A 71,130-nucleotide genomic window follows, 5' to 3' on the forward strand; every position below is an offset into this window, starting at 1 on the left:
TYAAAACACCTGAGATCACAACAGTCCTGATGGAAAATTCACCACACCCTGGCTTTCGGTGACTGCTGCAGGCAAAGCCCRGTGTTAAACCCGAGCTCTCCACGGAGCATTTATTGCTTTGCCTTTGGATTTGCTGTGACTTTGCTCTCCGTGCTCRGCAGCTCGTCATTCCCTGCCATATTTCCATCCCCTCATCCTTTCCCGCAATGCCAGTCATGTTGCCTTGAAAGGCCAGTTTTCAATAATGACACAGACATGGTTAAGGGGATAAAAAGGGTTTTACCTCAGTATTTGGGATCCCAGGTGCACAACTTGATGACAGAATGCACACCCGTGTACAGCATGGATACAAGTTTTATAGGGTTCAGGAATTAGCGTATCTATCTAGGATTCCCCAATAAGATACAAGTTTTATAGGTTTCAGGAATTTGCATATCTTTCTAGGATTCCCCATTAAGAAACTTCACAAATGCAGTAATGTCACCCTATTCTAATGAATCCCCCCCCTGGATGAGGCCAGAGCCTAGTTTATACAAGATGTTCCAGAGAGGAGGCTTCACCCAAGGCTGGAGCCCCGGGTTTAGGATAGTACAGGGTACACTGACACCTTCCTCAGGATGTTTGGTCTCTCTGCCCAGCAGAACTCCTAAACTAAGCTGCAATATCAAGCTTCAGGAATTACAAACGTGGGCTAAGGGGTACAGGTGAATGCATAGAGGGTACAGAAAGCGTAAAAAGGAAAAACAAAAATCATCAGGCATCAGTCAGACCCTCACCCCTGCGCAGGAGCGTGTCCCGCGTGTCCCCGGAGCTGCTGGAGGTTCCCATGGGACTCAGCCTCACGGGAATAAGTGACACGGGTGCAGACACGTGGCAGATGGTGACAGGTGACAGCAGGGCGGGGGTGCGGGCGGGGAAGCTCCCGGCTCCAGCTCTGACAYGGAAAACCTGCCCGGTCCCGCCCGCGGGGAAACCGCGCTTTCAACCAAAAACCGGGAGCTTCTTTTAGCTGGATTGTGGGCCAAAGCWGAGGGAAATGGGATGGGGCAGAGGGTAAGGGACAGGTGGGAATGTGCCACAGTCGGGGATCGTGCTGGGGTGAGCGCTGCCCCTGACCCCTGCGCTCCGTGAATCACTCGCCACACGCGTGATGTAACGCGACAGCGCTAACAGATCTCATTATTATCCAATTTACCAGGGGAAACTGAGGCGTGGAGAGGTGAATATCATGCCCGGGGCGTCCTGAGACCAGATTACAGAATGCCTCACGCTGCCATCCCATGCTCGCTTTACTAAGCCATGCAGGAATTAGGCGCAGCTGGCAGAGGCAGACACGGAGAAGGCAGAAGAAAGCCCGGGGGACAGGGTGAGCTTGGCATTCACAGYACAGAGCCTTGCCCACAGCATCCTGACACAACAAACTGTCCCTTTTGCTGTGTTCATGGGGGTCCAGCTCCCAGGAGCCACTCCAGGTTGCTGTCACACATTGTGCTTTTCTGAATTGATGGTTTTATCGCTGTGACCCATAGAAAGCTCTTTCCTGATTTTGCCTGGCCATACCACACTCCTGCAGAAGATGAAATGGGAGATTTCCAGTATCCCAACATCCCTGCTGCAGCCCTGTTCCAGCCCTGTCCTGTCCCATAATGACCATCTTTTATTTAACTCTGAATTAGCCAGCTTCATGATGGATTTCTGTTTCATGGGTTGGCTCGATCCCTTCTTATATCCATGCAAGCATTTATCCTTTGCACAACCCCCTGGCTCAGCACTGCTCCCAGTTCCCCTTTCATCTCGATCCTGCCTCAGGGTTCATTTCTTTCTCAAAGACGTTTCAGAGGAAGCTTAAGAGACAAATCAGCATTACAAAGCATTCCTCTTGTAGGAGAAACAATTTTCAGAAAGCTTCTCTCTCCCTACTTTAAAAAAAAAAGAAAAAAAAAAAGGAAACAGCTGAGTTTGGTGACTGTTTTTGGTATTTCCTTATATTTAACACATGTCCCTTGCCATGGAAAAGGGACAATCACCACTCTGCGACATGCCCAGAGGTCTGGAGAAGCTGGTGCTAAAAACTGGGCTTCAGAACGCAGCTCCTTGCTGGCRGGAAGCCTGGGGGCTGCTTTTCCCTCTGATCCTGCCATGTACCCTTGGACCATAAGCTTGTACCACGGCATGGAGCTAAAACATAAAACACCCAACATTTTTGGGGACTTTGCTGGCCGGAGGTGACCCAGCACCATGGATTATTCACTGGAGAAGGGAGGGTAGGTAGGTAGAACACCACCTTTGCTGATCCATCTCTCTTCACAYTGAAGCTTGGTGCTGCGACTCAGCRAATTGGAGCCCTGAAATMATCTTTGATATTTAAGCAACTATTTTCTGTTTTCTGACAGCCACACACTGTTCCAGTGTTGTTCGTGTCGAGCAGGCTCTCTGAGTCACATGCAAAATAAAGTGACACATGGTCCCCTTGAATGTTCCCATCAGAGCACGTATCGTCCTGTGATCTCACTGCAGCAAGGAGGAAACAGCCAAGGCTCTCTTGGCCAGGTTTCTGTGCTGCTCTTAACTGCACATGGCCCCAGCAGCAACAGTTCATTCACACCTCGCTGTCCCTGCCTATGTTATTAAATAAAATGATCCCCAGCCAGCGTGGCTTGGCTGGGCTCAAGGCCATGCTGCTAAACACCGTGTCCCCAAAAGCGTGTGGCCAATCCAAAACTCTTCAGTGCATCTCCTGGCCATGCCCAGATCGTTCTCCAGACCTGAGCAGCCAAGTTCAGCCTGCTGGGAAACTTCACCAAAACCTTGGAGAGGCCCCTGGTTCCTGGGGCAGAGCCTGTGTCTCCAAGAGGTGTCCTCACACCTTTCCAAACCAGCCACATCCCCAGGCTGTAAAACTGAAGCTCACACCACCTTCCTCATCCAGCCTGTAAGATTCCAGGGAATTCAAACCTAAACCCAAGCAAACTTCACGGGGGACTGCTGCTGCTGGGGCTGAGCACGATGACAGGGCAGCTGCCGGTGCCACCGCACGCTGCAATTYCTGCCTGCGTGGGTAATCAGCGTGGCTCAGTGCCACGAGCTGTGATTAAGTCATTAGTTAGTCGCGTGGAAATATTTGAGATTACAAGTCGATGCCGGATTCCTTCTTGGAAGGGTTGAGGAAATAATTATTTAGCTCTGGCCGACACGAGGTCAGAGCTTGTCAAACACGAGGCACGACGCTGTAACCCCGAGCGTGGATCATCACCTGTCAGGTTTTTCCAAAGGAGCCTATTAAATTCCTTCGACTTGTTACAAATTCGGGCTCATCAGGGACTAAACACCAAATCATAGTAGCAAAAATGAAGCACCTCGAGCCTGGCAGGTGATTCTTTCTTTTCCATGCCCGGTGGTGTGYGTTGGCACCTGCAGTGAGTTCAGGCGGAGTAAAGGGGCGGCTGTGCAATCACCCGCAGTCAATCAGGCTGATCGTGTACACCGATTAAATTATGTTCTCCCACCAGTTCTTAGAAATGTAATTTGCTTTAAGTTAATAAGCAAACATCTACCCTCTCAAAGTGTATTTGCAGAGCTGTAAAATCAAGGGGCACTCCATAACGGAGGCGAGGAGGGAAGGAGGGAGGGATGGAACAGTGGGACCAGTGCAGCGTTCAGGCAGGACACTCTGGAGGTGTCATGGGTGGACATGTGTTAATCCCCCTGACACTCATCAATTAATTAATGATGTGGGACAAAAATTGCAGAGACCTGCAATTTWTTTTTTTTTCAGAGKACTTCCCTYTGCATRCAGCAAAAAAGGAGATTTGAGCAGACCATGAAGCCTCCTGCCTTCACAGTGCTGAGGATGGGATTGCACCCCGTGGGCTCTGGGATGTGTTCCATTGCTTGTCCTTGAATGTGGGTCTAGAGGGAAGGTTTGTTCAGTTTTTGCAGTGATTTCTCCACCAACTGTGCCCTGCTTGGTGCAGTAACCAAACCCTCCAGCAGCATCTCGGGTAGCTCAGGGGGGAGAAGGTGCTTGGCTGCTGCTCAGCATCACAGCAATCCTCCCATGGACCATGCAAATATGGATCTCAGCTTTCTCAGACTCTCACCCCCAAAATTAAAGTATTTCCCTCCCCACCTCTTCTTTTTCTTTTATTCTGTTCTAACAGACAGATCCCTGAAGCTGTCATGGGGAAGGACATCAGCCCCAAGCACATCYCAGGGGGGAGGACCTGGACATCTAACCATGGCTTGGGTGAAGAAACAAATGAAGTTTTGAGTCCTTGAAGCCCAGCAAAACATGCAAAAGCACCGATGTATACATACGTTTTTGCTTGCATTCAGTATAAGCAGCCAATGCTACCTTTTTTTTTTTTTAAATTATTTTTATTTTCTTTCTCCCCCTCTGCATGTCATGGAAAAAAAATCCTCTGCTTTCTGCCTGAGAACTCATCTGCCAGAAGGCCTGCTTGTTGTAGCTGTGATTTAAGCCACATGAGCTGGCTGCGTGGTAACAGAGTAATACTCCTTCTTGGGCTCTCTCACTCCAACAATGTGATTAACACAGTGTTTTCTGGATGCCTTAAGTCTGTCAGTCCAAGAAAGAAGTTAAAGGGAAGGGAGGCCACTGTGGGCTCTGTCAAAACAAGGTTTGTTTAATAATTGCTCCAGGGAGATTTGCAGATTAAAAGTCCCCCAGGGGCCAGGCTGGCACAGCCACCTTCAATTTTGAGGGTTGWGAGGTGCCTGCAGCCCCTCCCACAGTGGCCTGGCTGTGGCTGGACCCACCAGGTTTTTTCTTTCTGGGCAGCTCCAGAAGCACCCAAAGGGAGATTCAGACACCTTTGGGGTAACACCTTTGGGGGAGGAACTCAAAGGCTCCGATCCTCTACAGAGGTGCTTGGAATTGAGCCTCCAGGGTTGCATGCTGAGCATTTCAAACCCCTCCATTTCTCCATTCTGCTGAGGGGTCCTGTGGGACACGGCCGCCAGCAGCTCTTGGTTATTCTTCTCTAGACCTGTCAGTGTTTGCCCCCTCTTTGGGGTCTGCATCTCGATCCTACCACTGGTTTGAGGTTTCTCTTAGCTTTCAAGGGCACTGCTGGATTTTTGAGTCACCTCAAGGATCAAAACATTTCCTGGTGATGCTCTTTAATTTGCTTTTACTGTCACCAAACTTCATTTGCCATAATCTTGTCCTTTCACCTGGGATAACTTCCCTCCTTCAGCCCTTTGGTTTCACTTGAAGGAAAATTTCTCTGAAGGAAATCCCTGGGGTATTGCAGAGGGAACAGCCCYGCTCTGAAGGTTCTTGCAGAATGAATCAGAGCTGTGAAAGCACAGGCTCRCTGCAGGAACCAGCATCCCACCTTCCTCAGCTCTGCCTGCCCACCAGCCACGGGGGCTCCATGGGGTCCAGCATCATCCTGAGGGGGATCCAGCACCATCCAATCCATACTGGTGCTCTTTACCAGAACCCCACCAGCAAAGGGCCTCTAATGGCTTGGTGACAAATGGCCCCTGGGATGCATTGGCTGTGTCTGTGATGGTGGAATAACCCATTCCAGAGCCTCAGCACYGCTTTGGAGCGGGCTGGAGAACCCAAACACTCACCAGGAGAGCACTCAGTTTGGGTGGGGTCACCTCAACTGGGGCTGCAGCAGGCTTTGACAGCAGTAATACATTTCAAACTACACTCAGGATCAGGAAATGATCCATGATACATTGAATTTATTAATATTTGTGCTGTCTTTGGGGCTTGATGGCAGCCCAAGAGCCACTGGCATGACCCAAGCTCATCCTCTTCCTCGCTGCTGGCAGCACTGATGCTCCTTGGGGGCAGTGACCGATGCGATGCCCACCATGCCAAGGTTCAAAGCCATCAAAAACAAGGCTTTCCCAGCAGCAAAACGAGAAAACGGGGGGATGAACATGCTGGGCTTGTCAAACCTCATCCCCCAGCTGTGCAAAGGGGAGGAGGAATGAAAGGGCTGTGGAACGCCCGGTGAGTCACTGTGACACAAAGGTGTGGTGTCACAGAGAGGGGCACAGCCCCCACGGCTGCAGCCCGAGGATTTTTTTTTTTATAATTCCTTTTTTTTTTTGACCCCTGTGAGCTGGGAAATGTAGGTGCCATGTCCACGCCTGGCTCTGGTGGCAGCAATTTTCCCCACGTAGCAACAGTTGTTGTGTAGCAATAATACTCGGCAAATTTCAGGGCGCTTGAGAAATATTAATTAATCTGCCCATCAGCCTTGTCAGGTAGGCAGCTAAATATTTCATCTGTGCTTTGGAAAGGCAGGCCACAAGGAAAAAAAAAGCAGCAATTTGTCCACAGTCACAGCATGAACAGCTACCAAGGTGAGGGTTGTGCTCAGCTGCCTCAGAACGAGAGAGCTGATGCHAAGGAAAACCAAAGGAAAACCAGACAGTGCATCAGGGGATTCAAAGGAAGCACCCAGTTTTCAGTCCAGCAAAGCAAACCTCCCATCAGAGGGACTTCTGTGCTGCTGGCACTGGCATCTCACAGCTCAGTTTAATTATACTAATCACTTTGATGATGACTCCTGACATTCACCTTCATTAGCCACTGGCGGCCACGCTCAGCTGCTGCGACTTCAGAGCTATCAATGTCTGCTTTAAATAACCCATGAGTAAAACMGGCAGGGAGACAGTGTGTCTGGGCTCTCCTCTGGCACAGCTTCCATGGAGGTGGCTGGGAATGCAAGGCTGAGGCCAAAACTGYGGTTTAACCCTGGCTGAGCATGGGCATGATCTTTGTCTTGGGATGGGGAGAGTTTTCCTCTTTGGCAGAGTGGAAATGGAGAGTGGGGGTGATGTCCAAGGAAGGACCAGGTGAGGTCAGGAAATCCAGTCCAGGGCACCACCTTCCCAGCTGCCTTGGGAATGGTGTTGTTGCTGCACCTTCTGTTGCATAAACAAGCAGCTCATGCCACTGCCAGGCTTCAGCCCRAGGGTATTTTTGCCCCAGTGCCCGTTCTCCCCATACAAACAGCAATTCAGGTCAYGCTGAGGGCAGTCATGTCCTAAAGGCAGGGGGTAGGACAGCTGGAAGGGCAAAGCAAAAGGCAGAGAGAGGTGAGATGCTAGGGTTTTGTAGTTAAAGATGTTGTATCAATGCTAAATGCCCTTTGTCACTCTTATCTGAGAGATCCCAGTTATCATCCCCAAAAAGCTGAACAGGGTGATGATTTCAACCTGCTGTAAGCAATCTCCCCAATTCTGACCACGGCCCCAAAGCAATGATTCTTCATGGAGGTGTTATCCTGCAAATTAATGCCCACAATAAATCCACTTGTGCAGATTTTATTAGCAGGCACCAGCCACTCATTAACCGCTGCAGCACAGAAYGCTTGTTCAAAACACAGGCAGGCACCTGTTTATAATTAAGAAAAAAGTAAAAGCATAAAACTTTCACGTTGCAAAAGCAACACCATTTTAGCCTGAGTAGTGGTAAAATGAGATGTGAGYAATGTTTTTGTGCCTGCATCCTTCCCAAAATGATGGGATGCTGCATTTGTGAACGATGCACTGGGTATGGCACCGCTGCCCTGGGGTGGTTGGACACTTAACTGCCATTATATCTTTGGTGCTTTGTCGTGAGATGGCTGATGCTTTCAAAAAAAAAAAATAAAATAAAATAAAAAAAGAAAAGAAGGAAGATGAGAGGCAGTTTCACTTTGGGGGATTTTAAGTGTTCCTTCATTGAGCATTTATAGCTGGTATTTTCCTGAGTGTGAAAGCACACAGAAAGAAAAGGTGACATTGAGACCCTGCTCTTTGGGAAGGAGTTTGCCCACGGCATGTCCTGAGTGCTTTTCTCTGCTCTGAGAATCCTGCTCTGTGCTGTATCTGCCGTGTGCTTTGGCCCTTTGGTTCCTCTGCTGCATGTCCTGGCCTTTGCTGTGCCATACCACTCGGTCTCTTAGGAACACCGTGGACTTTTGCACTCTGGCTCACAGGGATGTTGTCACTGCAAACCCTTCCCATGCAGCCACGGGAGTGTTCCTGAATGCTCCTCTTGAGGAGCACACACCCTCCTTTCCAGAAAGGCCTTTTTTCCCTCTGCCAAACCACACGAGCAAAGCTTCAAAGGGCTGCCAGAGCAGATGCTGCCAGTGACAGGGCTGGTGGGGCATAAGCCACCCTAGAAAGGGATGTGGGTGCTGGGCCAGGCTGGCCGAGGAGGGACACCCTTTATCCAGCAGGGTCCAGCTTTGCAGAGCACTAAAAACATTAAAAGCAGCTTCAAAGGCAGCAGGGAACTTCCCCAAATCCTAAATCCGTGTGAGCTGCTCCCACGCTGCTGCAGGGATGGGCAGGACTGCATCTTCCTTCCAGCCTGCCCCACCTCAGGGAGGGCAGGGGGACACGGTGTTTGCTGTGTCCCCAAATCTCTGAGTGCTTTCGGGGGAACCAGCAGCTCTGTCAGCTCCAGGGGGACACGGTGTTTGCTGTGTCCCCAAATCCCTGAGTGCTTTCGGGGGAACCAGCAGCTCTGCCAGCTCCAGGGGGGCACAGTGTTGTCCCCAAATCCCTGAGTGCTTTTGGGGGAACCAGCAGCTCTGCCAGCTCCAGGGGGACACGGTGCTGTCCCCAAATCTCTGAGTGTTTTCGGGAGAAATCAGCAGCTCTGCCAGCTCCAGGGGGGCACAGTGTTGTCCCCAAATCCCTGAGTGCTTTTGGGGGAAGCAGCAGCTCTGCCAGCTCCAGGGGGGCACAGTGTTGTCCCCAAATCCCTGAGTGCTTTTGGGGGAAGCAGCAGCTCTGCCAGCTCCAGGGGGACAGGGTGCTGTCCCCAAACCCCGAGATGCTCCCGGGGGAAGCAGCAGCTCTGCCAGCTCCAGGGGGACACGGTGTTGTCCCCAAACCTCTGAGCGCTCCCGGGGGAAGCACCAGCTCTTCTGGCTCCCGGGCAGCAGGAACACGCAGGCATTGCCTGCAACCAGGCAACCACGAAAAGAGAAAAGGAGACATCCCTGCGAGCCCTGCCCTGTTTGTATCAGGGTGGGGAGAGGACACGGCATCCTCCGGGCTCGGGGAGGACGAGGGAGGGACGGGATTGCCAGAGCTGGGCACACCTCTCCCTCCCTCCCTCCTCACAGCGCCTTCCTCCCAKTCCCTTCGGAACAGGGGGGGAAATAAGGGGAAAAAAAAAGAAAAAAACCCGATGGAGGCTCCCAAACTCCTGGTTTCTGTACGTCTTCCCGAATATGTGTACAGATTTTGATCCAACAGACGCACTATTTTTAGTTTCCTTTGGGGTATGTTTGGGAGCGAGCCCTTAACTGTTGCTGTGCTGCTATAGAAACCGTATCCATGTACACTGACATGTTTACAATTGTTTTAAACGCCATCAGCGTTCAAGGGCGAAATCAAGCAGCTTATTTCCATTAAAGTAACTGCCCTGGTGTGGATTTCTTCCACTTTTACGTTTATTAATTTAAGAGCCTTCTCAGCTTCGCCCAGCCCCACGGAGCTTTTGTTTTGAGGGAGGTTTGCCKGCTCTTGCTGCCATGGTGCTTGGCAAACCTGGAGCAGAGAAGTTGCAAATCTGGCTCGAGGAAGAGAAAATTTTTTGCTTGCTCTGCTTGACCTCAGCCATAGGAGGAGKGTTTGGCAGATACCAGGGCAGCCATGCAAAGCAGAGCCTGCCTGTGCTCCATCCTGGTGCTGAGGAGCTGCTGCGAGAGGTTTTTCAGCCCTCGTGGCCAGCTCACATCTATCTGGGACAGAGCAGCTGCCTAACTTAAAAAGAAAACCCCAAATCACCCCATTTAAAAAAAAAAAAAGAAAAAGAAAAAAGAAAAAAAGAAAAAAAAAAGATGGGGGAGGCAAAGATAGCAGAGCACTTTCAGTTTAAGCTTTGGGAAGAGAAAAACTTCCTGTTTTTAGCTTATTTTAAAATATTTCCCAATATCAGACTTCCCCAGTCACAGTCGTTCTCCCACAGCAAAGATTTTAAAAGGGCAGAGAAAAAGGGTGGGTTTTTTTTCCAGCGTGCCAGGTGGGCAGCAGATGTGTGAGAGGAGAATTCTTCCCTGAATGTGAGATGGATGTGTGGTGTGAGCAGGATGAGGAGCAGCACAGATTCCATCCCACCCTCCTGGTGTTAAACCCCACCTGCAAGGTGGGCTCAGGTGCACTTTCCCTTGAAGTGCCAGTCCCAAACCAGCCATGGCCAGGCAGGGATGGGTGGCAGGGGACACCCCGGGGTGGCCATCACCCATTGGAGCACCCAAGGACACCCCTCTGTCCCCTGTCACTGTCACAACCTCTGCTGCGTTGAGCTGGGTACTCCAGCAGGGAAATGGCCACAGTCACAGGCTCAGCCACACCAAACTGGTTTTGCCTGTCCAGGAACATCCAGGAGCAAAGTCCAAAGAAGGATTTGGCCTCCAGGGTCCATGGCTGTGATGAGCACTGCCTGGTTCTAGAGGTTTGAGCTCTGAAATTGGTCCTGTAACACTCTTTGCTAAGCTTCAGCTGGGATTCCCCGAGTTACGGAGATCAGTGGGAATCAGCTCCACGTGGAGGTGAAGGAAATAAATGGAGATTTCTGCTGAGCTTGGTCCTAAACTCATTTGATGCCTCCAACCTGACACCACCTACTTTGCCTCTTTCTTGTGCAAATATGCCYGTGCTCACCTGATTATTACTTCTCGTTCCACCCTGCAAAGGCCAATTATTTGTGTTTGCTGGGTCATGAAACGCAGAACAAAAAGACAACCAAATAAGTGGCATCTGAGTGACACCCAAACAGCTGAACAGARGCAATGGTTGGCTGTGCATGGCCATTTGTCTGAGCCTGCAGTTTCACCTTCTGTGAACAGGAGAGAGAAAAAGAACAAGAATAAGAAAGTGGCCCTATGACCCAAGCCCTGCCTTGCTGGAGGATCCTGAATTACCCAAATCCCATAAGATGTTGTGGGGCAGAGACAGTCACAGTTATGGTGCTCTGGCCCCTGTGAGATGGAAAACACAGTAATAATCTTAAAAAATCTAAAAATCAGATCTTGGCCCAGTGGCCAGTTTGTGAGTGGCTGGGTGATGACAGGTTACCCCATATTGATGTGCTCCCTCCAAAGAAATTCAAAATTGGCAGTCAAAAAAAAAACAAACAAAAAACCAAAAAGCTTGTTGTCTAAAGAGCATATCTGGAGCTGGACTTTCTACTTCCCCAGAATTCCATGGAGAAAAGGTTGGTGAAGCCTCCCAGACCACAGAATGTGCCACCAAACTCATCCTGGGAGCTGTTCAGCAGGTGAAAGCCTCAACCTGGGGATTCCTGGCCATATTTCTGTCCCTRCCAGCCAACACAACCTTCTCACCACCTTTTGTTTTTGAGCTGCTTGGGTGCTCAGGCACGAACCGGTTGGGTGACGATGCACAAATGAAYTTGGAGCTGCTCCAGGGATTAATTGGGTGCCCAGGCATGAGAATGAGGTGTGACTCCCGTGGGTGCTCAGGCGGGGACAGAGAGGGTTCAGCGTGGGTTGGTCATGGGGGCACGGATGGGGTGCCCAGGCACAGTCAGGGGACTCATGTGTGAATTAATGGGGTGTTCATCAGCTGATTGTGCATGACCCTGCTCCTGTGTGAGCTGGCAAGAACCCATGGGTGAGTGCTGGAACCCCTGTACTTCATGCCCAGCCCGCTCCTGTCCTTGAAGATCATCCTTAAAAGCTGTTTGGACACAAATCCATCTTCAGCTTTGCTTTCAGCATCACCACAACCCTAAAACACAATGATTCCGAGCTCCACTCGTGCTTCCTGCACACCAGACAGGGGGGTTAAGACTGAAACAATGTGTGCACATGTGTTAAAATTTCACTCCTTGCCCTGGGGACCAGAACCTGGGAGTAAACAGCATTAAAATCCAATTTTTTATCTCCACCCCTTACACCATGGACTAGAATATCAGGGTCAACGTTATCAAAGTCCAAATATTTGTACTTGTCATGACTTYACCTTGTCCCCAAGGACCAGGATGGAGGAATCAATGTTGTAAAAACCTGGGACTTTGGAGTCCCAGAGCTCCTGTAATCCTCCCAGGCTGCTGAGGAAGGGACAAGAAGGGACTGAGGTATCCAACTGGGGSTGATATTTCCCACCAGGAGACTCCCAGCCCACCCCACCACAGACAGAAACACAGGGAGGCTCTGCCTGAAAACTGGAATAATTTCRGAGCCAGGCTCGCTGAGCGCAGCAGGAATGTGAAATTATCACCATGGAGAAGCAGACTTCAGCTCGAGGCATCCCAAAACCATTTTTTCTGTTGCTCTGAAAATGGTTCCGAGAAGCCATAAATACACARTGGCACCTCGTGGCAGGGCTGCTCYGTGTGGAWGCCCAGGAATTMATTCCTCCACATGTGAACTGCTCGACAGGCTGMCTCTGTTCACCTCCACGAGTACAAAACCTGCAGGCAGAGCTTCCAGGAGTGCTCCTGCCTGATGCCACCAGTGCCTTGTCCCCAAACCTGCCCATTTCTTCAGGCAGTTTCTGAAAGCCCTGTGAGGGAATTCATTGCCCAGGCTCAGATAAACCTTGAGGATCATCTGGGACACCAGGGAAGGACACAGGACATCCCCTGTCCCTGGCCACCAYGCCCTGCAGGGAGGAGGCTCTGGTTATCCTGGAATGGGCACCTGGGGAAAGCTGACCTGCAAAAAACAAAGGGTTTTTCTCACTGTTTTTAAAGAAAACAGCTTTAATGGGCAGAGAAGGAGTTCTGGGAAAAGAGGGAAGGTTGAGGGCAGGCAGGGATCTGCTTCCCGTTGGAAAAGGYAGCAGGAGGGGGGTGCTCTGCCCCAAGACAGGATCAGCTGGCACTTCCAGAGGAGGTGGCTGAGGAAAGCATTCAGCAGGAAAATTCACAGGCTTCGAGTGTGCCCTGAAGTTTCAGGAACCATTTTCATCCTGGAATATTTSCTGCTTGACAAAGCCATAGAGAATCCCAGCAAGAACCAGAAGAGGAGTCCAGTGGCATCTCCTCAAAAGGACTCAGAGTTTGYCAGAACAGGCATTTCTGGCTGCACTTTCTCCTCTGAGCAAGGAGACACCTTCATACACATCAAYAGACACAGGCYCAGCAACATTGAATGCACAGGAAAKTTGGATGTGTGGAAGGAGCACAAAAGGACTTGCAAAGCACTGGTGGTGGCTTCTGACTCAGAGGCCACCAAAAATTAGGTTTAGTTGGGCTGTGAATGCTAGAATAATCCACCAGGTGGGAGCAGGAAAACTTGCATCCTTTGAGGCAAGGACAATCCTCATCCTCTGAGGGAGGATGGAAGAGCTGTGTAATAATAGATGAGACTTTAAAAATGGTCTGTGGCCTCAGGAAGATGGTCCCTGTGCTGYTCCAGAATCGTATTTAAAGCTCCAGACATTGGGCTGGTCTCAAATGACTCGCACAAGAAAAGTTATCCCAGACACCACTATCCATCATTTCACCGTGGAGAGGGTGTGATTGATTTTCATCCTCTCCTTCAGGGACAGAGGGGATGGAGATGAGCTTTGTTCTGGCTCTTAGATCTTAATAGACTTTAAATAGACCTGTCCTGCCACGAGATGTCCACATGTCAGCTCTCCCATTCCTGCTGCCTTTGCTGAAGGCCAAAACCATTCCAACAGAGCATTTCCAGAGGAAAGGCTGCCATTCTTGATGGATTTCAGAGGGCTCATGGACACAGCTCAGTGTGTACCCCCTTGCCACAACCACTGAGCCACTCAGCTGGGGATCTGCTCAGCAGGACAGGCTTCAAAACACTTTTCCAAGAGCTGTGAACATCAGGACAGCAGATAAAATGCTTTAAAGGTGATTGGAGTGGAGTGGAGTTTGCAGCCACTGGAGTTTATTGGAAATCTGTGGCGGGGTAAAAACTTTCTGGCTGCAGAAAAGCTCTCAGGGTGCTCAGAGCCTCTTCTTCCTCCAAAGAACCCACAGTCCCCATCTTGGCCTTGGTTTAGTTTTWTGGATGCAATCTCTTCTCCTCTCCATTATTTTTGTTCTGGCTCAGGCATTTGTGTATAACTCAAAGTTATTCCACTCTGTTCCCAAGTCATTTAACTCCTGAAAACCAACTTCTTCCTCATTTTCAGTTCTGACTGAAGTAATTTTTAAAACCRAAGAGAATTTCAAAAGTGAAGTATTTATCAATGTTTTTGATAGTTTAAAAATATTTTTATTTTCATAATTTTGGAGGAGGGGTGTTCCAAAATTGTTTTATTATGGAAATGATAAGTGTAAGATATGCAATATTGGAATGAAGGCTGCTGTGCCTGAGTGGCACAAATGTCAGGAGGAGAAATAAGGAGATTTTGGGGAGTTCTGTGCAAGAAGGTCTGGCTCAGTGTGGGGTTTCCCCTGCTCCTCCAGCCCACTGCCCCCAGATGGCTTTTTCCTCCGTGTGTGCACAGTACATCACTGCTGCCTTCTCATGGTGAGAGAGGTTTATTTGTAGGAACAGAATTCCAGTATTTCTGGAATTTAGGACTGAATCCTATGACCTGACCCTGCTGTCCTTTCAGTTGGGAGCTGAGGGGTCTCAGCACCCAGTGGGGTCCATGTGAAGATTCCCAYTTAAGGAGTGAATCTTCTTTAATTATTCATTCATTATCATTGTCATTATCACTAAAAGTTCTTTCATTACATGAAAATACATCTTTCATTACATGAAAATGCACCTGTGCCACAGGCTCACCTTTGCATCTCCTCATACACAGCCCCAAAAAGATGCTTTTTCTTGCTCTGGTGCAGGTGGGAGTCCCTTTCTCCTGCACCACAGAGGAACACTGGGAAATAAATAAGATTTCCACAATGCAATACAATTTTGGCTACAAAAGCACCTCCAGTGCAGGTTTCCTTGTGCTTTCTTTGTTCTGAGAGASCAGCCTGAGAATTCTGACAGCTCAGGATCAATACCTGAGCACAGCCCCTCTCTCAGGGGGCACTGGAATAGATCTCCTGCTGGAAAAGGCTGGAGCAGGTTTGGCTCAGCCCTTGCACCCACACRATCCAACAGATAAGATCAGCACACTGCCCGGACAGATGTTCCATTATTTATTACAGCAGGCTACTGGTGGGAGGCTTGAGGCCAAGAAAGAGGGGGAGAAGACGGCAAAGAAGATAAAAATGCAATATTTCTTCACCTCCAGAATAAAGGGGCTTGAGAGAAAGGGAGCACAAAGCATCTGCATGATTTATGGCTACATCAAAAAGGTTTTTATGGGTGCTTTCCTGTTCCTTCGAGGAGGAAGGAGGCCCTGTGGTACGTGGGTTTATGGAGTATTTCCCACTCAGAGGTGCTGGGACTCCTCAGGAGATGAGCAGGTCCCTGGGCAATACCCAAATTTGCCAAGCACTGAGCCACAAACCCTGGTGGGCAGCCAGGACTTTCTTAGCTGATTTGAATTTTCAGACCCGGGGGCAAGATGGGATGGGAAAGACATCCAGAGCCAAATCCAAAGCCAGTGGTGAAGTTTTCTTCAGGGTGCCTTGCTGATGCTGCTACCACTGGAGCATCCTAAACCCCAAACACATCACCCCATAGGGACCCTACAGGCAACAACAAACCCTGCTCATGGCACTGCCAGCTCTTAGCTCAGACACCCCAAAAACAGCTCCCTGCACCAAACAGCYGTGGCAGAGTTGGTCCACAGAGGAGGGGTGAGAGGTACCTGTAACACTGAGATGCTGTGAAGTGTGAGGCAATGGTGAGGTGACATCATTCCTGGACTTACTAATACAATAAATATCATTAATACTTTTAATTTTAATTTTAATTTCAATTTTAATTTTAATTTTAATTTAATTTTAATTTCATTTTCATTTTCATTTTCATTTTCATTATTTTCATTTTCATTTTCATTGATTTTAAATAATAATAATAATTATTATAATTATATTATATTATATTATATTATTATTCTATATTATATTATATAATATATTATATATTATATTATTATATTATTATTATAATATTATATCTTCATTGATTTTAATAATAATAATAATAATCTTACATTATTATATTACATTATATTTTATATATATTATATTTTTATATTATTATATTATATTTTCATTGATTTTAATAATAATAATGATAATAATAATTATTATTATTAAAATGAAAATGAAATTATTATTATTATTATTATTATTATTATTATTATTATTATTATTATTATTATTATTATTATTATTATTATTATTATAGCCGGCAGAACCATTCAAGCTGCGGGAACAAATTCTTCACTTCAGCAGAGAATTCGCCCATTTTTCTTTCCCCTCTGAGGAGGTTCTGGGTGGGAATTTGGGGCTCAGCCGTCTCTGCCTCCTCCCCACAGCTCTGGCTGGGCGCTGGAGTGCAGGAACCACCCGGTCCGAGGTGGAGGCGAGGACAAAAGAATCGGAGAAGGGGGAAAAAACAGCACTGGGAGGTCCTGGTGTAGGGTTTCAAACAGTTCTGGAGCAGCTGGGAATAACCGGAGGGGCCCGGGGTTTCTGAGCAGCTTTGTGCAATTCTTCCCTCGTGGATGCAAACCAGATTGGGTTAATTTATTCTCATTCATTTCTCTTCCTGCAGCAGTTTTTTTTACTTTCCTCCTTCCTCTTTTCCCCAACAGCCCCAGTGCCATGGTCTAACCCTGCTGAAGCTGTCTGAAGGGTGATGTTTGTGACATCAACCCAAACACAGGAGTGGGGTCACTCCACCCAGGTCCCTAAAACCTGCCACTGCTGCCCTCCCTCCTCCTTGCCCCCATTAACACCCCCATCACCTCSCTCCTGTTAGGAAAATTAATCCACAAACACCAGAGGTTTATGGCTAAAAAGGAGACAGAGGAGTCCTGGAAGTTTATTCGAACAATGCAGAGGCCATGGGACATTTCCATGGGGTCTCTCAAATTGTTAGAGAACGCAGCCTCCTTTTTATCTTGATTTCCCAGCTGCATTTCCTCTCTCCTTCCCTGTTGGCTGAGTGGTAGAGCTTTCCCAAATTGCTTAATACAGATTCTCATCTAATGTGCATCCCCCAYCTTCCTTATCTTTTGTGTTTCTGTTCTTTCTTTTAAAGTTCGGGGATTTAGCACTGCTTTAAGTGAATGAGAGTCTGTGTCAATTGGTGAAATTCCTATGGAATTTATGATTCCTCCTATTGCTCTTGTCACTTATCTGGCTTTATCTACCAGCAAACCCCATAACTTGTTTATAAAGACATCTCCCTGTCATTCTTTTTGGGGGGATCCCATTTCTATGCCAGAGGGTCTCTCCATCCCTGGGTGCCTTCTCCCCATGCCTGGAGCAGCTGCAGCCGTGTCCAGGCACGAACAAAGCACCAAAACAGAGTTATCTCTGTGCTCATTGAGGACCAGACAAGCCCATCACACAAACTCAAATTTTGGGGCTTTAATTAGCCAAGCTGGGAAAWGCTGCTCTGTCTTTAAAGCCATTTAAAGGCAAAAACAAAGGCTTTGAAATCAGAGACTCAGGAGGAGGGAGGGAAAACTGAGCTCATTTCATCATTTAGCAGCATTGCATTGGACCAAACAGGGTTTTTTTTTAAAAAAAATATTCCATCCCTTTGTCCCTCCTCTGAAAATCAGTGCTTGGGRGTGTCAGGGGTCACTTCCATTGGAACATCCAGTTTTCCAGGGAGTTGGGATCTGCAGAGTGGGTAGGCAGGAGTGAAGCAACATCCCTCAAAGGAAAACTTCCTGCTGCTGCTGGACCATGGCCTCCACCACCTCCCAAGCTCTCTGGCACCCAGATGTCTTGCACCAAAGCCATGACCAGCAAGTTTTTCAAATTTTTTTTGCCTCAAGCATGAAAAATAATAATCATTCCATGAAGATCTGCACCCAACAAGACACACATCCAAAACTGAGAGTTACGCTGTGGAGGGGCTCAGGAGATCAAAGTTTTTCCTACCTTCCTTGAAATCATGCTTGAAAGAAGCAACAATTCTTTTCAAATCCCGCGTTTTCCTCAAAGCTCAGCGGGAGATGATGTCTTGCTTGTTTATTTTCAGTTGTTTGTGGTTTGTCTGCAGCCAAAAGAAGACTTTTCTTAATCCTCTCTTTGCAACATCACTCGAGGAATGGGASCCATCCGTGTCCCCACATCAGACCCTCAGGATGCCCTGAGCTCCTCAACCCTGAAGCTTTCCATGCATGGCCCCACACTGAATTTTGGGGATGTGCTTTGAGGTTTCACTGCTGCAGTGTCTCAGAATTTCCTCTGTCTGCAAGGCCCTGCCAGTGGTGGCCCAGCAGTCACTGTAACCTTGTACAGTTCGATTTTTAGCACCAAGTCCCATTTTAGGCAGAACCCATTAAAATCATGAGGTGTTACCATATAAATCTCTGTCTGCCACGTCACACGGTGAGTGACATTTCCTGACAGCGTGTTTCATCAGCACAGCACCTATTTTTAAAGCACTGATTTAAAGTTGTAATGAATATCAGCGACTGACATCCTGCTGAAACSACTTCTGCCCCAAAACCCCCAAACTTTTGGACTCTTTTATTCTGCTTTTCTTCCTTCACAGGAAGAATTGTGACACTTTTAATATTTATTTACTGGGTGTGCCCTCTGGCATGGTCCTGCTGTCTCCATTGAGTGGGGACACTTCTTGCCTAATTTCAGCAAGACACTGCAGAGGGCAAAACCCTCCAAGATTATTATTAAGGCTCCATAGTTTTTTTTCACAGAGAATGGTGTGTGGTTTTAAAATTTAAAAATAACTCTTCTGATGGCTCTGGYGTGGGTTACCCTGTCCCACACTCTATTTTCTTTCCAAGATCAATAACAAAAACARTGGATGATAAATTGAGAGGAGCTAAAACACAATTTCACCCAAACACCCTGTTTCTTCATTGTTTCACTCCAGCTCCTTCTCTTGTGTTCTTTTCCTTTTCATTCTTCTTTTTCTTCMTCTTCTTCTCCATTGTTGCTCCTGCTCCCGATTCCCATTTCAGATGGAAACCAAACTCCAGCCACACTGGAACTGCAGCACAGCCTCTGGGTGCCCCTGTGGAACAGARATGTGGTGCAGATACAACAGGGGGGAAAAAAAAAAGGAAAAAGGGAGCTTGGAGGATGCCCCATACAGCAAATCCCCTGAAAGATGGATTTAGTGCATCCAGCAGGACTCATTTTACATTGAGATATCAGAGAAGCAAAACCACTTCTGATTCAAAACGTGATGTAATTGAAATATCAATCATTTTTCCTTGGAAAAAAACCAGTTGAGTTTGCATGGCAAGGCTGTATATCCATGCTGCTCTGAGACTTCTTCTGCATGAAACAGGGAGACCTTTTGACCCAAGGGAGGAAATCAAGAGGGAACAAAGTTCACTGGGATCAAAATAAGCCTTGGCACAAGAGCAGATTTCCACACACTTGCCTGTGTGTGTGACAAGGGGGTGCACAGCCCCAGCAGCCCAGAAAATATTTCATCCAGAAAGATATTTTCATGGCTTCAGACTCACTCTGCTTCAAGGCTGTCTCCAAGCAGAAGGAAAACCACTATGGCACTGCAATTCAGCATGGATCATCAGCAAAATCCCAATCACTGCCCTTGTGGCTGGTGGGTTTTGGGATATTTTAGGGAAACTGCCTTGGTCCCTGCTGCCTTCACCAGCTCCAAAGCAGTTTCTGCCAYGCTGGGGTTTGGTGCCTGGGTCAGCATCTCTGCACATTCCCTAAATCCACGGCTGGGTGTCAAAGGGAAGATATTTTGGGAAGAAAGGTTTGGGGAGGGGGAAACCAGGATGTGTTCGTTTCTCTTTCCCACCCCGCTGCCAACAGAGCAGAAAGCAAAAAAGGCCACAGGGCAGTGGGAAAGGAAACAATTTTGAGGGTACTTTGTTCCTTTYGCATTCCYATGATGGCTGGAAGTGGGTGAGCAGCAGAACACTGCCACCTCTGGGGACAGGAACACCCACTTGGCCCCAAAAAATGAGAGAAGCTACCCAGAATTTTGGGGATCAGAAGTGAYGTGCAGAGGATCTGCCATTGGCAAGTGACTGGGGGCAGCGACTTCTGACTGAGTGACAAATGAGCAAAATGGGAGGGAGAGGGAGAGAAACCCCCTTTTATCAGCACTGGCTGCCACTTTTCTCACTTTTGGGACTCAAAAAAAGCATCCCTGGGCATGGAGGGAGGGGAGCGGATCCATCCCTGGGGAGTCCTGGAAGGAGCCTGGCTCTTCTCTCTGACCATTTTTATTTTGCTTCCTTTAAAGGCTGGGAGGAAAGAGGGAGGGAGGACCCGAGCAACGTGGTCTGAAAGGAAAAAAAAAAAAAAAAAAAAAAAAAAAAAAAAAAAAAAAAAAAAAGGCAAGTTAAAGATGTGAAGTGCCTGGCAGAGACCCAAAGCACAAGAGCACAGAGACCGTGAGAAAAATGTAAGTTTGCTGTCCAGCTGGATGGAAATCAGATGTCGCTTGGGACTTCACAGGACTTGTAAATGAATAAAGGAACGGGCAGGAAAGGAAGGAAGATCCAGCCAGGCTGGAGAAGGCAAAGCAGCAGGATTTTGATCCCAATATGGTTCATATCCGTGGGACTCATTCCTACAGGCAGCAGGGATTGTCCTATCACAGCATAAATCCTTCCCCAAGTGCTCAACCAGACCTCCTGAGGATGGAGGAGTGCAGAYTTCGGGGCTTTGATGTTGAAAGCAGCTGAGGAGGAGGAGGAGGGAGCACAAGGATGGGAGGAGAGCCATTGCTGGGACTCCCACGGGCAGAGCCAGGACAGCTGCTCCAGGGGCACCAGGAGATTCCACTGCTGCTCCCAGTTCACCCAGAGGCTGTTTGGACACACAGCCCGGGGATCCCGAGGTGCACAGTGGCCAAAGGAGGACAGAGGGGTGGRACACCCCTGGGAGGGTTTGCAGCAKGATGGACACRGCTCTTTGGAGCTCAGGTGACTTTTGCTGCTCCCTGTGCATGGGACACACTTGGAGAGTGATGGAAAGGGCTGCCTATGCCCCTGACTTTATCAAACACCCACAAACCCTTGAAATAGCCCCTGATCCAGCATCTCCTGTTTGTACCCATCATTCAAGAGGCAGCAGGGACAGCTGAAGAAGCCTTTGTGAGCTCTGTCTCAAGCTAAACAAGACAAGGCTCAGAGATTTCTGCTGGAAACCMCTCAGAGCTGCTCTCGGCCGAGCCCATGGGTGGCACAGAGGATGAAGAGCTCCACGATGACCCTTTGCTGGTCTGGATGAGCAGGTGGAGGGCAGGGTCTTATTCAAAGCACAGTGCTCAGAGTGTCCCTTGCCAGGCAGGGATAAAGAGCCCGTCCCTGCCATTTCCCAGCAATTCGCCGTGGGAAGATCGTTCCTGCTCTCCCCGGGYTGGGAACGGAGCCACCACCGAGACCCACAGGGTCCTTTGTGTCGCAAAAAAGCCGTGCTCCTTGCACAGGAGCGCCTGGGCACTGCTGTGTGAAGAGCTGGAAATGCCAAAAATGGTGCCTGCTGCCCCAAAATGCTCCCYACCAGGGCTGGGTTTTGGGGCCGGGCTGTGAGGTGCCTGTTAATGCCGTGTCCTCGGAGGCTCCATGGGAGGTTTCCTCACGGGAGATTTCAGCTCTCTCCAGTGAGGTTTTAGGGGGACAGATGCTGGAGGTGGGTGAGGAGATGAGAACTCGCAGAACGATCAGAGAGGGCAAGAGAGCCCACAGCATTGTGGGGCTTTAATTTAAAAAAAAAATAAAAAATAAAACTAAACCCAACCAAAACCAAATGAACGACAAAACCCCCGCAAAACCTTCATCTGAACACGCGCTCCGTGACCTGGCGGGACCTTGCCTGGGAATGTTTGGGCTCCGGGCTCCCTCTAGAGGGTTTTGCACACCCAGCAAATGGTCACGCCTTGGGAAGGGACAGAAGGGACAGTCCTTCCTTCTCCCGGGTCCTGCTTTGCGTGGGGTGACCTTAAGAGCATCCCCAAATTGCCCTGAGCCAGCATGAGCAGCTTCAGCCCTGCCAAGGRGGGCGGCAGGGCAGACACTCGGTGTGTTTGCAGGAAAAGCTCACACGGATTATTTCAGCCAAGCAGGATTTGGGGAGCCTGGAGCTGGAAGTGACTTTGTCCTGTTGGTGCAGCTGATGCCTAAAATCCGGCTTACCTAAAACAGAGAGACAAAGTTGAGAGAATAAAAAGCAGTTCTATCTATTGAAGGGCCTTCAGGGACATTCAGGGCAGTGCCAGCCCACCCAAAATGGACCGTGGGTCACAGGTTTTTCATACTTTATCAGTTTTGTCCATTTGCATCTCGGACAAATGGGGTGAATCATCCAATTGCAGCTCCAGGTAATGCAGCCATTGACTCCAAGTTGGCTCCCCACAATTCTCTGTTGTTTCCATCTCTTGGGGCCTGGGACAGTGAGGTGTCCTTGAGTTTAGGGCCAAGAGAGGAATTGTTTTGTCTGAAAATGGGAGAGCAGGAGCTCAGCTCTGTCCATGGAGTGTGTAGTTACACACGAAAGAATAACAGGATTACAGACACATGAAAAATATAGAAGCTAAAATCCTAGGGCATCACAGCCAGAACTGAATCCAGCCTTRGAGATTCCATTGAGGAGCTGGAACAATTCAGGGCCTGGAGCAGGACTTTACCCAGGAGCTGCAGGAAGGTGAGGTGGCCCTCAGCTCTGGGAGAGGAGGGTGTAACTCAGAGCAGGGGCTGCCAGCATGAGACACATCCCACCAGGAAGATCCCAGGATGAATTCCGTGAAGGAGCAGCCTTGGAATAAAACTCAGCAACCAGCAACCCATGGGGCAGCTCATCACAGGACAGGCCAGGGGTTGGCAGGGATTTGGTGTTATGGGCTTGTCCTTGGACATCTGCAACTCCTCTGTCACCAAAAAGCATTTTCACTCTCACCAACCTGCCTGACAGCCCTCTGAGATATTTTGTCATAAAGGGTGATTGTAAAGCTTTCTGTTTCCTTGCTAATAATAAAATCACAGCCCAGACTGCCCAAAGCAACGAGGCCCTTCAARCACACCCATAAATAAAGAAAGCCACGTTAACTCATCCTGAAGTTTGAATTGGAGCAGTTACAGGAGCAGATGGGCAGCATCTCACAGACTTTGCAAGGGGTCTTGGCTCTCCAACCCCTCAGCCCAAAGGCACAGACAGAGAGAGGTCACATAACAGAAAAGAGCAACAGGAAAGAGGGTTTGGGTGCTTTTAAGGTTTCCTAGAATGAAACAATTTGAGTTCCAAACACATGGAGCTGTAGGGAACCTGAAGTTCTCCCCAGATCTATGAACAAAGGGCTCTGCTCATCTGTGGCAGAAATGCCCAGCTAAGCTGTGCTCAGTTTTGAGCAAGGCTTTTGTTCCTTATCTGCACACAAGTCCCAGCTGCCCTGCTCCCTCCAGAAGGGGCAGGAGAAAGCTGGAAAAAAACGAAGCACCACAAGAATTCACACTCCCTTCTGATTTCCACCTTTTCTGCCCCAGAGACAAGAATTTTCTATGACAAGACAAGCAGAATCCTGCTCAATGCTTACTTAAGGGTGCAAGCACCCACAATCAAAGCAAAAAAAGGGTTCTTGAAGGGAAAATCATGTCTTACTGACTTCATATTCCCCACTGRAAGRGTSRKSMRSYRSWRSARCWKCYYMSSRRSSWSSTRGWAKMRYCAYYMYYSSWRRWRWTRWWAAAAAAMYKKTKRWKKKGSKSYYMRGGRMMMSGKTTKGKGATGGRCATGGCAATGCTGGGTTATTGGCYKGACTCGATRTCCTCAYAGRTCTTTTCCAACACCAAAAATCCTGTGATTCTGTGATTCCAGAACACAACTAGCCCCAGCCTGGCGTCCCCCTCGCCAGCCTTCACTAGATGGTGCTCTACGCCCTCCCAAAAAATCCCTTTCACGGCCAGATCTCGCTTCTCTCGCTCTGCATTTCCAGCTGCAGCCTAAGGTGGGATCAGAACGAGCATTTTCCTCTTGGGGGGATGTTTTCCACAGCGGCAAAGGAGCTGGACAGAGGGGTTTGAAGCTGAAATGCGCCGAGGAGGAGGAGGAGGCTGAGCAGATGGAACCAAAGGCGCGATCCTTTGCCCCCAGCCTGGAAGCTCCTTGTTCGCCCTGATTTGCCCTCAGAGAGGATGTTCAAACTTTCCCTGACCAGCACTGAGCTGAAAGAGGAAGCCTTTCACACACGATTTGGAGGCAAATGCTTCCAAAWGYGTCCCGGGAGCTCCASAATCTGCAGGAACAGCGAGARATCGCGGCKCTTGCSGCTCCTCCTTCCCTTTCCRAAAGCCGARTKCCAGCCCAGCCAGCCCTGCCYGYCCTCGGCTGGTTGTCCTTACAAACAGAATGCACCCTCAGCCAGAGCTCTGGGTGGGCTGGTGACATCTCTGTCCCCGTGGGGGAYACCAGACACGCTCCTGGCACCGGCRGGGAGGATGGTTCYGTGCCACTCGGCGGGCGAAGCTCYTAAACGGAGCTCGTCAGCCAACAGATAAACACACTTGGAGTTAAAAGTGTGTTTATCACCCTCCGATGGGGAATATGACAAGTGTTTATGCACAAAATGGAAAGTGGAGAGGCTTTCTAAGCGTGCCGGGGACCGGGACGAGCTGCTTTGCTGCAAAAAGGATTTTCAAGGTTTTCTTGCCTTTATTTTCTTGGCAAAGTGTGCGTGTGGGTATCATCCTGAAGCCTCCATCAGTCAGCCAAAGAGTTTTTGTTGCCCTTTTTGAAGCCCGTTCAACCTCCCCGGAGGTGAAGACTGAAAATATTACCCAATAACAAGAACAATTATCCTTTCCTGAAAGCCAGATTTGCAGGGAAAACCCCCAGAAAGGGCTTGTGGATGCCTTCAGCGTGCTCAGCCTCTCCTTTGAGTTGTCAAGAGCTCTCAAGAGGATCTTTATTGCTCTACACGCCCTGGTTGGGAAAGCCTGAGCGAAGAGATCAGCTTGGCAGCGCTCAGAAGTCAGGCTTCTTCTCAGATTTGGCATTTTGGGCACTGCCATCCACCCAAATTTCTTTGGTATCATTTCAGTGTCACAAAAAACCCAGCTTTAAAGACAWCTCAAACCAGATCGCTGCTGCCCACAGGGGGATGGGATTATTTTCACAAGATTTCAGGTGAATATTTCTTCTGAAGCAACAGGTCCCCGTTTTTTCCTGGGTTGTTCAGGCTCTCCAYGCACTCCCTTAAAACCTTGGCACTGTCCAGGCCTCTTAAAAAATAATTTCCTGGATACACAGAGGAGAAGCAAACAAAGCTTGGGAGCCACAGTCAGAATTTGGGGCTGTGGTGTCACTTTGCCTTGCCCAAACACGGGGCTCATCCCAGAGCAGATCCTGGGATGTGCTGCAGAGCATGGATCACATCTCCTGGAGATGCTGCTTGCAGCAAGTGCTGCTCCAGAAGGTGGAGACCCAGCACTGCTCTGATTTGTGATCAGTGCTCCCAAGAGCTTGGGTTTCATGCAGCACCAGGGCTGGAGTAAGCAGTAAGCCAACCCCAGGACACCTCGTGCTGCTCACTGCCTCTGATTTAACAGAATGAAACATATAAGGGGTCATTAATATTGAAAAAAAACCCCCATCTCACTGCACCCTGGTGCCAGCTGAAATCATCTCAGCTGASTGCAGCGAGCTCCCTGCAGCCTGAGTGGATGCCTACGTGCAGGCTGCCCTCAGCACTCAGGGAGCACATTAAAACTTGGCCGGGTTTTGGTGCAGGTTTTGTRGGGTGGTGCTTCAGGCACACCCCCCAGGGCCTGGGCTGCGATTCCTGGTTGCTTGAGGAGCTCACATTTGTAATGCATCCACATCTCTGCCTGGTTTATACCCCCAGGGAATGCTCCAGGGATGGGTTTTCAGGTGGAAAAYGGGGTGGTGAGCGGGCATCTGAGACACAAGCATCTGAGTGAGGTCACCAGGACAGCTCAGCAGCACTGAGGATGGYCTCGTGGACATATTTGGGATGTCTTTTTGCTTCATTTCATCTTCTCCCTGCACAAACTGATAACATGCAGCTGATATTGAACTCAAAAACTCACTGCAGAGAGCAACAAAATCTGTAAAATCTGCCTCTGCAGGGTTTGGATTTGCAGCAGGGTCCCCACTGCCACTGCAGGCTGGAGCAGCTCCAGCACAGGGGACACCTCAGTCTGGTGGCAGAACAAATATCCCAAAATGCAGCAGGGATCCTCCCTGCCCTCAGCCTGGAATATGGGCAGGAGCAGCACATTCCCCTCCTCCACGCTGTGCCTGTGCTGGAAGGAAAGGGAGAAGGATCAGAAGTCCTGACCTCATTCCTACCCTGCCTGCATATGTTTTGTGGGAATRCTGTGATAATTCTCAAGTGCTTCCTTTGCATTTTCCCAGCCAGGCACCAACCTCAGTGCCATCACCCCGTCTCCCTGTCTCTGCAGGAGTGTCCTCAAGGAGCACCTTTGCATTCGGCTGAACGAGATGTTCTTGTCTGAGGAACCACAACGGTGTTTTTCCTGGTTTTTCTTCCATCCTATTAAACCACACTGGCAGCTTTTCTTCCTACTGTTTTGAGTAGGGTATGTTCTTCTGGCTGGTGTTATATGGATGATGTGTCCATCATTTCCCATCAGCTGTTGGTTAGGTGAGCCCAGAGCTCCAGGTCAGAGCGATGGTGCTCCACTCTCAGATGTTTCTGCTCAATTCTTATGCTCCTCTCTCAGCYCTGAGACCATTTCATAGCAAAATAATTGCTCTATTCTGTTCCTGCAAACAGGTGGCAAAACATGCATTGCCACCAGGGGAAGCAATTGCAATCACAGGCAGAAACAATTATTTTTTTTCCCTCTCTTGGATTAAAAAATGTCATGGGCCACTTACTTAAGCTAAATAATTTTAAGTAATGCCTTTAAAAAAAAAAATAAAAAAAAAAAACTCGTGTTTTTACTAGAACAGTATTGAGACAAACCAAATTACCAGTGAATGTCACCATCACTTCCAGCACTCCCTAATCAGTCCCATTCTGAGCAGGCAACATCCCTTCTCGATGGATTAAACATCACATTTTACCAGCTTCTTGGGCAAARGCTCTCAGGATCCTTTCTTCTCCAAGAGGAGGGAGAAAACACAGCGTCCTTGTGTGGCTGTTAAGGGTTTTGAGTCAAAGTTTCCAGCGGGGGATGCCCACAGCACGGTCACACTCGCATGTTCCGAGCGGTGTCCCAGCTCTGCCGGGAGCAGGGTCAGCCCCTGGGACCGCTCCAGCATTTTTTCCCACATGTTCAGCCCGTGCCTTAATCCCGCCTCACTCAGCCTGTAACTCCTTGCTGGGATGCCTCTGACAGAGGGACTGAGCTGCTCTCCCGACAGATGAAATAAATATTTAGCTGGCAAACATCTAACAGTTTTCAAAGAGCCCGGGAACGGCCCGGCGTGTTTAGACTGCTCGCAYAGCAAAGGGCGCTGCTGGCTTTAATCATCCCCCGATGTGTTCCACGCTTTTATCTGGAGTTCTTCACAGCCCTCCACGGGGAGGTTTGTCTCGCTCATCTCTGCATAGCAGATAAGGAAATGGGGGTGCAGCCAGCGAGGGTTTGGGGTGCCACCTTTYGAGCCAGCCTTCTTTGAGTTTCCTCTCCAGGGCCAATGTTCCTACAACCAAATGTTGTGACAAGTGACAAAGCACCAGCGGGTGTCTCATCCGTGTTCTCCTGCTGCTGGTGGTGGCCAGTGGTGCCAYTTGTGCCCATATCTGTCCCTGTGTGCCACTGTGCCCCTTTGTCCCTGGCTGCAGCCAGTGGATGGGTTTGGGAATTTGCTCTCGATGGCAGGTGAAAAGCAACGCTGCTTTCTGATTTGGTGCTTTGCATCATGGAGCGGCAATTTATTTATTTCTCCTTTTCACTTTAATATCATAATATAATTAAATATAATTAGTCCTGAGAGCAGCATTAAGCCAAGGACAGATTAGGCTGTAGCACATCTCCTCTGCCTGGGTGCTGTGGTTTTTGGGAGAGGCTCCTGCCTGGACTGTGCCTGAGCTGTAACCAAGAGCATCCCAAGGGGTGCAGTGCTCTGGGGCTGTGGGCAGGATGAGATCTGGGACCTCACTGCTGTTGTGGGAGGTGTCAAAGGGAAGCTGTCCCCATCCCAACATCCCCTCAGCTCTCACTGTGGATGAAGAGGAGCCAGCTGAGTCCCAAGGCAAGAAATGATGCGTGGTTTTCTCTGGATGCTGCGTGGGCTTTAATGAGAGTCTGATCTAGGGTCTTACAAGCTCATTTTTTCCAAAAAATTCCTTTTGAATTAACACATTTGCTTTCTCTGTTCAAATGCATATTTCCCTTGCCTCACAACTTCTTTCATACAACATTCTTTTGAACAATATTTTCCCAGAAACTTTTACTGAAAACAACAGTCTAGCAGCCTCAGAAATATTCAGCCCAGCCAATACATCTCTAGGGAAAATGTTGATGAACTGATGGGTCAGTCTCAGACAAGGCTGCCAGAGCAGGACCTGGCCCCAGAGTGGGGAAGGAACATCCCTGATCATCCCTGGACACAGCACTGAAGTTGTCTGCCCAGCAGGGGTTTACAGATCACCTTGTTTTTTCCCTATTTCCCCATTTAGCCTCAGAGGGAATCTCTTCAGAGGAGGAGAAATACAAATCCAGTTTTTGGTGTCAGAAAACAAGGTACCCCTTCATGTCCTGGGAGCCCTTGCCAGCCCCATCCATTTCCCCATTTCAACCCCACGGGGAAGTGAGGGGGTCTGGGGAATTTGGGTCACACCCCAGGTTGGGCTACAAGGCACATTAACATTTTCAGAAACTAAACTAATTTTTCAGGCCTTGGGTTCTTAAAGCCACCAGCTTTCCAAGAAATTTTAAATCCTGTAAAATTCACCCAAATCCCATAATCGCTCATGGAAACACAGGCTGGACTGATTATTTTTTGCTAAAAGGTTGGCAGGGTTCCAGCTCTGTGAAATGCAGCTCTGCCTAAAGAAAAATCTTTTGTGGGTAAAATCGTGTGCTGGTGGTTCTGGAAAGGGAAGTGAAAACAAGGCATTTCAGGGAAGAAAAAAACCTTTAAAAATAGTSTTGAAGATATCTTTATCCCCATGACTGGAAGAGGAAGGGTCACACTTATTTTTCATCTGCTTTGCCCCATGCCTGCTGAAAGGAAAAGGGGCAGGTAGGTTATTTTTAGGCCCMTCTTCCTGATGCAGATGCAAGAAAAGCCATTTTTCCAAAAGCTGGCTGGAGTTTTGTGTGCTGGGACAGCTGTGGAAACCTTTGTCTGCCCCAGCTATGGGAAAATATGGCTTGAAGAGGGTTTTAGGGAGCAGGAAATTATTTGTGGGTGGCCAAATGAGGGTTGGGGCAGCTCAGTCTTATCATTTATGCTATAGTTTCTGGTCATTTGGCCAGCATACATGTGAGGCATGGACACCAAGAAGCATTTTTTAACGTCCTGAAGGCGTTTTTTAAAGTCCTGTGGGAAAACAGTGTTGCTGCCCCACTCCAAAAACTGTTTTCAGTGCTCTTGCTGGGGAGGATGCAAAACCTTCCCATGCTTTAACTGCTGCACAGYCCCACAGCAGCTTCTCACCTTGCCTGGACCTTTTAATCCCCAYGCCAGTGGATTTAATGTCATTGTATTAAAGAAGGCAGCTTATGGAGAGGCTGATGGGAATTTATTAGCTGGGCTCTTGGGAGGCAGAGCTTATAAAATAGAAACTTAATGAACAGCGTGCTGGACAGAGTTTAAATCATACCTAGAAATCTGCATCCTCTGAGTCTTCACCTCCAAGGCTGATGATCAGTGGAAGCAGTTACACCCATGAGATCCCAGCAAGAGACCAGAGTCACTCTGGAACTCTGAGCAAGAGTGAGGTGGGAGCCAGGACAGTGGCTTTAGATGATTTACAGAGCTAGTGGCACAGTGGTAGAATTAGCTGATTTATTTACGAATTAAAAAAACCACACCAGAATGGTTACATTACACTGCTTTTGATTTTTGCTAAATGTAAACAATAGCACATTGTTTTAGAATTTTGCTTTGTTAATAGCACTGYAAGATGCTCAACCCCTGAAAGCACCTGCCCTATAGAAAGGATTTCCAGACACCTGTGAGGCACCACCGGCTCTCCATCAGGCACAGAGTGCTCCAACAATTGAGTCAATCCAGTTTTAGCTTCCTAATCCCAATTCAGAAGCGGTGAAGCCACATGAGAAAGCACCGATCCAGGAAAAGCTCGCTCTACCGGTTCAATTTTTCTTTTTTTCTTTTTTTTTAACAGGCTTCCTTTGAAACATCAGGCTTCACCCCAGATCATCTGTACATCTAACCTCTTTCCAGAGTAGCCACAAAGCATCCCCAGCAAGAGACACCCAGCCAGCCCAAGAGCTGAGGGAAAGGCAACACATTTGTGTCAGAAATCTTCAGTCACTCCTCCTCCCTCCTTGAATATCAAACACCAGAGCTGACACTGCAAAAGTAGAGATCAAGCTGTAGGATCTGTTCCTGTCACACTGAAGAGAAGCAGGAAAAGGAGCAGGAGATCTGCTGACAGCACCAGGGTTTGACAGTGCTCAGCACTAATGGCCAAGGGAATCACAGGGACATAGTGTCCCTGGAATCCCAGGAACAGCTCACTTGAATTTGTTTTTCAAGAAAAGTGAACTACAAGGAAAGAGCAAGAACAGCTGTGTGTGCAAGGCTGCTGAGTGCCTGTGGGCAGCACTGACAGGAGCAGAGAGCCACAGCCCAGGCATCACAAGGGTGCACAGAGCTGCTCAGGACCTTTTCCTGAACTTTTCCAGAGCAAAACCAAAGGAATTCAAGGCAGAGTTGGGAGTAGCTGATCCAAGAGGACGTGGGAGCAAGACAGGTTTGCAGACATCTGCTTTTGGAATGGARAGTGAGAGAGAGGAGCACGAGGTGATTGATACAGGAAGGAAGGACCAGCAGATGCCCAATTCCTTTTYCTCCCTTTCAAGTATCTGCCACAACATGCCAGAGGTTTCAGGCCACTGTGCCTGAGGGGCCTCGTGTTTCTGATGCTTCCAGTGGTCTCTTCCAATGTCTCCATGTGACCAGTCCCAGGCGAACAGCAAAGATCAAGCAGGTCAGTACCAGCAGAACAACTGGGGACAAAACACAGAAGTGTKTTAGAGCATAAAAGAAAGACAGTGYCTCTTGTCATACCCCAGCTYCTGGAACMRGGGGTATTCAGGGAAAGAGAAAAACCCACAAACAATTGCCAGTATAGGATCCATCACCCCCAGAGCTGTATCTCGCAGAGTTTCACTGCTATACAGGCAAATTTGTCCAATGCTTCCAGGTCAGGGCATGTCTAAAAAGGGGRGAGACTTCCTGGACACAGGAATTAAAATACATTACATTAACAAAATACTCCARGAATAGTTGAACTATATAAAGAAACACGTACTGCTTTGGGAAAAGCACATTCTTGTCCTACCAGCCAAACAAGCTAAACCAGTAAGAATAAAATTTTGCTGGTAGAAACGCACCTACTGCAGGAACAGAGCTGCCTGCCAGAGACCACACTCACCTCCYCATTTCTGGTGGCCACAAGCATCAGGAGACAAACCTCCAGTGCCTCCGTGCCTGTGGCAGACAAGCTTTGCCAAATCCTGCTGGGTGATCCAGACATGACCAGGCTCCAGCTGTGCTTACAGCAAAGGGAACTGTTCTGGAGCAGCTCCAGTGGTGGTGCCAGCCCACAATTTAGCTTTAGCCACTGGTACGTGGCAGTGGGAAGGCTGAAGGGTGGGAATGTGCTCCCTTCTGCTGACCCCGTGGTGGGAATAGACATCTGGAGCTGCTACAGTGAGATTCAGAGTTCACACAGCTCAGTGCCTTTCATGCCAGCATAAAACTGCTCAGAATGGCACAGCTCCTGCCAGACTGTGATTGTACAGAATTTGGACAGCTTAAGCCCTTTTAGCATGGATGACTACACTCAACTCTGCTACAGTGGCTGGCAGCAGCCAGATAATCCCAGGAAAACTTGTTAAGGCTGGCCTGAGCTGTGCACAGGAGAGGAGCAAGTGCAGGGGGTTTGGACTGTGAAGCCCAATGTGGGTCAGGAGCTCAYGCACTGCCAAACAATATGGGGCACATGGAAGCTCCTCTGGCCTGCTCTACATCAGATGGAGCTTCTGGAGCAGCCAAGTGGGTGATGGAGGATTGAAGGACAAAATATTGCACTGGGAAGTKAACTTGAGACAACACAAGGTTTGGATTCGGCCCCAAGGCTCCTGGGTAATGATTTCTGCTTCACTCTTCACTTAGCAAAATGAACCCCTTCAAATATATCTTCTTTTTAACAACGCTTTTAAAGTGGCAAGGCTTTCCAGCCTCAGCACAGAGGAAGGATGTGAAAGTGTTTACCAGCCTTCTTTTACAGGAGTTAGAAAGATTCACCTATAAAAATGTTGTTGGTCAGCAGGGATGAAAAGGAGCTGTTCCTGTACGCGCTGCCAGTCAGAGCTGCTATGACCACCGGGTAGACTGTGAGGTTATAGCGGACATACTTGTCAAGGTAGTAGTTTTCTAGATAAAACCTGTGAAAAGAAAGAGTGACCAAAGTTTTATCTATGTTTTTCCCATTCCCTAAGAAAGGAATTAGACAGACAATGGGGGCTGGGGGGGGGGAGGAGGTGGGCAGTTTGCGGGCCCAAGTTTGGACAAGAGTCCAAAATTTTTCATTTATTAAAAATCAGAAAGTTCATAAATCATTTATTTAAGGTAGGTTTTGAGGGAAAATAAAGTCATGTTTCATATGGTTTTGGTATCACATCCTCACCAGTAATCCTAAAGCAGGCTGGGCTCATGCAAGTCACAAAAATATGTCCCTGGCCCACAAAGTGTGCTGGCTGGCACTGCTGAGAGTCAGGGAATAAAAGCCCTGCCCAGCTCCCAGTTCATCTGCCATGAGTTACAACAGAAGCCTTTGCAGTGAGTGTTGGGAGAGGGACAGGCAAGGGGTGAATTGGAGCCGATGGTCACCATCAGTGAGAGATGGAAGGGATTTTTAGGCATGGAGTCACTTACCATATCAGCAGGCTGAGGGCCAGGATGCTCAGGGAGGCAGTGGTGGCTTTCTCATTGGGCACATTCCACTTGTAGATCAGCACAACRGCGAAGTTGAGCAGCGTGGCGATGCTGGTCCAGGTCACATAGAGAGCCAGCCCGTTCTGGACCTGCCACACAGCACAGCAAGGGACAAGAGTGACACACAGGSTAATCTCTGCCTGTCTTTGGTGACYCATAGCCCCTGGGGCAGTTAAGCCAGCCTTCTGGACCTGGCTGCAAGAAAAGTCCCTCAGCAGGGAGAAAAGGTGAAGCCCTGGAGTTCCAAGGGACTGCAGAGATCCAGCCCAGCAGTGTGTTATCCTGGTGTTTCAGGAGGTGCAAAGAACAGAGCCCACTCCCAGTTTGTGATGAGACACAGACACATTTCCAGAAGGCCTGGCAGGAATTTTTCTGTGCAGGGCAGAAATCTTTCCTTAGCTATGCTCTGCCACCAAATCTTTCACTCCTGATACCTCCAGCACTGCACAGGGTTTGGCTTTTTTCACCATTTACCCACAGCACAGCTTCTCAAAAGCCACCTACCAGAATGCGGATGAGCCAGAGCTCAGCTTTGTGACCCTTGGCAAACCAGGAGGAATGGATGCTCAAGGCTCGGTGGGAAACAAAGAGGGAAGCACACGTGGTCAAAGTCAGGACTGCCAGGAACACCAGGGCAGGAAGGAGGAACCTAGGACAAAGAACATGTACACACACAATAGATACCACATTTTTCTCAGGGGTGTCACAATGCCCTAATTTGTAGCTTTGGTGTTTGGCCTTTACTGGCATTAAGTTGATCAGCCTTTAATAAATGCATTCACGTAGCTCTCATTTTAACACACTGCTGTTGCTGTTTTACTCTGTTAATTTTGAAGTTGTTTTCCTGACTGCAACTGATTTCTTCACCTCTTGAYAATGGTGCTCTCATAAGCCCTTAATGTGACCACCATTATGAAAACAATCCAAGGCAAGGAGCTTAACTGCATTAATGAAGAGAGGCATGGCTCCTGCCTTTCCTGTGGAGGTAAAAATGTAGAAGAACAACAGCTTAGAAGAGATCTTAGATCTCCCCCAAACTTTTACGAAGACTATGTTTTGTCAAAGCCTGAGATAGAGTTTTAGAGGTGTGATTAAGTGTTCACACATAGAGGAAAAAAAAACATAGAGAAAAAAAAGTACTGGGGCAGTCCCAAAAAGAGTGTTAGAAAGTATTTGTAATAAAAAGCAACTCACTCTCGGTCCCACAGAAAGAGCCATCCAACATTGAGGCCATTATTCAGACACCATGCCACGTAAAAAGGTGTTGGCAGCAAGTCTGGCTTCATGAAGACATATCCAAGTTCATTCCTGCCAGGAAAAAGTGGGTATGGAGAAAGAAAAACAATGTTTGCATTGACCAAAGCAACTTTTCTGGCCTCATTTTCTTTATATTAAGAGGGACTTTATGTTGGAGTTAAACATTTTGGCTTAAATCAGATCATTTCTCCTGTGTATCCTCTGATACAATACAGAAATCCCTGTGGCTTTCCCTATCAGGCAGTTATTGATCTCATAGCTCCAGGAAAAGTTTCATGTCCAGTTCAACAAACCAAGAGACTCCCCAATGCTGGGTGTTTGATCTCTAACAGAAAGAAAACTCAAATCATTAACTCCTTAATCCATTAATTTTGGAAGTGGATTCTCAGCCTCCAGCAGTGGGTAGGTGCAGGTAGTGGGTAAATCTGTCAGATCCCTCAAATTGCTGGAAATGAGGCCTCACAGGGGAGTTTACACACTTTGATACCTGTCCATGCCTCAGAGCAATTTCTGTACACCTCCAAACCTTCCCAGCTTTGGATGCTGGACCTAAGAGATACTCCAGCAGCAGAGCTTCAGGCCAAGTCAAGAAAAATGACAGGGGGTTTGCTCTGACCAGAAACCCCAGAAAGGGGGTGGAGAAACTGAGCTACTCCAGAAGGGAAGAGTCACTGTCATTTCTCATTCCCACTATGAAAATAGGGAAAATACCTTCGACAGATCCCCGACAAGGCATAGAGAAGCCAGGCGAGCTGCCAGGCGTAGATGACATTCCAGATGAGGAAAGTCCATCCAGCTGGTGTGAAATCAGTGCTGTATTTRGCTGAGATGTTTCCAGGGGTTGTCCTGAACAGACCTGTGGTGGTGAATGTTGTKGCAGGCAAAAGTGTTATTACATCCTAGGGATGGGGAAAGACTGCTGATTTCCCTTACCCTTCAATCTTCCTTTCTGCCTCGTGGGTTTGGGGATGATGGGACCACACCCTCAGTGCAAACCAACCAGGTGCTGCAAGTGGTTTAGACATCCATTATGGGATCACTGTCCCTTATTGGGAGCACTGAGCACCTTCCCTCTTACACAGAACMAGAAAATCCAGCTCTGTGCAAACCAGAGGAAAGCACAATGGCAATTCCTGGCAGATTCAGCTGGRTAATGCTCAAAATCAGCACCACTGTCATCTACAAACCCACAGCAGCAGCCTGGACATCTTCCACCAGGGGTACAAGGGCATGCAAAGACTGCCTTTCAACCATCACTGGATCCAGGCTCACTGGGGACATTTACCTGGATTTCAAGGGACTGGATGGGGTTCAGACACTGCTGTAACACCTGGAACATGTAGCAGCTGCTTCCACCTTTCACAGAGCATCACCATTTGGAGAGGTGATGAGGTAACAAACAGATCACCCCATCTAAGCCACCTTATACCATTAAATGATACAAAGCATGAAACCCAGCTCTCAACTAAGAAAATTTGCTTGCATTACCTTTGAAAGTCCCAGTGGCATTTCCAGCATTCATTATCACCATGCCCGTGAACGTAGCCAGAGACAGAAACATCACCAAAATCTTCAACTTATGTGGAGCATCCATCTTAYTCTGAAACACATCAGAGACATTGTTGGGCTATCCTAAAGGATGCTTGSATTTGTTCCACATCCCAGAGACTGCTTTAGAAATAATTTTGTAATGCATAAATTTTAACTTTATTTGTGGGGTTTTCATTAGAACTAAAGAGGCCTTGTGTGGGYTAGAAGCATCTCTGTTTGCAGAGASCTCGTGARRTTGCAGAATGGAAATGGGAAATCTCAGAAATGGGAAGTCCCTGTCTCCTGTGCCACCCTCCATCCCTTACTGGCACAGTGTAAGAGCTGTAGTTTAGGTTTGCCTAAGGTTTTCACAGTGGCCTGAATAATTAGCCCACAAAATTAGCTTATCTTGCACCACTATAGCAGTGAAGCAAACAGGCTTATCAATTTTGCCCACTCTAGGAAGCAAATAKGAAAATGTTCAAGTCTTTGCTTTGCAGCCAAGAGCCTTTTAGTCCAACATAACTTTTCACATTTACCTCTCTAATCCTGTAACTCCTACAAATTAACTTCCTTTCATGGTGGTATTACCTCCTCATCTATTGGCTGYAAATAAGCTTTAAATGCTTCAGCACGACTCAAGAACTTTATAGACTACAAAATCCACATTCTACAATTTTTCAAGGTTAGTAAGTAGTGACATGAGCTTTCCCAARTGATTTCTATTAGCCCAGCATTTGCTCTGTCTCAGAAAAGTTCAGTGCCATCTCTAAGGGTAAGAACACATGCACCCAACTATARGCAGCAGCTTTATTTCTCCTCACAGCTCAACACTTGAGCTGCTTTCTCTGTACAGTGGCACTTCAATGCTTTCCAGAGTTGGCAGGAGTAACAATTGAGTTGTTTCACATTGCTCAGTCTTGAACTGATAAATTCCAGTTCCCGCTTCAGTGGATTGTTTTATGGTTCCAGGCTTTGTTCACAGAATGAGCTGCATCCTGACACGTCACAAGGAAGTGGGAAGGGAAATTCTGTTTTCTGCGAATCCATACATGCTTTTCCCTTTTCAGTTTTATTTGAACAGCAAAAACATCCTTTTTTAAAAATAAAAATTAAAATCCCATGTGGAAGAACTCAAGATATGAAATCCCAGCTAGATTTATGTCAGTCAAACCACAGAAAAACGTCTTCAACAGACACACTGGATTAACAAATTCTGRAAAGAAATATCCAGTTGTACTGTTAGAGATATCTTTTCTGGCTCAGGAAATGACTGACATGCAGATTTCTGAAAGCCATGAAAACGTAAGAGAAAAATATCACAGTACACTTGTCAACGAGCAAGGAAAGAAGGCAAGAATAGGACATTTGGCCACTCCAAACCAGTACACGGGACAARATGGTCCTGTGGTCTCCCTGAAAGGCCAAATCTCTGTCCTGCCAGAGTCCTGCAGTTGACTTCAGCATTACATTTCTTTTTCATTAGCATATTGGGGAGAGCCTTGATTGTACAGCTTCAGAGAAACCCAAGTTTGCTCACGGGAAGTCTAGGAGGAAAGCCTTATTAAACAGGTCAATAGTTTCACTACTGCCTCTCACCTCCTGCCTCCCTGTAACTTATTGCTTGCAATAAATGTCTGCAATATTTCCTGCCTGCAGTCTCCAGTAATAAACACCCATTAGAAGAATAAGAAATATTACTCACAGGGATCCTTACAAGCTTTTTGGCAAGCTTGTGGTTCAGCTACAAGCAGCGCTGGGGAGCCTCCGCCGCCTAACCTTGAAGAGATTTCATACAGCTCTCAGCAGATTAATAATCACTTAATATTAAAAGAAAAATAAAAAATTGCAGCAGTTACACATGCTTTCTGTCTGTGTGCTGCTGCAGCCTCCAATTGGCTACAGCCTCCCAAAAACAAGCACTTATGCAAGAGAAATGTGATTACTTAACCAAAGCCTTTTATAACAGCCAGACATTTCGTATAACATTGCATGCTCCCAACTTGTTGGCAGACAGAAGCTAATGAGTGCATGCTCTGGGCTCTTGCCTGCTTTGTCCTTCCCCATCYCTGCCAGGAGGAGAGAAACTGAGCACTTAGTGAAAAATATTGCATCTCTAAATCTTAGCACTCCTGAGTGGGAAATGCTGGCAGAGGGTGCTGGAGAAACAGCGTGGATTTGGGGTTTGGGGAAGATGGAGATAAAAAATGGTTTGAGTAGGAAGGGAGCTGAAAGATCATCTGTCCCCAACAACCCCCTTGCTGTGGGCAGGGACACCTTCCACTAGACCATGTTACTCAAAGCCCCATCCAGCCTGGGATTTAACACTTCCAGGGATGAACACACAGATGTAATACACAGAAAAGTTTATGTTGAAAAAGATSTCTAAGATCCAGTCTAACCATTAACAACATAGATCCATAGCCTGGATCCTGTGAGCAGCTACAGGCCTTCCCATAGCCCCAGAATGAGATTGGTTCACRAGTAAATTTTTGGGTTTTGATATAGAAAAGGCTCCTGCCCCGCAGTGCAAGCCCATCCCACAGAAGCAGTGCAAGMCATGCAAGCTGATCAGTCTCTGCCTGCATCTCTGTCTGCTACAGAACCACAGCCTCACCACATCCACTGCTTCCATTTTATACTTCTGCTCCTTTCCTCTCACATTTCAATTTTATAGCAAATTTAAAAACATTCTTCAGCATCCAAATGTAATTTACCTTGTGYTGCCACAATGCTTACCAAGCAGACAGTCTGGCTGGGAACTGCCCCATGTCAAAYATAAAAGCAATGAATTAACTAGCACCCATCCTCATTGGGAACAACATCATGGGACTGGGACTCAACCCAGCTGGAGATTCCTTGGCCATTGAGATAGGGGTGGAAAGCCTATAGGAATTCAGATTTGCCAGCCGTGGGAAGTGGAGGGCATCCAGCCAGCACTGCTGTTGTCTATCCATCAGTGTAGGTGTGAGGGCCACCCTTTGAAGGCATCCTGAGGTCCACCCTTCCGAGGTATTCTGATGTGGAAAGCAGTGGTTTAAGTATGGTTATTTCTCATTAGCTAACATGTTGTGCTTCACACATGGATCAAAAACAAGAGCTGCCTGAGCTGCTTGTGCGTATTCCTTGAGTAAGACAAAGATCTGAGCTCACAGCATGATGGCATTGGCATTTTTAYCTCCTTTTTTCACCTTGTGAATCCCCCAGATGTGTGCACAGGGACCCATGTCCTAGAAACTGCCCTCCAGCACTTGTTGCAGCAAGCATGGGCTGAAATACAAGCAGAGCCATTTCAGACACTGCATGGCCTCTGTTCCTAGGAGATTAAAATCTACAATGCACCTTTTTCTGTGCTGGACTATATCTTGTTTATGGCCCTCTCAGASATATCTAGTGTGTATATGCATGTGTGTGTTTTTGCTCATCAGATAGCCCAAATGACCTCAGCRTGATGTCAGACATTACATTTTCATCCAACAAATGGGGGCCTGAAATTCTTCACTGAATACAGGCCAATTTCAGAAGAAATCACAACACAAGCCTTGGATAAAATATTCAAAATTATTCTATCATGCAGCTCTACCAAAATCCCCTCAAGTACATTTGTAAAGCACAGAGMAATGTACTTAGTGCTTATAAAGTTATTAAAATTGAACAGCTCTTGCTTCAGTAGGCTGCACAAAATTCCCAAAAGTGGGAATGCTCAGGACACCTGAAGCCTTAAGATACCAGAATCAAACTCAAAGGAAGCTTTTATGGGAAGGCCCTAMCTTTCTATAGTGTATCTTCTCTGAAAGAACTTTCAGGCTTATTCTTTGAGATGGGTTTAGTTGAATATCTTTTCTGGCCTGATGAGAAAATAAAATTATATTGTCAGAGGAGTGGAAAATGCAATTATATTGATTTCAGACAAGAAATAGCTGCTAATGTTTGTATGAACAAAGAGAAGCATGGCACAATCTGTGTTCACAAAAGGATGTGTCTTGAAACCCAGATATGCTGCTGAATAAAATCACTGGAACCAATTCCATGGCACAGACAGTGGTCAGTACTTTTCAAGACAAGTTGCTTTGCATCAATTGTAAGTTTGTATTCAACTGGTTCATGATAGAGAAAAAATTTCCAACTAGCAATTATTTTACCATCATGGCAGCTTCTCAGTGATAAACAGAGGAAAATACATTCTTCTCCTGTATTACCAAAAATCTTTAAAGGGTCTATATTTAGACTYTTCACAGCCCTCGTTTGTTTAAACAGAGGAAGAAAATTAATAGGACAAAAGCTGTGTTTCAGGAAGGAGAGCTCTACCGTGCCCATCCCTCTCCATGTAGCACCACAATGTGCTCCAGCAGCATCAGTGACACCAACTCACACACCAGAGCAGCACTGGTTGCACTGGGACCACAGCTCTGCTGTCACTCCTTTCATGTCCCACTTCCCATGCTCTGGAAAGCCATGTAAGCATTTACAAGGTGATCAGCTAGCACGAGCAGACTTCGTGCTGGCATTAATGTCTTGCTGACAAGAGGAAGATCCTATATTTTAAAAAAAATCCCACAACATGAATCCTCCTGCTAGTAGCTGAAATAAAATGTTATTGGCACAGACAGTTTGAGTCCCAGAACAGAAAGTAGAAGCCAATTGCTTTCTACCTAGAGGTGCCCCTGTGGAGGCCCTGTCCTCAAAATAAACTCATTTTGCACTGTGCAGGAACTGAGACAAGTTCATGTGTGGGCAGCTCACCCACCWAATGGCACACACTGCCAGCTGCAGGAAACTCCAGAAAGCAAAGCCCCAGGAACACCTCCCCAGCAAGGCAGGAGCTCAGCAATTCAGATCACTCTGCCAGAACCTTTTGTCCCCATCAGCAGTGATGATGGGTTTAAATCCTAAAGCTATTCTGCACACTCAGGACTCAGGTTTAATCTTTGTAGCCACTTGCTTTAACTCCAGGCTTTCCCAGTGTGTTGGGCAAACTGGCACCCAAGAGTCAGTGACCTCATTGGAAACCATTTTCAGGCCAAGTTCAGCAAGTGTTGACAACCAAATATACTAATCTTCTAACAACAGCTCAAGCATCCTAATCCTGCAGTGGGTTAATCTGGGTGCCTTCAATGCCAGGGATTTGCCTTTCCTTGCTGCTAGAAGGGATGGGATTTGGCTGTGCACATTAGGATGGGTGCACAGYGAAGAGGATCTGTGTTAGCAATCCCCTTTGGGTATTTTAAGAAGGAAAATCATCTGCTTTTTATTGTTGGAGAACAGATCCAGCCTTTGGCAGCAGGGAAATATCTCCAGGTTTGAGGGAGCAAGAAGAATAAGGAACTGACTACCCTCATATTTTCAATCAGACTTAAAGCTGCCATGTTAAAAATCATTGACTGATCTCCAAATCTTTTCATGAACTCTAGATTAAGGACACTATTGTAAGCATTTAAGGAACTCAAACTAACCCCTGCCAAGTGTTGTAAGAGGGAAAAAGACAATGCATTTCTGGCTCTAAACTAAACTTCTAAGAAGTAACAAAAAATATTATCCCCAGATGTTCTCACTTACTGTTCAAGGACTGGTAAGCTTTTCTTCTYCAARAGTYTGCCTGCAGCARTGTTCAGTGTCTGGCAGGCAGMATCCACAGCATCAGATCAGGAKCAGAGCAGCAGGAAGGCACAAGGARCCASAAACTCACCTGCACAWCCCASYCCTTCAAACAGGATGGCTGTGAAGGGATGAGGAAAACAGCAGAGCTGRGCTGCAASWAACAAACACACAATTGTATGGCTGGATATCTTCAATTTATAAAACTTCTTAATGGCATAAAGTTTATTTTATTCAATGCCATGGCATTACTGCTCCTCACAGGACTCTCCYGTGTCCTCCTCAACCACTGAAGGAATGCTTAAACCAACAGCATTCATTCAGCTCTCTGTTTGCTCAGTGTCACTTCTCTATCCTCATGGATTTTAAGAATATTATTCTCCTGGACAGCTTCATCACTATCACCCTGGAATGCTTCACAAGCATTTAATTGTTTTTCTYCCCACAATTCCATGAGAAAGAGCAACAGCCAACCCCTTGCACTGACAGCAGAATTGTCTCTGAGCCCTCACCGGGTACCAGTGGCTGCTTTGCAGAGCCCAGGATAATCAGAAACAGAGGCAGATAGGAAGGGAGGAAAAGCACCTGGATGTGGTCAGAGAATAAGTTTTTCTGACTTTTGTGGGAGCAGAGAGCTGCCTTCATTTACAGCTGCAATATCCAGGTCAGCATACAACCTCTCATGCAGAAAGCCTGCTTGAGAGRTAACTCGGGTGGCCTGATTTTCTTTATGGTGCTTTTTTGGTGGCACTTTATGTGCTTCAGTGCAGTAGTGTCACCTATAATTGGCAGTGTTCAATGCATCTCTCCTGCTGAGCATTTAGAAAATGACAAACATTTGGATGGCAACAGCTTTTCTACAAGAGGACAATGTGAAGATTAAACAGAAAACTTCCATTCACACCAGAGTGCCTCACTTGAGTAGGAATCTTTAACATAGAAATTTTGCAATCTAATTATCTGGGTATTTTTTAAGGCAACTGGGGTTTATATAAAAGGCCATCCTATGGAAATATATCACCTCCTACTTGAATTATTAGCGGAATTAGAACACYTAGTCTCATTACTATGGAAATTAGCAGAACAAAACTCATTGCAAGACCTTAGAGGTAGAGAAAGTGATTTTTTTTTTTATGAAGAAGAGTCCAGTGAGTTGGTCCTACCCACTCCCACTCTCCCAKCAACATACTCACATGCACAGGACTGATTGCATCGATCAGGTCAGGATCAGCTGTGTGCAGCAAAAAGCACATGGGGTAAAACCACCACTACCACCACTCCACTGCATCTCTGGGATGGGCTCTCCTTTATTTTTGATTGCATCTTTTATACCCTTCAGCAGTGGATATGATGATCTTGTGTCTCACCCTTTAAGAGTTTCAGGCAAAACYGAGCCTTTTGTTACCCTTATCTGGCCATTTCACACTCTCTACAGCGTGGGTCATCATCTTGTCACCTTATCTCAAGGCTCAGGTTTGGGTTTTGTCCCCTGGTTACCTATTTGCATGGAACACATGGGGTGGTTCTGCAGCAATTAACTCCTGCCACTCCTTTAACCCTTCCTGTGCTGTTTTTCTGTTGCCTTCAGCCAGGAATTCCCATTCACACGGGTATTGGTATTTCTGCTGAAAACCTCCACATCAGGCAGGTCTTAAACCACTTMAGATCCTGGCAGAAGTTGGAAGCTGTTAACTTCCTGTTAACCAGAGCAGGGAAMAACTTTGGCACAAATAACACAGCTTTTGGCTGGCTGTACAAAAATCCAGTGATTGAAAATTTCTGCACATTTTGGCAAATTATAGGCAGCAGTCCCTCTCAGTGGTTCTTTTGCATGGATGGTACCACATAAGCTTCATTCACCCTCCTTCCCACATCMCTCATCCTTGTCCATCTGCTCACCTGTCTCATTCTCACCATTCCACACAATTGCTCCCATCCCCTTTCCCTTAGGGAAAATACCACTTCCATTGGTTTCTGGCAATGTCTACCCTCTCCTCTTTCACAAGGATKTGAAAAAGGATTTTCAGACCTACAATCTTACAGAATCCTTTGGCTACTTCCCGAAGGCAAAAAAGTATGTCCTTTGCTCCATGTGCACATTCCAGACAAATTTTCAGGCTGCCTTTCAGAACATGGAAGTGTTCAAATAATCAAAAAGTCATTTCAGTCAGAAATTCAAGAAAAAAACAGCAGTTTCCTCCCTGAGCCAAAACCATCAAGACCTCTTGTACTGGAACTTCTCAGAAACAAACTAAGCCTGAGGCAAGAAGGAAACAATGGAAAATTGCAGCAACGAGGGAAAACTGCAGCCAAAAAGGGAATTTTGGTGAAGTAAAAAGTGAAAAAAGGGAGCTCTAGCAGGAAGCATAAAGAAGCCATAACTGCAAACAATGCTGTAATTTTTGCCTACAGTAAATCCGTGAACTGAAGATGTGTGCACAGCCATATATCCTGATCCTCASAGAGCACTCTGCAGCTTCCCCAAGTCACACAGGAAGTGTTTTTATTCCTTCAAGCTGGAGACCAGGTGTGCCTCTGGAAAGCCAGCTGAACACAGGGGCTTTACATCTCAAGAAGGTAAAATGCAATTTCTCACAGAAGCCTTTTCCAACACACAAATGTTCCCAGGCCCTGCCACCCATCACTGGAGGCTTGTCTGCTCCTGAAAATGCAGATGAGGACCACCCCTAGTGCATCTGGAAATCTGGAAAGAGAAAGAATTGTTTAGGCTGGAAAAGGCCTCTAAGAACATCAAGAYCGAATGTTAACCCAGCACTAAATCATGTCTCCAAGTGCCACATCTACACATCTTTTAAATAAATCCAGGGATGGTGACTCCAACCACTTCTCTGGGCAGGCTATAAGAAATGGCGCCTAACATCCAATCTAAACCTCAGAATAACAGAAGCATCCAGAAAGGTCAGAAGCATGATCAGCCATGATCTCTTTTGAAGCAATTAGCAGCAGATTGATGAGTGAGCTCCTACAAGAAAAAGCAGTGAGAGCCCAAACCCTGCGCACATGGGAGAGGTGCATCAACTCTGCACCATCATCTTCTTCCCATATTTTCCACTGAACACCAAAAYCTTATGCTATCTTAGTCCAAACACCCTTCAGGGTTATCTTGGTGCTACTTTTTACAATTCAGTCATCCAAGCAGTGTCTGCCCTTCCTCCTTTGCCTCCTTCCTACTAATTAATTTTTCGGTGAAACTCATGGTGTTAGCAGTTTTGATCTGGTTATCCTGTTGAGGCTTGTCTGCAGTCAGAACCCACAAAGCCTCAGTAGGGCCATCCCCGTGAGGTTGCTGCCATGCCTGGGAAGCCAGCTGGACTATCAGCTCTCTGGATAACAGCACAACATCCCTTTCTCCTGCATTCCAGCTTCCAAATGTGTGGAAATGCCATCAGCACAGGGATCAGGCAGTCCACAGACTGAGGCACSTTCCCAAAACACAATGTGGGCCATGGAAGACACAAATGACTGGCCAGTCCATCMCCACCCCTCTCTCATCAGCATTAGGAGCTCAGACACAACTTGAGGCATACCATAACTCATTTTGCTTGAAAGTCTGTAGAAGTGCCAGAGTCAGACCCTACAGAYAAACTCAGGATCCTTCTCACCAAGTGTATTTTTTTTTTAAGATGCTGAGTGGTTATTACTGCAGAAGAGGTTATTTATAGGCGATATAATCTGCCAGTCTGCCACATGGCCCTGCAAAGCTCCTGTGTTAAAACACCAGCAGACATAGGAGCTGCTTTGAACAACTCATCCCTGAGCAATTGGGAATCAAGGAGAATCAGCACTCATTGCTAAAAGCCATGCTCTGACCACAGATACTTCCACAGAGAACTCACCAGCCATGTGAGAAGCAGAACACAGGAATTCCACTTCCAAAAATTAGGAAATACACACTGAAAAGAGCAAACTCAAACAGCAAAGGTTTGGGGAGGTGTTTTTTGGCTTTTTTCCACCAACATGAAACAGTCCACATCTTACATGCAGAGAAGTTTTTTCTTGAGTAGGTTTGAACCACAACAACTACAGTGTTATCCTTCCTAACACATTGATCCTTTGTGGCAAGTGTAGATCAAACCTGCCTGTTACAGCACTAAAGCAGAGTAATAACAACCAAACCCATCATTCATTATGATGAAAGGGCTCTCATTGGATCACATTGTATCAAGGTAGGCTATAAATCAAGAGATTTTACTCACCATGAAAAGAGCACTGTCCCAGTCAGAGAAAGCTGCTGAGCCGGAGACGTGCTCTCAAAGCATGTGAGTGTTCTGCAGGAACACATCTGTCACTTGGCAGGGTTCTCCTGAAAGGAGAGCCCTGGGTGATGCAGCACAGAAGTGAAAGCTGCCTTTTGCAACATGCCGTACAAGAGAAAGTGTCTGAAAGAAGAGAATTTCAGTTTTACTGGGGGAAGAGGCGTGATCACTTCATAAAACTCCAAATATTGAAAGCCATTATGCTGTGCTCACACTCTATGCATATCATAGTAAAGAAGCTCCACTTCCAAAGGCTGCTCCACATGCCAGAAAAATCCTTTATACATCAATTTTACGTTCAACAGAAAATACATAWGTAAAACCAAACAAAACCCCTCAAAGTTCCAGTAACCTCTCCTACCTGACCATGAACAGGAGACTATCCAGACATGCCAGCAGGATCTCTGCAGGTATGGAGGGTTTATTCAAACCATCAGATGCACAGCACCAGAACAATCCTATTCAGTTACACTTCTGTCCTCCCAACCATCAGTGAGAGTCAGACTCATGCCCAGAAGTTCACTGGTCTCTTGAAATAAAGGCTTGGAAAAGAGCTCAGACCATTCCAGAAGGATGAGTGCTAAACCAAGGCCTCCCAGCTAAACTATCTAGGGATCTTTGTGCCTTGGGTAAGGCTGGAAGTTGTTGCTCAAAATTACTTATTTATGACAGTCACAGTCAGCAAGACTTCGTCATCAGTTTGCAGAGATATTTCAGAGAAACCATAGCACTTACAAAAAGAAAATTTGTGAGACCATCATGAGAACAGAAGAGGACTATAGAAGATACTCTAAAAAAAACCAAAAAAAAAAAGCATGTAATGTGAGGACCTTCTGTTGAAAAAACCTTGGAGGAGACAGTTCTCCATGAGGAGAATGGCAGCTGGGAGGTTTATTCCCACTGCACGCAGCAGCAGAATGCAGAGTGCCTGCTGTGTGAACGAGGGAGACTGACCACTATGGGCCTTTGTTCTTTGCTTTGGTCTGGCTGTCGGGACTGTCAGGGATTATAAACATCAGCACTGCACATTTTGGTGCTGGTGCCAAAAGGCAGAGCAGTCAAAAGCTGTGCCTCCTCTTCCTTTCCAATTTTAAAAGCTGCAGCCAAAAACTAAAAAGATGGGGGTTTTTTTTTTCTCTAATCGGTGCCATATAAACTTTGCTGGAACAAGAAAAACCATGGACTTAAATGCACCTTTTTTAAAGACCACTTCAACTGATGTTTGATGGGTATAAAATGCCCACAGCCAGAGCTATGGTAGGAAAGACTTCCAGTTTATCCCTCACAAGTGCTTGAAGACGTTTTTCTTGGTTCTTTTACTTTTTTCCTTGTTTCTTTCTCCCGTGTCCATTCTCATCGCTTCTTTTAGCATCCATATCCCCTTTCCTGATCCCACATAAAAAGTCCCTGCCTTACATAACTGGACTTTTCACAAGGCCTCAGGGCAACCTCTCTCCAAAAAAAAAAAACAAGAAGGGCATTCACTGAAAAGGTCTGAAAAGGTCAAGGTTGTCTCTTTGCTTCCAGGCTTGGGATGCAACCACACAACAGTTCATCTCTAGGGTAGTTAACAGGAAAAATGCCAGCAGGTGGCATTCCAGAATAGCTTCTGGAATCAGTGATGACAGCAAAACCTGAGCTACACCCAGGGCTCCTCTTACAGCTCTTGGCACMGTGCAAGGGGATGCAGGGGAGCTGCAGCAGCATTTCCATCCACAGGTGSTGGCTGCTGCCTTCCTCCCTCCTTCTCTCCCTCCCTCCTCCCTCCCCCCAGTCCTGTTGCTTCTCACAAATAAGCACTTTAATGTCCCCTTCCCCTTCCCCTTTCCCTTTTCCCCCCCCCCTCCCTCCTCCCTCCCCCCAGTCCTGTTGCTTCTCACAAATAAGCACTTTAATGACATCTATTTTGAAATTTCTTATTGGAAGGGTGATGGATCAGGCTGCCACCAGTACACTGAGTCAGAGTCTCCTCTCTTCRAGCACTTGAGGCAAAATCCAGCACGTGAGTATCTCTGAGTGCCATCCAACCTGAAAGCCATGGATGTAAAACAACACTGGAGAGGATTCAACAGAAGATATTTACATGTACATGCATGTATTTGTATGTGGCATCCAGTGGCCAGTGACCACTTTGACTCAACCTAGTAAAGACTGCAAGTTTTCAAAGGTTTCCTTACTCACCATCAAGCTTTAGTGGGGTAAAAATAAACTCACATTGTCCTGCAGGAAGCCGAGCAAATGCTAAATATGTCTTCTGACTGTGGCTGGAAAAAAAAGCTATGATTCCTATTTACAGGTTTCCCTCTGCCATCAAAGTCACCCSTTGCCACAGTTGTACCTATTTCCACTTTCAGTAAAAGCAGGTATTGCCCAGGCTGTGAGCAGCAAGACACCTGCTGGCTGTGCTAAAGCCTATTATTTCAGCCTGGAGTAGAAATACCTTATTGTCTTGAAGCCTCACTGTTGAAATGTAATAAGTCACGAGTAAAAGCAAGAAAAATCTTCTTSTGGGCATTTTAACTCCATTTGCCTCCTGGAGTTGGATAAATGACTGCAGACACCAGGAGCTACAGGGAGAGGAGTCTGAAAGCTCAAGGTTACACTTTGATCCAATCAGGAAAGTGATCTCAGACGTGTAGCAATGAATTCTCCTCATTTAATGAGACAACTTCTATCACAACAGTAGGGAAAAATACCTGAGACAAACAGGTGGATAAAGCTCTGGAGAGCCTGCGGAGATGCCGTGAGCACCTTGGCTTTCAGATCTGTTATGACAGCTCGTGGTGTCTAAGGAAGGCACAGCACCCAGGCTGTGTAGGCATTGAGGAAAAAGAGGGTTTGAATATTCCTGCCHCAAAGTCAGCAGGAGGGGTGAAAGAGAGATCCCTTCCTCTGCTYCGGCACTGTTTATTCAGAACAGAACACTTTAAAGCTATCCTTCTTCATCATCAGCCTTTTGGGAAAACTGGCTAAATGCTGCCTTTGAGGAATCAGRGCCTGGCTTATCTCATCTCTGCACCTCCTAATAAAGCTCTTTTCCCAGGTGTGTGGCTCAGTGTGCTGGAACAAGGAGTCTCCCAGGGCATGGCTCAGTGGCCACAGGTCCTGTCTGAGCCTGCATGAACATTCCTGCCATTGGGAAAAGTGACAGAGGTTGGAAAGCAAGAGCCTTCAGCRGATGGTGTAGGGTGGATATCACTGTGGCTTCATCCTAAACTGCTGACTTTCCTGACTTAGATAAAGCCAGGTTAGCTCAGCTGCAGTGGTGGGGAAGCAGAGAGCAGACAGGCAGGCGATGTCTTTCCCACAAGTAAACTTTAGGATTATTGGGAGGACAAATCTATGCCAAACAAACTGGTCTCTCACACGTACAACATACAGGTTCCTCATGCCAGGCTGTGTTCACTGAATGCCAGACTATAGAATATCCCAGAGATACTTCAGCTGGATATGGGATTGTCTGTGGTCTCGGCTTTGCCTCACTGCTACTTTTGCCCTGCTTATCCCACTGTGGTGTCTACCTGGATTCAGGTGCCAGTGGAAGTCAGGAAAACTGGTTTCTGTTCCCATCTCTGCTACTCATTTGCTGTATATCCATGAGCAGTTAATTAAGCATCATCCTTCCCCACTTTAGAACTGTGATAATTACATTTATCTCTCTTTGTGAAGAGCAAGGGCTTGGAGACATTTGAATAAATGCCCTCAAAGAGCCAAGAGTTGTTATAGTTAGTTATAATAACCTTGGTCCTCCCTGAATTTTTAAAAGTTCTCCTGTTCCAGTGACTCTGCTTCATAGACCAGGCAGAAAAAAAACAGGAGCATAATTACAGAGTGACTCTGTATTCTGCTGTGGGCTCCTCATATTTATTTGGTTGAACCCAGCTCACCTCCAGCCTCCTTGTTACCTTGCACAGGTCCYGAGGGAGCTGTCAGTATTGCAATGATTTGACCATCACTGCAAAGCAACTAGGATTTTTATTCATGCTGTGATGGTGATTAAAAAGCACCCTCACAGCTTTTAACTTCTGAAATAACAGTGGAAAGTACTAAGCTACAGAAATTGTGGCATTGCACAAGTGATCTTTTTTCAGAACAAGGGAAATAAAAAGGTCTTACTCCTCAAAGGTGTTTAGCACCTTGTTTTTTTCTTCAGATGCCTAAATTTCAAATGAAATTATGAGCTCTATTAAGCAAGTAGCTCTAGTATTGCTGATTTTTACAGTGAGGAGCCASTCCAAGTTTTATGAGAGACTTAATTTATGGTGCCAATAGGGAAACCCTACTCCTTATGCTCTGTATGAGCTTGTTTTCCAGACTTGAAAGGTCCAGGCTTAATTTTTTGCCTAAGAACACTCCTGAGGGCTTACAAAGTCTGAGGTAGAACTCACTCCTTTTGCTGCTAATAGATAGTAAAATGAGAGCAAACCATAACCTTCACATCAACAGCAATAGTTAAATTCAACAACACTGGGGAACAATCCTGGGCACTGGGAGCAGATCTGTGCTGTTTAATTCCTTAGAAAAAAATGCCTGATTTGACCCAGGCCAATCAACAGCCTCCCAGATGGAGGAGTTAACATACAGCACAGATCTTTCTTGCTGTTCACATGTGCCTGCTCAGTGCAGGAAGCTCAGGAGGTTTAAGGTGTGGACAAAAACCAACAGGATGAGCCCCACCAGCCTCAAAAGCTCTGTCTGGCTTTTAGACATAAATAAAGGAGATACATAGCAGAAAGGGTTAATTGTATAGGTCAGATGTGCTGTTCCAGAACTTAAAAGCTCCAAAAGGAGAGGGAAGTGTCTGCATTTGCAAATGTGTGTGAGTCTATGTGGGTGTGAGTGTAAACATGCACATTCAGGGGGAAAAATCTTTCAAGAAAATCACAGAATATCCACCACCTTTTTTACAAGGAAAAGAGATGCCAAGATCTTTGAATTAATTATTCTCAGTGAATCATTCTTGCAGTTAAAAGCCATACCAGCATTTCCAGAARAGCTTTCAGTCCGGTATATGTAAACAAATTTAAAGAAAACAAACAAATAGACAAGAAAATGTGAAGATAAAAGGCTTGAGATAATAAGATTAAAGATGTTAATTGGAGACTGTGGCTTTTTCAGACAGTGGTAGCTGAGTTCCTAYAAAAGACTCCAGCTCTGCCCTGCTGGTCCCAGTTATTGAGAGCCTCCCAGCAATGCTCTTACCACAACTCAGCTCACWGTGCAGGCTTTGACTCAGCAAAGCACAGAAGCACATGTTTGGGTGACAAGTTTAGAGTTTTAGRTTTGTGCAGCTATTTGAGATCTTCKGGTCTGGGTTTAAAWAWATTACAGGSAAATGTCTGYATAAGTGCTTTGAACYTGGGCAGTGATCCCCAAACCATGCATGCCCCCCCAGTCTACCACTCTCACTTCATTCCTCACCAAGGATGCCAAAATTTTGCCTTTCCCACCCCTGCTTCAAACCAAGACTTCAATCCTACGTGTCCATCTCATACTTGCTCCTCATGTGTAGCCCATGATTTTAAAGTCTCGAACTGAGAAGCTTTCCAAAAGAGATGAACAGTCTAAAGAACAGGTAGGAAAAAAAACAGGACAGAAGTTTTACGATGTGTTTRTTTTACCTTACACCCTGGATTTACAGCTGATGAACTCATGAGGAGTCATCTATTGTTCTTATTCTGGCTGAATGGTTTTACTTGAAAAGGGAACCGATGAATTAAAGCATTTGACTTTAATTATCCCACAGTTTTAAGTGTTGTTAGAAAATGTCTATCAGCTTTAAGCCTCTATTTTTCAGGAAATCTCTGGGTGAGTGYKTYTACAAGGAAAGCACGCTCAWGGGATGGGCAATGACCACATCAGGRGTTAGAAGGCATGTCAGTATGATTCCTGCCCCTTCAAACACTCACGTTTACATGCACCAGGCCATTGTAAGAGTATTGCTGCACTACTGCTGTTGTAATCCTGTGTCTGCAAGAGATGGTGTCAGCCAGCATAACAAGCCAAGAAACATATTAAGCCTTTCCAATTAAGCTTTCTTCCTTCACAAGTGTTTATGCAGGTTCTCTCCAAATGTTGAAAAAGATTAAGGATTTCCTGAAAAAGGTTCACACCTCCTGATACAGCCAGAGCAGATGAGGGGGAAAGGAAAAGCTTGTGCAATAATAGAGATGGGCTAATGCATTGCAACAAAAACATTTCAGCCTGAGAAGCTGCTACTGCGATCGTGGGCTGCCAAGCAGGGCAAKGTGCCAAAACGCTTCTGAAATGCGACTGCGGTTGTAGAGGAGCAATAAGAAAATGTCTCACATGCCAGTGCAAACCTCTGCTATCCCAACAGAAAGCACAGAGGAAATGGGAATGCAAATGGAAGCCTGGTGTAGATAACTGGAAGACCAGCCCTCGCTCCCTGACATACTTGTCACCACACGAGGTGCGAGACAGGAGGCGACAGAAGTGCGCTCACCCCCCCGCTCATAAATAGTGACAAACCCCTTCTGTAGTTTCTGTAGYTCTTCTGAATCTGTTGCTCCAAAAMTGAAAATCTGGCTTGGTTACGTAAAGGCTTCTGCTGTGTCAGACCAACTCCACTTCAGATGAAGCAGGACATGACTGTGCCTCGAGCCAGAATGCCAGGGGCATTTAATTACTGCCTCTGCCACTGACRTCCCCACCAACCTCACACCAGTCGTGATGTCAGCTGCTGAAATCTGTTTCGAGTCTATAAAATGAAGCTGAGTATGTGCTGTCTCCCACCCCTTCTCCTGCCTGTGTGGATGCTACAGCTCCCTGGGCAGAGCTGCTCTCCTACGTTGTGTATATGCACAGCACTAAGCAAAGAGGGAGAGTGATGTCCTGAAATAAAACCCTCACTGGTGAATACTAATTGGTTGSGTCTTTTCCCCTTGTTTGGTTTTGTGCTTTTCCCTTGCAGGTTTTCCACGCTGCCTTAGCCTTGAAAACCTCTTCTGTAACTGATGCCCACACCAACCAGTGATGTCTGAAAGGGAACCTTCCGAGGCAGAGCATTTCTGGCATATTTTCTGCTTGCCATCTGTCTACAGAGAAACATCCTCAGGGCAGGAGCCTTCTGTGTCACAGGTTCTATTCTGTTGGTATCTATCAGATAATAAAGCTGTTATTAATTAAGACAGGCTGAGCAGGGACTGGTCCTGTATATATACACTGGGCACTGTGCCCAGGTGAGTGGGAGGCAAGACTGGGAGTCTGGAGACCTACTGAGTATCTCAGAGGTCAAACACAGGATTTATCTAGCTGATACTGGATGTTTACATTGTAAATGGCAATTCTGGGCTCCTTTAAAACCCTGTGGATAGAAATAGATAATTACAGACCTCGCGTTTCCATGCAAACCATGATGGTTCATTCCATTCTAAATTCCTTAATACACAGAGTCTCCAGTGTCAAGATGAAGGTGTTGAAGTTGGACAGCTGGAGGTGGTGAGATGAGTCTGACTCCAACTCACTTGACTCCTCACAGTTGCCCTTGTTGGTATGGTGATGGTGAGAACATTTTTCAATTGGGTAGTCTGTGAGTGAAAAATAGTACCCAGCTTATTTTTGTGTGGAGTTATATTCAGTTACATCACTGGCTTTCCCAACATATAAACAAAATCCATGTTCTTGCTAACATCATTTCTACTGATTCCCAGAATCCTGCACACACATACATTTCTATGCTAGAAAAAACACATGTACCTTTGTTACGATGAGACTCTAATGTTATTTGAGCATCATAAAACTGTCATTAAAATTAACTTTTTTTCCCAAGTAAAGCTCCTCTAGAGGAAAAAAACAAAACCAAAAAACACATTTCTAAAGGAGATGTACCTTCAACAAAGAGGACTAGATACATATCCCTATCAGAACACGTGGAAAAAACTAGAACCAATATGACACTGACACTTTCATGCTGTAGAAGTCTACCAGGTTAGGCRGTGGATTTACAGACAGGAAAGCAAAACATTGTCACAAATCAATGTCATAGAGCTGCTCTGATGGAATGGAAGCTTCATACAGCACCACTGTTATTACATATTGATTCAGAGTGTCCCCAGGCTCTGTCCATTTTACTGGTGCACTACTTTCAGAATGGGTTTTGGTGTGTCCCATCATGCTGCATTCCTATCTTTTGAAAGACCCAAAGGACTGACTGAATTGTTTTCCATAAGGATGCCAAAATCATGGCAGTTCCTGAAGCAGGTGGCAGGAAATATGGACCCCTTAGGATCAGCCACCCTGATCCTGATAATAGGGCACTAACTTGCTATATAGGTCATGAGTTCTGGGTAAATAAGGCAACCTTGGCCTTGAAGGACACATGGAAAGGTCAATTCTTCTGCAGATGGATTGATCATTAAATGCCCTTGCCCTCCAGCTCTGCTTGTCTGAAAAACATGGCACTTCTTTAGGGATAGGAGTGGCTGCTGACCTCGATATTTAACTAATAAATAAATGTGATCATTGCAAAAAGGCAAAACCATCACTTTTTTACCCAGATGATTTTGGGAAGGKGGTTGTACAGGGACATTTGGGACATTCAGGTTGACCTTGGAAAGTCCTCTGTCAYCCTGGGAATTGTCTACCAGAGCTGAAACAGCAGAAGAAAGTCACAGAAAAGATGGGGWGATTAGGTAAAGGGAGTGATGTAGGGAAGTTGGAAGGAGATGGGAGAGACTTAGAGGAGGAAACAGCTGGAAAATATGCTTTATTTATTCAGTGGACAAACAATACAGCTTCTCCATCATTAACAATTAATCACCCTGGGCGCTCTGGCCCAGACTGACAGAGGGTTTAGGTGTGGTGACAGAAACTCMTACACCTCCCTTCCSTGTGCCTGGATCCAGCWGGGAAAYAYCCAARCCCCAKSTACTCACCTACACYTCCAATATGAGGTACCATMATTGCTGGGTAATTGCAATTAGCAYCTAAAATGGCCAATAGGAAACACTAAGAAAATACATTCCCTGCCTCCTCAAGGTGGATTTTGAATCCCATTGGTACACAGGAAAAAAAGAGRATTGTTCCTGGCTTTATCTCTCATGCTGTCGTGCCAAGATTTGGTGCATCAACCAAGGGGACTGTGACACTCATCAAAGGTAAGGCAGACATGGAAATGTCACCTTCAGTCTGAGACCAAGACAGCACATCCTGTCAAAGCAGGAGGGAAGGAAAGATTTCTTGGCTTGTCTTGACATCAGGCCACTGGGCATGACACAGAAAAGATGGACAACTGAGACCACCTAGAGCAGTAAAAAGAATATTCTTCTGGTAAGGTGTGAAGAAGAGGGATCTTCAGATATCCTTCCACCACCACCTTTCGTGTATGTTGTCCAAAAAATTCTTTTTGAGCCACAATCTGTAAAGCCTCACTAGTCCAAGGAACATCTTGGTAATCAGCAAAAAGTCTTGGTATTAAGGTAAGAAGATTACTGAAGCACCTGGGGATGTAAAACATTCAGCAGCCAACCAGTGGACTAGAAACTAATGGGTGAGGGCCTTTCCCTCCAGATAAACCATCCTGCCAGGAGTAACCAGGCACCCAGGGGTCCCACCCACTGCAGCACCCATTGGAAGTGTCACTCAACAGCTTCTGGAGAGAGAAAAAAATTCTGTTTAATAAACTTACTTTCACTTGCAAATTACCCTTGATTTTGCTGTTTCCTACAATGTGAGTCCCAAATTGTGTTCATGTTTCAGAGGCAAATTCCTTTACGAAAAACACTCCAAGACCTTTAATAACCTTTATGGCCATGGAACTCATGCCACTTATCCAGTAGCTGTCTTCTAGTCCTCAGAGAGCAAGATGCTCTCTCCTGAGCCATTAGAAGCACTCCTAAAATACCAGGGGCGTTCTTTAGAGCAAGTCTTTGGTTTTTTGCTAGCAGAATGGTGGCACCCATGACCTGCCTTTAAAGGGTCTGCTAAAGTTAAGAAAACCAATCTCTTATCAGCAGGTTTCAACTTACCATCAAGGTAGGTGAACAGCCCCCCTGAATATTTTAAGAGTTTACAGATCAAGAAAGCTTGAAAACTGCTCCTTTAGATCTTCCCATCAGAACTCCCATTGAACTTCTCACTGTCTGAATAACAAGATGTGAGAGGACCATGACCCAAGGGAGCATGGCTGCAGGCATGAAGAAGCCTTCTCACTCAAGTTATTCATCAAATGAATAACAGGAATGAGCCTCCCCRTGTTGTGAGCCTCTCAGGGCTCAAAGAAGTTAAAGTTACAGAGCTGGAAGTCCAATTTTGTCTCTCCCCTTGGGAAGCATTCTCCCWTTAGTGATTACTGAATCAACATTGTGAACATCCTTGCTGTGCCACCCTTTATCCACTTTCAGAACTCTGCTACAGAATAGAAAATGTTCAAAACCACAGATCAAAGGTAAATAAAGTGTTGACAGACTGTGTAGTTCCATAGGATAAGGCAAACCCCAACTGCAGTGCCAAGACAAACGTGCCTGGGTGCACATGCAAGGATGTGTTCTTTGTAACTCCACTGCCTCACAGTAATCACAGAGGCCAGGAAGGCTCAAAAATGCTCAAGTACTCAAAAGTTTTGGGAAAACACAACAAAGCTGAGGAGCCAGACTCTAGCAGTGCCCTTGGTGAGAGAAAGGCAAGTGGTACCCCATTATTGTGACATCAAAGGCCAACAGCAGACAGCTCTGAACGACTGGACTAGACACAAAATTGGAAGAAACCAGGCTTTGCTGGCTCTAGGGCTTGTGGCAATATTTGGTTCTCCCTGCAGTGTGCATTCACTGCACTTGGGACCCATCTGTCCTGATTAAGGGAGGACAGGTTTGTTCTCCTCTGCTCCCTCACCTCTGCCTGCAGTACAGGCTCAGGGGACTTCTGCCCTGCTTTGTCACTGACCTGCTAAGCCACTTTCTCTCTCATCACCTCTGTTTCTTCATCTTTGAAATGAGGATTACGACCTCTACAAGACACTTTGATGTCCACAGATGAAGTGTGCTGCGGCTCATATGAGCATTCTCTCTATTTTAAATACTAGGTAATATATCACTGTGGGGCTTTTTTCTTTTATTTATTCACCTCAATTATTAAAAATGGAAATCAATGAACCACCCTGAAATATATATTAAATAAAACCTGAAACATTCTGGATCAGTTTTCTCTTTTGAAGACAATTATAGGAAAGAAAGCAATTTTGAAACAGAAGTGGCAAAGTGCAATGCTTAGAAAYTGTAAGGCAGAATGCAATTGTCCACCCTGCAGTTTGCTGTTGCAATATTCCTCTGCTCTTCCATTTTCTAAGCCGTGTACAAAACATTCCTCCTAGATAAATAATTTAGCTCTGAACTGCTGCAATGCACAGCAGGATGCCTGTAAGAGCAAAGTGCTGTTCATGGAGGGTACCTCATATGACCCAACGGGAAAGAAGAGTTCAGACTGCAACAAGTGCAGGGTGGGGATACAGCACCTGAAASCCATGTGCACAGGCAGGGAAACCTGGCTGGATCAGCCACTCAGCACAGTTCCCATCTCTCCTTTTCCTCACAGGAATGGCCCTGTGCTCAGCCTGGGCAGATGTGCTGACTGAATGGGGYCTTCTGAAGGCACTGTTGGATGTTTAAGAGTAGTTGTGAGTCTCATACTGTACCTGCAGATGTTTGAGACTCAGTCATGCTGGCTCTGCTCCTAATGCACCAAAACCAGCAAACCACTTTGGACAAACCAATGGTGTCCAGGAAATCCATGTAGGAACTGCACTGCCCACATATGATTAAGTGCAGAATTTGYTCTTCATATAACTTGGACTGCTGGGACCAGCAATTAAAACGTAAAGATGAGATCCTCATGTTCCACATTTCATTTGCACAAAGCACTTAAAAACCAGGAATATTAAGGCAGGTTTYTAAAATTACAGGTAGAGCTTCTCAAAACAGTGAACAGCCCCCACCCTGTCCTGCAGACAGTGAAAAGCTACAGGAAGCCTCTTCTGACTTGAGCAGTGCCATGGTATGTTTGAATACCTCATATTTACAGTACAAGGCACTCCAAACACTCAACTGTATTTTATGAGCTCATTAGGTAAGCAAACAGAAAACCCTGGCAAACAAAGGCTCAATCCCCTTTGTACACAGGAGTCTAACATGTCATTTCACTCATTCACCACTTAATTCATTCAGTTTTGAACACTCAGGTTCTCTAATCCATAACAGCCCTTCCTGGCTCCATGCCCTGCCTGTGTCTTGTCCTCACTCTGATGAAGTGGCCCTGCTCTAGGAGATCKCCTAAACTCACCAGGACTCCCTGCTCTAGGGAATCCTACTGGGAYCAGATCACCTCTACAGGTCTCTTACAGCCTCCACACCTGGGTGGGATACTCTGCTTTGATTTGTCCCCTAAAGCACCTCAACTCAGACCTGCTGCCTGCTGAGGATGCTGGGACAATAAATGAGCCCAAACTCAATCTTCCCTCAGGATTCATCCCCAAACAACAGCTCCCCACTCCAGAATATGCTGTGGCAACACAGCCAGGAGAGAGGAAAGACCATTTTATTGTGGACATCAACTGGGGGAAGCCCAGGAGTCACAGCATTTCAGCTGATGGGGAGCAGGAATCAGCACTTGCAGCAGCAGAGTAACAGAGCTCCAAGAAAACCAGAAAGGCAGAMAGCAGGATTTTGATCCCTTTGGGAGAGCAGACCCTCAGCAGAAAGGGCCACTGGTGAGCTGTCACCTGGCACCAGCAGCTTGAGCATGGCAGAGCCAGAAATCTCTGTCCCTTCTGTCCTGCAGAACAGGTTTTCTCCCGGTACTGCCAGCAAGGACATACCAGTGCTCCTGGTGACTCCCCAACCCTCTCCATCTCCCTGACTGGCACTGTGGGACTTCCCTTCCCTCCCTCCTACACAGGCTCACTCCACTGGCTGCACATCCCTGCACCACAGCACAGCCAGAGGCAGCTCAAGGGTTCCAGTGTCATCTCTGCTGGCCTCCAYCAGCCTCTCCAGGCTCCCAGCACTGAATGGATTCCACTGGGAAATACAGGAGTAGGAGAAGAGAAGCAGTGATGCCTCTACTGCTCAACTGGTGCTCCAGCACTCAGGACTGAGCCCAGAGCAGAGRGGCACTCAATGACAAGGAGACAGCTCAACTCCAGGTGGGTCACCCGGGCTCTCTTGACTCCTTTTGGTGTCCTGTGCAGCAGGAATGGACAGTGAGTGAGCTGAGCTCCAAGCCACCTCTTCTCTCTTGTCAGGCAGCTCTGCCCAAGAGCTGCCCACAGCCACAGGGACCCCTCTCCCCAGCTGAGGARCTGTGTTCCCCTACCCAGCTGTKCCTGGAGCATCCCCCAGCTTACCMMAGCAGCRTGTTCATCCACAGCTCCTTCAGCACCTGGGAGCTGCAGAAAGAGAGCAGAAACAGCCTCAGGCCCTCCTGCACTCCAGGAGAGCAGGGATTGGTCTTTGCTCTCACAGRGGCAGGAGAGAGGASCTGCCCAAGCTCTGGCTCCCTCTGCCCTCTGTGTGGTGTGGGCACAGTTGGGAACCTCTCCTGCCTGCCTCTTGGATGGAGGAACCATGACTCACCTGAAATGGGCACTGCAGCAGCCAGTGGGCCAGAGACAGATGAGGGATGTCATGTCCTCATGGTGACCTTCCTACGCTTCTTCTCCCCAGGCAGCTCCTTCCTCCCACCCAGCACCCATTGGTCCAGGGCCAGATGGAGCTGTGGGCGCAGGTTGGTGCCTTGTCTGCTGAGAGGAGAGGCAAGCAGTGAGCTGAACGTGGCTTCCACTGTATCTGACACACATTTATGTACATGCCCTTGGATCCTGTGACAAACCTCAGTAAACAATCTTCAGGACAGATATTTCTGATACACACATGYTCTGCACCAGATGTGCAGCAGTTCYRTGKGCMACCAAGCRACTCRCCCACCAGGRCCWTCCCCTTAAACACCAATTTACACAATCTGTTACTGGGAGCCCCAGAAAACCAACTCCTGCACTGGGTTCTCTCACAGCCAGAGCTTGAACCCTTAAGGGCAAAACCCTTGACCATAATAATCAAGGGGGCAACAAGAAGCAGTGAAGCACTGAAGCCACATGAAATAAATGTCAAGAGAGGGGTGCTGCTCTTGGCCCTGGGTGCCCTCCTCCATCCATGAGGATGTGACAGCACAAGCCTGTGAAAGCACACAGGCTGATAAACACTCTCTCCACGCTGTCCCTACCAATAAGTGTCACTTGTCTTTCCCACGGGTGAGTGTGGGAGGGAAGGCTCAGGAACATCTCCACCAGCACACAGCACCCTATGGTTCAGCCTCGGTGCAGTGACAAAGCTATAAAGGTAAAAAACCCTGCCACACCACCCAGATAATTGTTTATCAGCACTGCCATTCAGGTGTAATTCTGAAAAGGAGCAATTCCTCTGACTATTAAACACTTGGCTACAACCACTAAATCAAACTTATTCCCAGACGTTCTCCTTTATTGTATTACTCAGCTTTTTCCGAGTCTTACAAAAAACAGGACTTGGGTGCCTTGCCACCCAGAAACCAAAGGAAGCTTCCACGAAACCAGCAAACAACTCCCATCCTCTCAACATTGTCATTAAAAAAGCAAAACAAACCAGAGAGGTTCTACAAGTCAGCCTATAAACCSAGGCATGAAGAGAGTAATGTCAGTGGTAATGGGGCAAGAAAGGCAGGGTAATTATACCACACCAAATTTGCAATCTTGCTGCATTCCTTGCYGGTGAAGGCCAGCTAAGAATTAGATACACCTTTTTAAATCATCAAAGGGAGTGGCTGCAAGATACAAGGTGCTGGGATTAAGATGAAGTTCTGGGTTTGCCAGTTCTCAGCAATGGCTTTGGTGGCTGGGCTGGGCATGTCATTAACTGTTCCCAAATAGTGTTCACGCCATGCCACATCTTTTTAATCTTTGTGTGATTCTATGCATTTCAAGAGTCCCAGCCTCCCACTGAGCAAAAAGCTGTACAAACCCAGAAATGGAAGGCAATACCTATCCACAGARCTTTTTGCATTTGGTCAACCAGACAAGTACAGTAACTTGCACCTCAGCATGGTTTCAGTGATGCACAAAYATTTATCATATTGATCCAGCCACTACCACAAGGTCTGCAAGCTCAGGCCCTCAAGCATGATGATAACTCAAGAGCTCCTCTGCCAAGAAAGCTGTTAAAAATACTGAACAGGAGCTATTTTGTGCAGATGATTTAACAAGGACTACATGGGCGAGGGAACATATTKGGCTCAGACCCCTCCTTTTTCAGAAGAACAAGCACAGCAGCTTAGGTGCAGCACTCACCCTGCAGCACTTTGCAGAGGGGAACCTCCTGGGAAGCTGGGTCTCAAGAAAGCCCCTCCATGGATGAGAGGCATGGTTCTGCTCAGAAATTGAACTGTGCTTCACAGACTGCCTGGCAATGCAGGTGACCTTCTGCTGGAGAACACCTCCCTCTGAAAAACTACAGGAGTGACCATCACACAGGCAGGAGAGCAGCACACAGAGCAGAGCTCTTCTCTGGCTGCCTCACCTTGTTTGCGGTATACACAGGATTTTCAGTGTCCTCCTGGACTGTTATAGGGYAAGAGGATAACATGGCACAGAAACAGAAAGGCACAGAGCTGTAAAAACTCATGAATGTCCTTTTCCATCACAATTTCCTAGTGCAGGTTGTTCCAGTCAATCCACGGCCAACGAAACAAACACTGCATTTGTGCTAGTTTTGGGAAAACACGCCAAAAAGACGAGCACAAGGCAAAGCAGCTAGCCAAATGGACRAGTCTTGTCATTTAATTATTTTGAAATGAAACAGTTCATTTAAAACCAGCTACAAAACAAACACATAATGATGACCTCTCCCTTCATAAAACATCATGCTTTGGCACAAACAACTGGCTGGCCTGATTTTATGTCCAATGAATTTAATCTTATCCAACAAAGTGGCTCTCTGTACAGAAGAGAAGACAAAGGGTTCTGAAAAAAAGCTCTTTAGACAATGCGTAATACCATACAACCAAATTAAAAAAAAAAAATCAAAAAGCTTAGGACAATTTCTGTTCTCTCTTAGGCCAACAGAAAAAGAAAACAATGCAGTTGGCATCAGCATTGTGGTGAGGTGAGCAGCACACAGGAGCTGAAATCCATCAAGCTAATTCCAGTTCCACTTTGTGGTGAACTTGTGAACGGACTTACCTGACCACTGCAAAGTCAGCTGTTTCTCACGTGTGATGGGTTCACGTTACTGCACTATTTACAAATTCAGTCTCCAGGAAGATGTTTTTCCATGTGGTGATGACAGACATACAAGGTTTTGGCAAGAAGAAAACAGTCCAGCGGTTTTCCCATGCCAWGACATGAGCCACAGGGATGTGGCTGTGTCAGTACACCTGAAGAAGCCATGACTTCACGACATGGCTTCTAAATACGAGCCTCTATGAGCCATCTCCAGCTGGGCATCCAGAGATTAAAACATCCCCAAATTAGTGGGCACTACTGAAAAAGTAGCCAAGCGTCTAAACACTTGCACAATCYGTATTTACCCTCAGTACCTCCTGATTTCTCAAATGGCATTACCTACAGATTGCAAGTGTTTCCCAATGGACACCGTCATACTGAAACCCTAAATATTGCAGTGACTTTGCTTCTCCCACCCTGCTTTACTCAATGTAATTAATCCTCACAGCACCTCAGAGGAGGAAGGACAGGGGCATTCACCAACCCAGCCCAATGTGCAGGCAAGAGGCACAGAAAGCCAAGGGACGCGTGTGAAGTCCTGCAGAGTACAGGCCCGGTCCAGTTGCTGTGTCACCGCTCTAAAGGGATCTCATGCCCCCAGATCTCAGCGGTGAGGAAGCAACAAGAAAGCCTTCCTCAAATCCCCSCCGCCCGAGACGCCGAAGTCATGGACAGGACCGTGACATGTTTGGCGTGACGAGTCACTCGTGCTGCGGTACGGGCGAGGCACGAGCAGGGCCGGTCGCCTCGGGCGGAGGTCGCCGTGCTCCGGCAGAGCGGGACACCCGCAGMCACGGCCGCATTGCATAACTACGGCCACTGCATGTCAATGGCAGCTCACCGGCATGGGCCGGCTTATGCAATTACCGCGCCTCGCCGGAGGCTGCAGGCACGSCGGGCCCCGGGGAGCTGCGGCCGCACTCGGCCGGGAGTCTCCCCTCACCCTCGGGCGGGAGCTCTGCACCGACCCCGCGCGGGGTCCCAGCTCCCTGAGGGTCCCCGCAACAGGGCACGGAGCGGACTGGGGTGGAAGTTCRTTTCGGAGGGGCCGAGCCGTGTGCCCACCTCCGAAGAACGGGAGTCACCCAGGACGCCCGGCTCGGCACCTGCTCTYGGCCGGGGTGTTGAAGCTCAGCCATAAAGGTGGTCTCTGTCATGAGGGGCGCGGAGCTCCTGTGGCCCCTGCCCAGGCACCCATCACCTGCAGGGGCCAGGTGAGGGGCTCGGGCCCGCCAGCCCGGGCCTGCCGCTGTCCCCCCAGCCCAGCGGAACCGGGGGCTCCCCACTCGCCGAGCGCCGGCCCCGCCGCGGGGCTGCGGAGCGGAGGAAGCGGCAGCAGCCCCCGCCCCGCCCTGCCCAGCCCAGCCCGGCTCCCCCTCGGGCCAAGGGCTGGGCTCCCCGCCGGGCGAGGCAGTGCCAGCCGGCCACCTCCCATCCTCCTCTTCCTCCTCCTCCTCCTCCTCCTCGCCTTCCTACTTCTGCACCGGCTCCACTCGGGCTCCGCCGCTGCCCCTCCGCCGCCGAGGCTGCCACAGACCCCCCTCCCTCCCTCCATCCCTCCCTCCCTCTCCCCCGCCCTCCGCCCTGTCCCCAGCGCCGCCGCCGCCGCCGCTTCCACAAGATGGCGGGGACCGTGGCCGAGCGGGACGCGCTGGTGAGTGCGGCTTTGGGCACCGGGACGGGCACGGGCTTTGGGCAGCGGCACGGGGCTGGGGACCGGGGGCCGGGCACGGCACCTGCGGAGCGGGGCGGGCTGGGGGGCTCCGCCTGGCCCTGCCTCAGCGCTCTCCTTTTCACCTGCAGAAAATAGAGGACGGGCATTTAAACAACTCCCTGGGCTCTCCGGTGCAAGCTGATGTGTACTTCCCTCGCCTGGTAAATCACCTTTGTTTATTTTATTTTTTTTTTTGGGGTGGGGATGGGGGTGTATTTTATTTTGTCAATCCCTTTACTCTCCCCCGCCCTCGCTCAGCTGCGGCTGCACAAGGGCAGCCGCTGCTGATGCCGAGCTGACCCTCGCCACCTTCCCCCTGTCCTTTCCAGATCGTCCCCTTCTGTGGGCACATCAAAGGAGGAATGAGGCCGGGAAAGAAGATCTTAGTTATGGGCATAGTGGACCTCAACCCCGAGAGGTAACACACCTGGGCAGGGCTGCCCGCGCCGGGGGCACCGGGCCCGGGGAGGGGGCGAAGGCGGGCGGCCACCCGCACGTACACACACACACACATCCGCACGGATCTCTCCTTTCTGGAAAGGATTATTTTTATCATCTTAAATATAGCATGCTGGTTTCTCCTTTGACCCATAGAGGGGGCATTTCTTCAAGGGATTCCGTGTTCACTTGGGAGTRAAGGAGCATATCAAACATATATCTCAGCATGTATATGCACATATATGCACAATGTTATGCACACACACACACACACTTATATATGCCATAACCATGTTCTTGTCCCTGGTGAGCTTTCAGAGCTTTCTCTGAGTGAGCTGACCTGTCTTCCACCCGATGCCACTATATGGCTTTAATAAGCTGAAAAATAAGGCTGGCAGCATTTGGGGCTTACTTGTTTTTTTTTTCTGGCTGAATGAGAGCTGTTCTGTTTGTGTTGCAGCTTTGGCATCAGTCTGACTTGTGGGGAGTCAGAAGATCCTCCTGCGGATGTAGCCATAGAACTGAAAGCTGTGTTTACAGAGAGACAGTTTGTCAGAAACTCTTGTGTAGCCGGAGAATGGGGGGAAGAGCAGTCATCTATTCCTTACTTTCCATTTATACCGGACCAGCCTTTTAGGGTGAGTACCAGGATGGCAGTGGCTTACACCGTGTCTGATAAAGTGCCATTTGATATGAGTTGCAGCAGAACCTGACGTGCCTTTCATGAAATCACACTGTAGCCCACACTGCCCTGCTTGAGACAYCAGTTGCTGGTTTGTTTGTATCCATCGAGTTGCGTGGAGATCCCACTGCTACGTGCAGCTGCAGGCAGTCCAGATGGGGCCATGAACACCTCACCTGGGCACYATGACGAGTCAGAGGCTGTAATACYGTGTGATGAAGCGCAACTTCCTGAGCTTAGTTTTATAACCATAAATTAAGAAGTACCTCTATGTTATTAGTTCATTACAAGTTATTACTGGAGAATKTTAATATTGTGTGGGACTGCTGTATATTTTGATGGGTTTTTTAATGGGCGTACTGTTTGCAATTTAGTGCAGCTAATAAGGATCATGTTCATCCTTTGTCTCYGGGGAAGTTACGTTAAGGTTGACCGTAGGTCTTCGTGTTAGGAGATTAAACAGCTAAGCAATAGTGGTATTCTTTTCTGAACCCTGGGATTAAACCTTCCATCAAATTTAAATCTCTAGTCACCTGAAAATGGTGTACATGGAAGTGCTGTGGTGCTGTGGATGGACTGGGTTGACCTAGAAGCAGATTCCCATCTGTAGTGTTTATGGTTATGTGAAGATGTCTTTGCAAATCAGGACTAACAAAGTATGCGGCTGCAGAGGACTGCTTCTCTCCCACTACACTGAGGAGAAAAGGCTGCCTGCCTTTTCCATGCAGCTGACCCAGAAAACCCCTCCTCCTCCCTGTCCCTCTTACAAAACCTCACTGGCCCCTCTGCTAAATGCCAGTGTTATGACCAGCTGCCAAACTCTCTTAATCCTTCTTGCCCCCAAGATAATCTCCCCCAACCCCAAAAGCTCACCATCTCCCCAGATGCTTGCTGTTAAGAGGGTGTTTGTGGCTGGTTTTGCTGCAAATTGGTTGCRCTCTACTTGCTCCTACAAACTCACCCTCCCATCAGAACTGGCAACACCCTTTGGTGGTGTGGGAAATGCACTTGAAAAGGCTTGGAGACTGGGTCCTGCTCCAGCTGAGAGGGTTCCACTGCCTCCTGCACTGGGTGGTGACTGGGCCCTCAGAYGAGCCAGACAAATTACCCCGAGCGAGTTTTGTGCGTGTCCCACTAATGACTGTTGACGTTACAGGACAGCAGTCTCACAATATTTAGCGTGAGAGACTGTAGAAAGGGAGTTGTTCTTTTGCCTTTTTTTCCTCCTTTTTTCCCAAATGGAATTGAGGGTCCCAATTGACTTTATACTTTTGATGGTCTCCTTCTCAGCGAATAAATTAGACTATTAGTGTTCTTGCCAATTACTTGTGATCCAGTCCAATTAGCAGTGTGGCGTGGCCGCGGGTGATGTGAAAAGCGGACCGTGAGCAGTGTTAACCATATCTTTTACATAACAAGGCCTCAGGCAGGCACTGCTGCAGTGACACAGGAGCTCCRTGGCAGCACGGCTGCTTCCCTGGTACCTGGCGCACTACCAGGTCTCCAGGAGTTCCAGCTCTCCTGGACTGCCCACTGCCACTTCTCCTGGTGTGACATGCTCTAAGTCCATTGGGTTTTGGCTCAGTCACTTTGTCATGGGCCCCATTCCCATTTTTATACACTTTAATAGCAGMAGAGTCAAGTATCTGGTACTTCACTCCAGACTACCAGCCTCTGGAAATGATCCAGGGTTTACATGTGGCTTTGCTGAAGATTTTCTCCTTCATCTGTCTAGAACTGGAAGTCTCCAAAGGCCTGTAGAAGTGCACGTCCTGTGCTCTCATGTCCCAGCTTCTGGCCGGGGCAGCTCCAGCAAACCTTGAACAGGGCACCCTTTCAAGCCATCCCTAACATCAGGAATCTCCCAGCGTGTCCAAGCTTGTTGAGCTCTAGGCTTTCTTGCTTTTCCAGAGTGTTTCTGCAGCTCTCTCAGGAGGAGGGATGAGCTGTGTTCCTCCCTGATCCTGTTTGTGCCTCCTCTGAACTGTCWAGCTGAATTCTAGCAATCCTACACTGCTTTTCCTTCACTGCAGCCCCAGGATGGAGTCTAGTCTGACAGGGACTGTCTGCAGCCACAGGAGTAAGGGTTTTTAGTTCTGCAGCAGCTCTRTATGTGTRGGAGGGGAGGATAAACCTATATCCYACTGCTGTGTTCACTCCCTTCCAGWAAATTAAAAGTAGTGTGGAAAACATTGCAGAGGGAACTGCCCATTATGCAGCAAAAAATTAACCAAACAAAAACACCAAAACCAACAACTTTGTAGCAAGGAATGCAAGGTTTGGGTTGGAGATAAAATTTYCTCCTCCTGTGATTAGCAGTTTGAGTCTGTTTCTGGCATTATTCCAAGACACAAAACCTCCCAGTAGCTGGACTGGGTTCCAGCATGCTTACTGCTGCAACAACGTGAGATTGGATTAATGTCCCTRTGMAGAAAGAGCAGATCCATCACGGTGTAACTGGTGTCACAGAGGCAAACTGGCATCAACCTTGCCTCCTGCATGGCCTGTAAGAACCACAATGTGCAACTGCAYCAACACTATATAAAGTGCTCTTTATGTGCTGTAAAAAAACTGTCCAGTTACACTGTGAACAATATGCTTCAACGTTTTATCTTTTACAGGTTGAGATACTTTGCGAGCATCCCCGCTTTAGAATATTTGTGGATGGACATCAGCTCTTTGATTTTTACCACCGTATTGAAACACTGTCAGCAATTGACACAATAAAGATAAATGGAGATCTTCAGCTTACAAAACTTGGCTGAGCTTGTTAGGACTGCAGATTCCAAACCAGCTCAGGTGCCATCGTCCGTTGGGAGCAGTGACAGCCAGCTCTGGACACAGCTATGGTAGGAAGGCTGCCCTGTTCCTTTTCCGCATGCAGTTCTTCACTCCTGTGCCGATGAACCGGGCTGTTTTTTATCCTAATGAAGAGCACTGTTGGTTAATAGACTTTGAGCCGTTTTTCTTGGATCAAAATAGCCCACCTGTGCTGGATAATCAAATTGGAATGGATTCAGAAAGACTCGCAGTCTTCTTTCAAATCTCACAGAAAGGCAATCTYTGAAATGCAGCGCTAAAACCGGTTACTGAACAGTAGTGACAACAAAACCAAGTTTTCTTTTGCAAATATTGTTTCTGCACTGAAGTGGAGTAGTGTAGCACAACATAGGGCCATGTGCTGACGTCCTTACCTGGGGCCTGAGCCTGGTTCCATGGAAATCAATGGCAAAGCTCCCACTCACTTTAATGGGGTACAATCAAACTGTCTAGTCCTTAGTCAAGCACAATTCCCACTGATTTCTATGGCATTTTTGCACACACCTTTGGGGCCTGCCCTTCTGCTGGTGTAAATCACCATTACCTCCACAGCTCGTAATGGAATTTTGCTGATTGCCCTCAGCTGCTGGTTTGGCCCAAGGACTGTGCAAAAACTGACTGAGGGTGTGTGGACACAGCCTGTGTATTTTAGTCAGGGTATTTGCATAGAATGTAGATCGTTATGAGTTTTTGCACAACGTATTGTTAATACAATTTTTAAAACTTATCTGTAGTTTATTTATTTATACTCATTGTATGTATTATTAGTAAAAAATGAACAATCTTACTGACGGTTAAGAACAGCAAAGTGTAAACATTCTGAATGTACAAACGTCTTAGGTTCTTTGGGTAAACTTTACATATCGTTCTTGAAAAACCATGTTTCCTATCGCACATTTAGTTACATTTTAATGGTGCCCTCTAGGCCCTGGGAAAATGTGGGCATGGTAGTTGGTGGGGGKAACTCTGCATATTCACTAGAATCTGTTTTTCAGGGCTTACTAACTTTGCTGCACAGGATAGGTTTGAGTTGAAGTTGATCCATTTTAAATACTTAAACAGTAAATTTGTGGGTTTTACTGTGCTTTTATAACCTGAGAAAAAGTTAAATTTGGTGATCTCTTAGTTCAGAAGGAGAACCAGCCTCTTTCCAAGGGAGATGGGAGATTCTTTATAATTGTTTGAGAACATATTTGGCCTTTGATRTGACAATTAAAACTTGTCTAGACAGCCAAGTTATTAATGCTTGAAAATCAGCTACTGCACATGAATAATAACTTTTCAAGTAGCTTTTTAAATAGTAGGTATAGCTGTATAAACACAGTCATTGCGCTACACTATAAATGAACACAGCCACTTTTCTTGACTTCCTTAGGACTAAATACACTTTTTTTCCTTGGCTGCTCACAGTGGACTTTAGTGGGTCTTTCTGAGTAGTTATAATCATGATATAAACATACATTTAGGCAATTTTGAAAACACATAATATAGGAACTAAAACAAACTATAAAAGCTTCCTTTGTAGCACAGTATTTAAGGAAGGAAAAAAAAAGAGAAGAATCTCACAAACGGACCTATGTTAAACCTGCAATAAAAGTGTGGTTTAAAGCAACCAGAACTGGAATATCCAAAGTTAAGGGTAGAATGCCAATGCAAAGCCTCATTTTGTGCTAATTTGGCCTGCAGTTAAGAAGCCTTAGACTGCAAGCTGAAATTCCAACTGTGGCTCTAGTCCAAAGCCTGTTGAGGTCAATCAGAGTCCTCTGAGCATAGAAGGCTGATTCTTACTTCATGCAAGTGCAAATCTCCTTGTGAAGCAGGGGGGTTGTTGCTGCTGCTGCAGATGAATTAAGAATCAGACTACCACCTATAAAATACGAGTTAAAAATTGAATTTTCAGCCTTAACATCTGATGTTCCTGACTTTTCTTCCCACTTCCAAAATAAAAGAGAACCTGTTGTTTTCCAGATKATCTTTTTATCTGGTGTGTGGCTTTTAAGCTGTACATCAGGTTCTATTTGTACTCCAGATTGAATTGAAATGTTCCTGTCTTGCTCTGTTTTTACTCTTTTACATGATACATAATGACTGTGTCATTTTTCCATTGTATAAAGAATGCTGACAGTGTTTCGGTACAGAATATATTCTTAAAAATTATGATAATAAAAATCCAAGGGAAAGGTGCTTCTACATGAGGTATTTTGGATTTTTCTCCAGCTTGGAAGTTCTCTGTGGTTCCAAAGCTGATGCAGGCAGAAGATGAATTGTGTTTGGAGAAAAATTTAGCACCCTCTGTGCCTAGTGCTTTTTCCAGCTGGACATCCAAAGCCGGGTTTGCTGATGCAGGGCCAGAGCCTGCTGGGCTCTGGGGGAAGTGTAAGTAGCACCATGACCCTATAGTAGCACAAACCCAAAGGGAATCTCCCTGACAGCAGTAGAGATTCCCCCTTCAAGCCTTTACTGTATCCCACAAAAAGCATTTTGGCTGCCTTGGATTTTCACAGCCCCCACATGGGGGWTGCTCAGGTGAGCTCAGTGCAGTGCCAGGGGCATCTCTGGTGAGAGCCAGGGCCTGGTGATCCTGCCTTGCTCCTATTCCCACCCACAGGGAGTTCTGGGCACTCCCATTTGTTCCTGCTCCAGGAGTTTGCTGTCTGGGGAAAATGCTCTTCTGACCCTGATTCYGGTTTTGCCTTTGCATAACTCCACCAACCATGGCACCCACCACCTGATCCAGCTCTGTTGTGGTTTCTGAGCCAGGCTTTGAGGCAAGAAAGGCTGTGAACCCTCTTCTGATGAGTTATGGCTTGGCTGAGAGTGCAAGAAAGGGCAAAAAGTCACAGTTAAGGCTCCCGCATCTGTCTGTTTGCCACCTGATTGGAAGCTTTTTTATTTTTCTTTAGCTCTTGGCACTACCAGGTGCAAAAAAAAATGGACTTTTTTTGTCTATAACCAAGGGCTGTTCCACTCGTGCTTGACTTACWCTGGCTGATCATGTTATGAAGCAACTGCAGAACACTTGCATGTGCAGTGCAAGTCAGAGAAAACAGGCCTTAATTGTTTCTACTCAGTTGGACCTTGGGCCCAATCCAAATGTTTTAAAGGGGAGACTATGCTGCAAAATTAATACTTGAATTTTTTGCTCTGCACAATTTAGGGGTTATTCAGATTTTTGTTTTGGATATTAGCCCTTATAGGCATGAAATAAAAACTGTCTTCAAATTGGGCCAGGTTTACAAAATGTTTTTCAGTAGGGACAAGTAGTCTGTGAACTTCTTGGAAGCTGCAATTCTTCAGGACTTCAGGAGAGTATGAGCCAATTTTCGAAACTTTATGCTAAAATTTATTAGCTGAATATTTCCRTGGTTTCCTCTGAATGAGGAAGTCAGTTCTGCAATTAAA

General features: G+C 47.0%; 2 protein-coding genes across 3 annotated transcripts in view; one reads left to right on the top strand and one right to left on the bottom strand.

The window, feature by feature from the left end:
- Positions 1-29,436: 29,436 nt before the first annotated feature.
- LOC130583809 (uncharacterized) lies at positions 29,437-41,542 on the bottom strand. Of its 2 annotated transcripts, XM_057383407.1 has the most exons (9): positions 41,495-41,542; positions 37,644-37,717; positions 35,897-36,008; positions 35,120-35,264; positions 34,346-34,459; positions 33,656-33,800; positions 33,092-33,240; positions 32,462-32,601; positions 29,437-31,158 (listed from the first exon to the last, which is right to left on the bottom strand). In XM_057383407.1, exons 3-9 carry the CDS (start codon positions 36,000-36,002, stop codon positions 31,037-31,039), a joined length of 921 nt encoding a protein of 306 aa, XP_057239390.1. In that variant the 5' UTR covers positions 36,003-36,008; positions 37,644-37,717; positions 41,495-41,542; the 3' UTR covers positions 29,437-31,036. The 2 variants fall into 2 exon arrangements, with proteins under 2 accessions (XP_057239390.1, XP_057239389.1); XM_057383406.1 differs by lacking the exon at positions 41,495-41,542 and having other exon boundaries at positions 37,644-38,638.
- Positions 41,543-63,467: 21,925 nt separating this feature from the next.
- LGALSL (galectin like) overlaps positions 63,468-71,130 on the top strand; it is a 9,797-nt gene continuing 2,134 nt past the window's right edge. The window contains exons 1-5 of the mRNA XM_057383413.1: positions 63,468-63,728; positions 63,878-63,949; positions 64,118-64,206; positions 64,687-64,864; positions 67,530-70,104. Coding sequence (XP_057239396.1) covers positions 63,696-63,728; positions 63,878-63,949; positions 64,118-64,206; positions 64,687-64,864; positions 67,530-67,673 — 516 coding nt within the window. The 5' untranslated portion in view covers positions 63,468-63,695 and the 3' untranslated portion in view covers positions 67,674-70,104. The remainder of the gene's footprint in view (positions 63,729-63,877; positions 63,950-64,117; positions 64,207-64,686; positions 64,865-67,529; positions 70,105-71,130) is intronic.

This window comes from Malurus melanocephalus, unplaced genomic scaffold, assembly GCF_030028575.1.
Source record: "Malurus melanocephalus ecotype Western Australia unplaced genomic scaffold, MMel_1.1 scaffold_630, whole genome shotgun sequence".
NCBI lineage: Eukaryota > Metazoa > Chordata > Aves > Passeriformes > Maluridae > Malurus > Malurus melanocephalus.